Genomic DNA, 72,089 nt, shown 5'->3' on the forward strand with positions numbered 1-72,089 from the left:
CATTGAGGGGTGAGAACGGTAAAGAAATCCCATCTCGATGTAGATCATCTATATAGAGGATCTTTAAATCACAATAAGATTATAACAATGGTTAAATGAGATAGCATATTGATATCGTGGAACATACAATATGCTCTATATAAGTCTGAGAGTGCAATTCTAAGTTCTACGAGTGGATTCAACGAAGAATTAATAAGTAGGAATTTACTTGGTAAATTTGGTTCCCTTATTAGAAGCTCAGCATATAGATCCATGGTCCCCATTCTAGTTGAGAACATTCTGCTTGTAAGACTCATTAATTGATTCGTGATTGATCAATTATAATTCTAAAGTTAGACTATGTCTAATTTTATGAATTTTCACTAAGCAGGGATGAAATTGTAAAGAAAAGAGTTTCTAGGTTTATTTATTTATTAATGGACTTTATATGTCTAATTAATAATTAAATTAAATGACAATATTATTTAATAATGTATTTTAGTTATTAAATAATTAGTTTTGGCATTTAAAAGGTTAGAATTGGAAAATTGGCGTTTTTGAGAAAATAGAGATAAAATTTGATAAAACTGCAAAATCAAGTGAGGCCCATTATAACACCATGGCCGGCCACTTAATGTGGGATTTCAAATTAATATTTTCATTATTTTAATGCCAAATAATTCCTAACCTAAACCTAGTAGTTGCCTATAAATAGAAAGTGATGGCTCAGTCACATAACATGCTTTCATTAGTAATCTGACAGAAATTTCTCTCTTCAGAAAAACTGAGCCTTCCCCACTTTCTATACCTGACCGAAACCCTCTCTCTTCTTTTCTCCTTGATCAATTTCGACCCAAGTGAAAGAGTAAGTGCCCACACACAGCAAGCAGTAACTCAATCATAGATTGGAAGACTGTGAAGGATCAAACTTGAAGAAGAAGGACATTCGGGCTCAGATCTTGATTATACTCTGCTACAGAAAGGATACAAGGGTTAGAGATCTAAGTGGAAGGAGACATTAATTCCGCTGCATCAATGTAAGGTTTTCTTAACTTTATATGTGTTTAATTTATCGTTTTAGAAAGTTCATATTTAGGGTGTTTAAACAACATACTTGTGAGTAGATCTAAGATCCTGGTAAAATAAATATTCCAACAACTGGCCTCAGAGCCATGGTAATTGATTTACTTGCAAGAAATTTGGACTTTAAAACGATTGTCTGTTTGTTTTTGGATGGTATCATGTTGTATTGAGTGTTATTTGATGAATGATTGATGTTTGTGAATTTTTGTGAAAAATAATTGCGATTCTGTTTCTGGAATTATTTTTATTGGATATTATGGAAAAAATTAAGCAAGTTACCTTTTTACAGAACTCAATTTCGATTTAATTTGAATTAGTTATGATTTTTTGAAGATTCGAAAAAATCGGAGCTGTGCTGAAATTTTCCTGCGATCGCGAAAACTGTCCGTACAGCTCACAATTTTTTCGTTTTTTCTTCGTTTTTTCATGCTTTTTCATGGAATTAACTTTTGATTTTTTGTGTAGTTTTGTATTTATATATTTACTATTCCTAATTCAATTCTAATTATCATTATGAATTAATTTAATATTTTTTAAATTTAATTCAAGATATTAGTGTAATTTAAATTTTTAAAATAGTAAATATCTATCTTATTGCTTAATTATCTATCTTATTTTTAAATTTGATTATATCTTATCTTATTTTTATATTTAAGGTCAGATTTTAAATATTTTTAAATTAAATCTTTTTAAGATATTTTGACCTTATTTAAATTTAAAATAAGATAATTATAATCATGTAATTTTAAATAGATGTAAGATATTTTGCTAACTTTTAAATTTTGTTATTTTATTTATTTAAATTAAATTTAAAATCTGAAAAGATATTTCATTTATCTTTTCTAATTTTTATTTAATTTTTATTTTTAAAATAACATTTAATTTTTAAAAGTAGTTAGCAAATTTTTTGAAATGATATTTAGGTTGGTTGAAACCTAATTTTTCAAAATTGTAGATTTAATTTTAAATATTTTTTTAAAAAAAAAAATCTAAATTTAAATTAATATTTTTTTTTAATTTCAAAAATAAATATTTATTTTATTTTTTCGAAAATTATTATTTTTTAAATTATTTTTTTTATTTAATTATTAATTTCGAAATCTATTTATTTAAAATTAAATAAATCCTACTTCCAACTATCTAGCTAACCTTGTTCCAGGAGTATGTGGTTTTAGCTTGTGTGTAAGTTTTTCAAAACCTATTATTACTTGATTGCAAATAGCCATGGTTACTTTTTTGCGAGATCTAATGATCTGATGGCTCCCTTGGTCAAGTTAATAATTTGTAACAGGTAAATTTACAATCTTCTTTCATCTGTGTATGACCTAGCAACATGATAGGATCCATCCAAAGTGTGCATGTGTGAGCCTATATGTTTATTTTATTTTAATATAGATGCATATAGGTTGTTGCTAAATAAAATGTCACACCATGATAGATTTTATTTAGGTCCATTTAGTTCTTGGACCTATTCAATTAATAACAGTTATTTATTTTAAGGTTAAATTCCTCTCTTTTGGGCCTTGTGTGAGAGTTGGGAGCCATAGAAGTGGGTACGACATACTGAACCCAGCACCCCCTCACATGAACTACCCCAATTGTGAAGGCCCATTTGCCTGATTTAAATAACTGTACTAGGTTAATTATATTAGTTTGACCTAATAAAATTGAATTAGCAACATAATTAACTTTTAAAATATATGAAATTTATTTTCATTTTAATATTTTAAAGTTAATTTTAAGAAAAACACTTTTAGTTTAGATATTATTTCTTGACAAACTATTTGTATTTTTCTTGTATTTAATTAAATATAGAATTTTAACTAACTAGATTCTTTCTGGAGCATATTTAATTAAATATTCCTATTTAAGTTATAAATTAGTTGTATCAGCTGATTTTTCTTATCTAACTTAAATTTGAATATTTGATTTAAATTTTAAATCAAGTTGAGGAATCCTAGGCATTAGTTATTAAAGATTCTTAAGATATTTTTTTAAGTTAATATCTTTTCGAATATTAACTTAAAATGGAATATTTTAGATATTTTTTAGGTTAATATCTTTTCGAATATTAACTTAAAAAGATATCTTCAAATTAAGTAGTTATAACTTAATTTTTGATATTTAATTAAATATAAATTTGAAATTATTTAAGTTTTAGATTTTTTCTATATAACTTAAATTAGATATTTTTCAAATTTTTGAAAAGATACTTAGTCAAATAAGATATTTTCTAGATAGTAATTTCTAGACTACTTATTATTTCTAATATTTAAATAGGAAAATAATATACTTTGTGAAATTAATTATTTAAATAATAAATTTTGGTACAATTTAATTAAGTATATTTTTCCTAGTATTAAATAGAAATTAATAATTAAGTCTTCTCTACACTTAATTATTATTTCTTGAATTTAATACATTTAATTAACTTGAAAAATCTAAATATCTAAGTTGATTTTCATCATGATACTTAAATATTTATTGATTTTCCATGACACTTAATTAAATAGAAAATTATTTTTAGGTTGAAATTTAATTTTTCAACTTAAATTTAAATAATTTTCAATATATATATATTTTTTATTTTCTTAATCAATTTCAAAAATTGCATTTTATTTATGCAATATTTTCGAATTTTTTTTTATTTTGAAAAATAGATTGAGTTGTAAATTAATTATTTATTTTAATTAATTCTTGGACCAACTACAATCAATGATTTTTTCATTTAATTGATTAATTTAAAATAAATGAATTTAAAATATATATATATATATTATTAGAAATTGAATTAACTAGTCAAAGAAAATCTAGATAGGTGATATTTTTGCTTGAAGTATTTCTTTTCTATTTTTATTATTTTTCGAAAATTGTATTTTTTATATACTTTAAATTTTCGAACTCAATAAATATATTCTCAAAGGAAATTTTTAAGTTGCTAATTAATTTAATTTAATTCAACTTAAATTAATTTCCTTAATATTTATATTTAAGATTATTACTAAGATGGAAATAATTAATTTTATTTCAATCACCATCTAAGTATAATTTTATAAATATTATATTAAATTCTTCCTTTAGAATTTTAATTCTTAATTTCGAATTTAATGAGAATTTATTTATTAGAATAATAAAGAAAATATATTTTAAAGAATGAGCTTTATTATTATTAAGATATTCGATCTCCATTGTGGGTTTTACACCGCGTTTATTTTAGTGAGTAATCCTCCCTAATGGAGGAACGTTCATTAGCAATTTCGCACCGTTTAATCTCGCATGATAAGTAGTTTGTAAGTGTTTTATATGGTATAGATCACCCTAATGGTGGCGACCATATTTGACTTGCAAATTGCGAAACAATGGTAGAAGCTCATGAGATAGAATAGCCTTGACTCTCGCCTAAACGGGACAACGCTGGATTCCAATCTTGATCGAATAAAAGGTTGCTAGAATGTTTAACATTTTAGATGAGCTGACAACTCTATTCAATGGATGGTAGCTTTGACTCTCGCCTAAACGGGACACTGATATCAGTTTGTTGAAAAACCTTGGAAATTATTTAGGATTGAATTTTTAAGTATTTTCTCATATCATTCCTACTTGCTATGTGCTTATAATTTCTGAATTGATTTTGTGTGTTAAACCATTATTAATTTCTATTTGTTGATTTCTATTATTTTGTAGTATCCTATATTATCAAAATGAATCCCATGTTATCACTGTTGACTGAAAACAAGCTGAATGGATCTAACTTTAATAAGTGGAATGAGAACATTAATATTGCTCTTATAGGAGAAAGTGCCTTGTTTGTTTTAACTGAGCCGTCACCTGAAGTGCCTGGGGACAATGCTTCCAAAGCTGTGAAAGAAAAGTATGAGCGTTGGCAGAAAGCAAATGACAAAGCTCTATACTTTATGCTTTCTAGCATGGTTGACACCCTCAAAACTCGGTTTTCTAAAACCGAGAAGGCTACTGAAGTTATGACGAAGTTAAATGAGCTATTCGGTAAGGCATCACTTCAGTCACGCTTTGACGCGACTAAGAAGTACATTAATGCACGGATGGAACCTCATCAAAACGTGCGTGACCATGTTCTCCTCATGTCAAGTTATTTCCAAGAAGCCCAGGATCATGGTGCTGAAATGGACAGTGCTACTCAAGTAAGTCTTATCTTGAATAGCCTGACTCCAGTATTTCTACCATACACATCAAATTATGTCATGAATAAGAAGGAAATTGACTTTCATGAATTAGTCAATGACCTTCAAACTTATGAAAATTTGATTGGAGGACCCAAGAAGAAAGGGAGTAAACCTCATAATCCTGGGAATGGTAATGGGACGATGAAACCTGAAGCAAATGTTGCCTCTGCTTCAAAGCCCAAATCGAAGAGGAAGTGGAACAACACCAAGAAGCGAACAAAAGCCATGAAGAATAAAAAGGTTGTTCCTTCTGGTGATGCTACACTTAAAGGAAAGTGTTTCTACTGCAATAAAAAAGGTCATTGGAAACCCCAGTGTCCTAAACTTCTTGCAAAGAAACAAGGTATTTCCCTTTATAAACTTTAAGAGTTTTAGTGAATTATTATCCAATTGGATTTATGATTCTGGACTAACTTTGTTTATTTGTTTTCTTCTTCTTATAGGCCAAGCTACTTGAACTCAGATGAGTTGGATCAGCAAGCTGGACCAAGGGTGAAATCGTCCAGATGAAGATGAAGCTCTTCAATTTATTTTTGAATTAATTGTTTTAGTTTAAAGACAATTTAGATTTCAAATTTTAATTAGGGATATTTATCCCTGTTTTTCTCATATTATTGCAATACATTTTTTATTTTATTATTAATAAAGTATTCTTTATTTTCGAAATCACCATTGCAAATTATGAGATTGAGCTTCATTTATTTTATCTTCATCAACAATTACCACATTATATTTATATGTTTGTATGTGTAAGTGTTTTTATTATTGATGCAAATTCTATAATATTTACAACTCTTCATAGAGTTATATTAAATAAACACTAGAAACTATTTCTATGTTTATTAATAATTGTTAATTCTCATACAATTATTAAGAATTTGTTTAATAAAAAGATCTTTTGATCTGATAGGGGTGGAGAAAAGTTAAGAAAACTATGCAGTTCAACGATCTTTTATATCTAATGAACTCTGGATAGTATTCAACTCCACATAAACTCTATCACACTTAGAGAATCATGATCTTTACAACCTTTAGGGTGGATCATAATCTCTATATACTTAGGGGTGGAGGTTATGCATAGTACCCTATATGTATATATACTTAGGGGTGGAGTCTATTCCACAATTCCCTATTTAACACATATATTTTTCTTTAAACATGGAAGTAATATAATGAGTCAGCTATTGTCAATATAAATTCTTGATCTTGATTGTATGTTCCATTTCGATTTTACTGTTGTAAGTAAAAGTTTGATACCTTTGAAAGTTCTTTGTTAAAGTTTCACACTACCTTAATTGAGTGGGAGAATTTTAAAGTTCTATACCCATCTTCATTAGGTTGATACTTGTGATAGATACTTAAGAACACTACTGAAAAGCAAATCTAACCATTCACATGGATAGGAATAGCTTATCAGAATTATGAGAATAAGATAAAGAACTCTAGTTCAGTCCATTCGAATGACTTGAACCTAGAATTCTTAATCCTCATAAAATTTGATGGTATCTTAATTTTGATTACTTTATCTCTGGCATGTATTTTTCACTTCAAATACTAGTCTGCTATGTTGATGACTTAGTCTTAACTTAAAGTTTTAGACTAATACAAAAGTCACAACTAGGTAACTCTCTAAACAATCAGAGGTTAAAAGTATTATTTAACTAGACATCTGCTATTGAGTGGGAGCTATCTGAGATGTAATCAAATAGGGAACATTAGAAGATATTCAAGAAGGATTTATGAAAGTGATCTATATGTTAGATATTAAGGAACTGTGTATCAGTTGTCTTTGTATCTCACCATCTAATTTCGAAATTCTTGAGATGGTGCTTACTTTGGGGGTGGAGGAATTATTGTATAATAATTCAAGCTCTACCAGAGAAGAACTATAACTTTGTTTATTTGAAAATACCAGAAAGTTATATCACTGAAGAAAAGTCTACATTGTATTATCTCAATTACATATTTTAAAATATGAGAGATATGTCTTCTGTTAATTCAGATGTACTTTTAAAACAGTAAAGATTTCAGTATCCCTTGATAAGTAAAGCATATAGTAAAGGATGTTTCATAAGAGTTTTTATGAACTAGTTTCCAGAAGTTTGGGTGGATTCAAATATACTACACTTGATCTGAAGATCAAGACATCAGATTGACCTATTTGCACAGTTTGTTTTATATTAGTGCAAGTGGGAGTTTGTTGGGTTTTATGCCTATAAAACTCTTTACAATCTGATTAGTTATCAATATAAGAAATTTGAAGTGATTGATGTTTGCATGAATTTTACATGCTAATGGTTTTATATGTTTAATATGTTTATTACTATTACACACAAAATTAGTTAAATCCAGACCATATGTTTATTCACAATTACAGTATCGTCAACACAGTGGAATGTGATTGTGATCATATGAATCAAAAGACTTGGTCCCTGTTTCATCAGTGTTATTGGATTTACACTAATGTGATAATCATCAATGATGTGTACTTACACTTGGAGTAAGTGTTATGTTCTTTCCAGGACATTAGTAAAGTATACTAGTTTCGAATGTATGGAGTATACATTGGACTGGACCGATATTGCAACTAAGTTAAGATATTACAAACTTACCGTTATACATATCTTTCCAAGTCAATATCAGTAGTTGATCTTAAGATTAAAAGAATCTAAATCCTGATATGCTTAGGCTCAACTCAGGAGTGTTATTCATGTTCTTTGATTTATTAGTTAAGCCTACTTTTGGGTCAGGGTGATACGTATATTTTGGGAACATGATAGTATGATTGAGTGGGAGTGATGAACATAAATATGGAATCTATAGCTTCTACTGGTGTATATAAGTCAAGTGATGATTCCCTTCGAGCTTAGCAAATAGAAGTAAATGGATGAGCTCTTGTTTAACTGACTAATTATTAGATCACTAAACACCATTTACAGGTAGCTAAGTGTTTTAAGGGGCAAAATACATTGAGGGGTGAGAACGGTAAAGAAATCCCATCTCGATGTAGATCATCTATATAGAGGATCTTTAAATCACAATAAGATTATAACAATGGTTAAATGAGATAGCATATTGATATCGTGGAACATACAATATGCTTTATATAAGTCTGAGAGTGCAATTCTAAGTTCTAAGAGTGGATTCAACGAAGAATTAATAAGTAGGAACTTACTTGGTAAATTTGGTTCACTTATTGGAAGCTCAGCATATAGATCCATGGTCCCATTCTAGTTGAGAACATTCTGCTTGTAAGACTCATTAATTGATTCGTGATTGATCAATTATAATTCTAAAGTTAGACTATGTCTAATTTTATGAATTTTCACTAAGCAGGGGTGAAATTGTAAAGAAAAGAGTTTCTAGGTTTATTTATTTATTAATGAACTTTATATGTCTAATTAATAATTAAATTAAATGACAATATTATTTAATAATGTATTTTAGTTATTAAATAATTAGTTTTGGCATTTAAAAGGTTAGAATTGGAAAATTGGCGTTTTTGAGAAAATAGAGATAAAATTTGATAAAACTGCAAAATCAAGTGAGGTCCATTATAACACCATGGCCGGCCACTTAATGTGGGATTTCAAATTAATATTTTCATTATTTTAATGCCAAATAATTCCTAACCTAAACCTAGTAGTTGCCTATAAATAGAAAGTGATGGCTCAGTCACATAACATGCTTTCATTAGTAATCTGACAGAAATTTCTCTCTTCAGAAAAACTGAGCCTTCCCCACTTTCTATACCTGGCCGAAACCCTCTCTCTTCTTTTCTCCTTGATCAATTTCGACCCAAGTGAAAGAGTAAGTGCCCACACACAACAAGCAGTAACTGTTGGAAATTATTTTACCAGGATCTTAGATCTACTCACAAGTATGTTTATTAACATCCTAAATAAGAACTTTCTAAAACGATAAATAAACACATATAAAGTTTAAGAAACCTTACATTAGGTGCAGCGGAATATAATGACTCCTTCCGTTCAGATATCTAGCCCTTGATTCCTTTCTGTAGCAGAGCATTATCAATATCTGAACTTGGATCTCTTTCTCTGAATCCTTGATGCTGAAACTCCTTCGCTGATGATCTTTCTTCACGATCTTCCTCACTATGATTGAGGTATCACTTGATGTGTGTGGGCACTACTCATACACTAAGGTAGTTCGAAATTCAAAGGAAGAGAAAGAAGAAGTGGCAGCTAAAGATAGGGAGAGAGAAAGGCTCAGGTTTTTCTCTGAAGGAAAAATAGAAAATTTAAGTGTAAATTTCGTGAAGCCTTCACTATCTATTTATAGCATTCCACTAGGGTTAGGTTTGAATTATTTGGCATTAAAATAATGAAAAAATCATTTTAAATTTCCTACAAAAGTGGCTGGCCCTATACAAGTGGATTTGGGCCTCACTTTTTGCAATTTTGCAGTTTTATCTTTTCTGCATCTGATTTTCTCAAAAACGCCAATTTTCTAATTCAACCATTTAAATGCCAATTCTAACTATTTAATAACTATAAATAATTATTAAATAATATTGTCATTTATCATATTTATTAATTGAACCATACAAAGTATCATAATTAACAAATATGCCCCTAAAACTCTTTCTTTACAATTTCGCCCTTACTTAGTGAAAAATTCACAAATAGATATAGTCTAATTTGAGAATTATAATTGATTAATCAAAACCAATTACATGAGTCTTACAAGCAATATTATCTCAACTAGTGGGGGGACCATGGGTCTATGTAACCGAGCTTCCAATAAGTAGATCAAGAATTTAGCACTAAAATTCACTAACTTATTAATTCTTCGTTGAATCCACGCATAGAACTTAGAATTGCACTCTCAGTATATAGAATGCTCTATATGTTCCACCATATAGACACATCATTAGTTATCCATTGTTATAATCCTAATGTGATCAATGATCCTCTATATGAATGATCTACACTGTAAAGGGATTAAATTACCGTTACACTCTACAATGTATTTATTCCTTAAAACACTTGACCCCGTATAAATGATATTTCAGCTTATGTGAAATGAGTACTCCACCATTTATGTTCGTTTGGTCAAGCTCGAAGGAGATCATCCTTTGCTTACTATTCTCCAGATAGAAGCTATAGATTCCATGTTCATGATAGCGCTCCCACTCAATTGCACTACCGTGTTCCCAAAATGTACGTATCACCCTGACCTAAAAGTAGGCTTAACTAACAAATCAAAGAACACGAATAGCCTTTCAAGATTGAGCCTAATCATAACAGGATTAAGATCATTTGATCTAGGATCAACTAGGCGATATTGATTTGAATAGATTTTACGGTAAGTTTAATTAAATCTAAGTCAAAGTTCAATATCGGTCCCTTCCGATGCATACTCCATGCATCCAACCTGAGCTTTACTTTAACCAATGTTCTGGAAAGAACATAGTAGTTCTCCAAATACAAGTAAACTCTGTTGTAGATTATCATATCAGTAAAACCCTATGTCTGATAAATCTAGGAAACTTTATTCACATAGTCATGTTTACTTTCCAATGTGTTGACGGCACAATAAACAGGATCAAGTATGTGAAAAGGGTTTCAGATAAATTTATACATTATGTACATATAATCATGAAATAAATCATGTGAACCATGCAACATTAAATGTTATTTCTGATCTATATTAATAAGTAAATCTGATTATATTGAAATGAGTTTTATTTAGGGCATAAAACCCAACAAACTCCCACTTGCACTAATATAAAACAAAAAGTGTGTTTCAAATAATCTCTACACCTTGATATACAAATCAAGTGTAGTAGTAGTAAACTCCTCGTAATAGGATCTGAAAGGTTGAATTAACCACAACCTTTTCTCCACTATTACTCTTCCTTTAATCACAAAATCATTGATAATGTGAAATTCCTCTCTATATGTCTACTCTCTTGGGATATTGGATTCTATATCTTTGGCAACTACTTTTGGTTAATCAGGAAATTAACACTAGTAGTTTAAGGCAATTTGGAATGATGCCAAAAATGTATAGAACTTTCCTTAGACTGAATAAGTACCTTTCCTGCAACCTTAACATTCAGTCCCTCTCTGGTAGACCTAGAGACTTCAGATAGGTTTTAACACTTCTCCAAAATCACTATTCCACCCCCAGAGTAATCACCATCTTATCAGAAAGATTTACTAGCACAAAGGCAAATTTCGAAATCTGATATGGTGTAGTCTAAGAGTTTTAAACACACCCTTATAGACTAACATATAGTTCCTCTTCTTTATCTTAAGACTTACTTGATTGTCTTCCAATGTTCTTCTCCTGGATTAATCTGATACCTACTCATTACTCCCACTCAACAGCAGGTGTCTGGTCTAAGGCATACAAAAGCATATCTAAGACCTCTCACTGTTGATATAAGAATTTCATGGCTTTATCTTTTCTGGATTAGTTGAGACTTTTCCTTAGATAAAATCTATGCCTAAGAAGTTGTGAAGCTTCTATAGATTGCCATTAGAAAGAAAATGCTTCAGCATCTTACTAGAGTAAGTTGCTTGCATTAGAGTAAGTAATTACCAGGTATACCACAAGCCATAGGTTTAGATAAACTCAAACCTATAATACTAGGAACAGGAAGTTTGTTAAGTCCATTGAATAGACTTATAAACGAAATTTCCCTTTATGTCCTTGTAATAGAAAACTTTAGGTTACTCCATGTGAATGGATTAAACCATAGTTCTATTGGCTTTCTTCTTAGTTTCTTATCTTGACAATCCATTACTTGTTTAAACTCACAATGGATTTTAATCACTAGTGTCTCCCAAGTCATAAGAAGGTGAGTTCCTAGAAACTCTCCCACTACGACAAGGTACCGTGAATTATGTCGAAGAAAACTAAATGGTATTAACCTCTTTGGTTGTGACAAGACAACAGAGGCAGTGGGATCATCATATGTTATATAAGATGATAGAACACTTTTGGAATCAAGAAAAATATCTCCTTTATTTGCTACTTGTTTTTAGACTTAGTCATTATCTTAGAAAAGTAGTATTTGTTTGAACAAACACTTTCTTATCTATTGACTATGGGATGGTCCACCCAACATCACTTAGAATAGCTAACAAACCATGGTTAACAGTTCTAGCCTTTCTTAAGATTTTGATTAGGTCATCCATGAATCTAGTAATGATTTACACGAAGTATACAACCATTACATCATTCTGAAATTGTATTACCATAGAAGGATTAGGCAACGACTAGTAACTAATCATCAACATGCAACTCGAAATTTCTAGGGAGGTAAGTTTGGATATAATTCAAAAATCAAATTAATGATCTTTGAACTGCATATCTACTAACTATTTCTCCACCCCTATCAGTTCGCAAGATCTTTAACCACTTACCTTAATGGTTTTAACCATTGCTAGAAATTAATGAAATTTTTCAAACATTTCAAATTTCTTTGTTAAAAGGTATAATCTAGAGTTATCGTTTTAAGAATACAACGAAAAACTCATATCCACCCCTGAATGTACATCCATCTGCGAATGAGATGAACTACTTTCAGTGGATATAGGCATATTAACTCTTTGCAGAGATTGATCTTGTCAAATCCACTATGAACAAGATACAAATGCCATAGATTAAAAAACATGTGGTAGTGTCTTTTGATGACTTAGGTTTAGTTACATCAAAGAATTCTTAGAATAGTGCAAGTGGATCCTGGTCACAGAATACCTAACTCATATTCCATACAGTTTTAATCCATTAATAGAAGATGGATGTTAAACACTTGAGAAAGTGTAACTGTATTGTATCTGGAATTAGAAATATAAGAAAATTTCTATTTGGATTCTAAAATTAAAGTCAAAGACTTAAATTCAACCAAATATAATGAGTAATTCTTTCTTGGACCACCACTACTAATATAACTCTAAGTCTGATTTGCCCATACAAGTAGGAGATTTCTAAGATTGAGGATTTATATCAATTGGGAATAGAATTTCGGGATTATAATCATATGCGTCATATAAAATGACATGAAATGATTTATAGACCATTCATCCAATGATATAATTTTGAGCTAATTCGAAATGAATAAGCTAAGAGGAATTAGGATAATTTCGTTTATAAATAAGAATCCAACGATGCTTCGATTAGCGAAAGTCAAAGTAATCTTATTTATACAATCTTCTTGTTTCATATCGTAAAAATACTAGTCTAAGGTGTCATCAATTGATGAACAGCTAGATGTCGCATATACAATATTTATCTTTCGAGATCTAACGCTATTATGTATGTCTAATGGTGAAAATCCACTAGGGATTTATCTCATTAGATAAACAAGCCAAGTTAGACCAACAATGAAGATTCGAAATTAAACTACAACTTAATAACAGAAAATAACATGGTTCAATATAAATTCATACACAATTCAGAAATTATAAACATATAGCAAGTAGGAATGACAAGTGAAAATACTAAAACTTACAATCCTAAATAATTTCCAAGGTTTTCAACAAACTGATATCAGTGTCCCGTTTAGGCGAGAGTCAAAGCTACCATTCATTGAATAGAGTTGTCAGCTCGTCTAAAATGTTAAACATTCTAGCAACCTTTTATTCGATCAAGATTGGAATTCAGCGTTGTCCCGTTTAGGCGAGAGTCAAGGCAATTCTATCTTATGAGCTTCCACCATTGTTTCATAATTTGCAAGTCAAGTATGGTCGCCACCATTAGGGTGATCCATACCATACAAAATACTTACAAACTACTTATCATGCGAGGTTAAACGGTGCGAAATTGCTAATGAACGTTCCTCCATTAGGGAGGATTACTCACTAAAACAAACGCGGTGTAAAACCCACAATGGAGATCGAATATCTTAATAATAAAGCTCATTAATTAAAAAAGAGTTGTATTTTCTTTGATTCTCTTTATTTATTCTATTTATTTTAAATATATATTTATTTAATTAAAATTTCCAATTTAGAATGAAAAATTCTAAATAAAAATTGTAATTTAATATTTATAAATTTTACTTAGATGGTTATGAAAATAACATGAATTATTTCCATCTTAGTAATAATTTCCAATAAATATTTAGAAAAATATTCAATTTAAGTTGTTACAAAATTAATTTAAATTAATTTACAACTCAAATTTAATTTTCTATAAATATATATTGCATTTCGAAAAATTAAAGTATATAAGAATACAATTTTCAAAAAATGCATGTTAAAATAAAAAATAAATCCTGGAAAAATTATTCTAATTTAATGTTGGCCCAAAATTAATTAATAAAATTAATTTACAACAAAAATATAATTTTCCTATTTAATTATATATATAAGAAAAATTACAAATATTTAAGTATGATGATGAAAATCAACTTAAATATTAATTTTCTATTTAATTAAATACACTAGAAAAATACTTCAAGGAAAAATATCACCTATCTAGATTTTCCTTTGACTAATTAATTCAATTTCTAATAATACACTTTAATTCAATTTATTTTAAATTAATCAATAAATGAAAAAATCATTGATTTAAGTTGATCCAAGAATTAATTAAAATAAATAATTAATTTACAACTTAATCTATTTTTCAAGATAAAATTCGAAATTCTAGCATTTAAGAAATGCAATTTCGAAAATTGATTAATAAAATAAAGAAAAAATATATTTTGAAAATTATTTAAATTTAGTTGAAAAAATAAATTTCAACTAAAAATAATTTTCTATTTAATTAAATGTCATGAAAAAGAAATATTTAAGTATGATGATAAAAATCAACTTAGATATTTAATTTTCAAATTAATTAATGTATTAAATTCAAGAAATAAATAATTGAGTGTAGAGAAGGCTTAATTATTAATCTCTAATTTAATACTAGGAAAAAATATACTTAAAATAAATTGTACCAAAATTAATTATATAAATAATTAATTTCACAATGTATAATATTTTCCTATTTAATATTAGAAATAATAAGTAGTCTAGAAATAACTATCTAGAAAATATCTTATTTGACTAAGTATCTTTTCCACAAAATTTGAAAAAAAATATCTAATTTAAGTTGTATTAGAAAAAATCTAGAACTTAAATATTTTTCAAATTTAAATTTAATTAAATATCAGAAATTAAGTTGTAACCATTTAATTTGAAAATATTCCATTTTAAGTTAATATTCGAAAAGATATTAACTTAAAAAAATATCTAAAGAATCTTAATAACCAATGCCTAAAATTCCTCAACTTAATTTTGAAATTTGAAATTCAAAAGATATTCAGATTTAAGTTGGTTAGTTGTAGATAACTAAATATCAACTTAAATAAGAATATTTAATGAAAAATTTAAATTAAGTTCCAGAAAGAATCTAGATGGTTATAATTCTATATTTAATTTAATACAAGAAAATACATATAGTTTAGCTTAGAATAAAAAAATCTTTAAACTATAATTTTCTTAAATTAATTTCAAAATAAATGAAATTAATTATGTTGCTAATCAATTTTATTAGGTTAAACTAGTGTAATTAACCTAGTACAGTTGTTCAAATCAGGCAAATGGGCCTTCACAATTGGGGTGGTTCATGTGAGGGGGTGCTGGGTTCAGTATGTCGTACCCACTACTATGGCTCCCAACTCTCACACAAGGCCCAAAAGAGAGGAATTTAACCTTAATAAGAACAACTGTTATTAATTGAATAGGCCCAAATACTAAATGGGCCTAAATAAATTCTATCAAGAACTATGATAATTTATTTTAGCAACAACAACCTATATGTATCTATAATAAAATTAAACACATAGGCTCACACAGGCACACTTTGGATGGGTCCTATCATGTTGCTAGGTCATACACAGATGAAAGAAGATTGTAAATATACCTGTTACAAATTATTATCTTGACCAAGGGAGCCATCAGATCATTAGATCTGGCAAAAAGTAACCATGGCTATTTGCAATCAAGTAATAATATGTTTTGAAAACTTACACATAAGCTAAAACATATACTCCTGCAACAGGGTTAGTTGGATAGTTGGATGTAGGATTTATTTAATTTTAAATTAAATATTTAATTTTGAAAATAATTAATTAAATAATAAAAAAATTCGAAAATTTTTAAAAAAAAAAATTTGAAAAATTCGAAAATTTTTTTTAAAAAAAAATTAAATTTAAAATTAAACCTACAATTTTTGAAAAATTAGGTTTCAACCAACCTAAATATCATTTCAAAAATTTGCTAACTACTTTTAAATTTTAAATGTTATTTTATAAATAAAAATTAAATAAAAAATTAGAAAAGATAAATAAATATCTTTTTCAAATTTTAAATGTAATTTAAATAAATAAAATAACAAAATTTAAAAAATGAGCAAAATATCTTATATCATTTAAAAATTACATGATTATAAATATCTTATTTTTTAATTTAAAATAAGATAAGATATAATCAAATTTTAAAATAAGATAGATTTTTAAGCAAGAAGATAGATACTAATTCTATTCAAATTCAAATTACACTAATATCTTGAATTAAATTTAAAAAATATTAAATTAATTCAAAAAGATAATTAGAATTGAATTAGGAATAGTAATAGTATAAATACAAAACTATACCAAAAATCGGAAGTTAATTCCATGAAAAAGCATGAAAAATCGAAGAAAAACGAAAAAATTGTGAACTGTACGGACATATTTGCGATCGCAGGAAAATTTCAGCACAGCCCTGATTTTTTCGAATCTTCAAAAAATCATAACTAATTCAAATAAAATCCAAATTGAGTTCTGTAAAAGGCTAACTTGCTTAATTTTTTCCATACTATCCAATAAAAATAATTCCAGAAACAGAATCGCAATTATTTTTCACGAAAATTTACGAACATCAATCAATCATCAAATAACACTCAATACAACATGATACCATCCAAAAATCATACAAACAATCGTTTTAAAGTCCAAATTTCTTGCAAGTAAATCAATTACCATGGCTCTGAGGCCAGTTGTTGGAAATTATTTTACCAGGATCTTAGATCTACTCACAAGTATGTTTATTAACATCCTAAATAAGAACTTTCTAAAACGATAAATAAACACATATAAAGTTTAAGAAACCTTACATTAGGTGCAGCGGAATATAATGACTCCTTCCGTTCAGATATCTAGCCCTTGATTCCTTTCTGTAGCAGAGCATTATCAATATCTGAACCTGGATCTCTTTCTCTGAATCCTTGATGCTGAAACTCCTTTGCTGATGATCTTTCTTCAAGATCTTCCTCACTATGATTGAGGTATCACTTGATGTGTGTGGGCACTACTCATACACTAAGGTAGTTCGAAATTCAAAGGAAGAGAAAGAAGAAGTGGCAGCTAAAGATAGGGAGAGAGAAAGGCTCAGGTTTTTCTCTGAAGGAAAAATAGAAAATTTAAGTGTAAATTTCCTGAAGCCTTCACTATCTATTTATAGCATTCCACTAGGGTTAGGTTTGAATTATTTGGCATTAAAATAATGAAAAAATCAGTTTAAATTTCCTACAAAAGTGGCTGGCCCTATACAAGTGGATTTGGGCCTCACTTTTTGCAATTTTGGAGTTTTATCTTTTCTGCATCTGATTTTCTCAAAAACGCCAATTTTCTAATTCAACCATTTAAATGTCAATTCTAACTATTTAATAACTATAAATAATTATTAAATAATATTGTCATTTATCATATTTATTAATTGAACCATACAAAGTATCATAATTAACAAATATGCCCCTAAAACTCTTTCTTTACAATTTCGCCCTTACTTAGTGAAAAATTCACAAATAGATATAGTCTAATTTGAGAATTATAATTGATTAATCAAAACCAATTACATGAGTCTTACAAGCAATATTATCTCAACTAGTGGGGGGACCATGGGTCTATGTAACCGAGCTTCCAATAAGTAGATCAAGAATTTAGCACTAAAATTCACTAACTTATTAATTCTTCGTTGAATCCACGCATAGAACTTAGAATTGCACTCTCAGTATATAGAATGCTCTATATGTTCCACCATATAGACACATCATTAGTTATCCATTGTTATAATCCTAATGTGATCAATGATCCTCTATATGAATGATCTACACTGTAAAGGGATTAAATTACCGTTACACTCTACAATGTATTTATTCCTTAAAATACTTGACCTCGTATAAATGATATTTCAGCTTATGTGAAATGAGTACTCCACCATTTATGTTCGTTTGGTCAAGCTCGAAGGAGATCATCCTTTGCTTACTATTCGCCAGATAGAAGCTATAGATTCCATGTTCATGATAGCGCTCCCACTCAATTGCACTACCGTGTTCCCAAAATGTACGTATCACCCTGACCTAAAAGTAGGCTTAACTAACAAATCAAAGAACACGAATAGCCTTTCAAGATTGAGCCTAATCATAACAGGATTAAGATCATTTGATCTAGGATCAACTAGGCGATATTGACTTGAATAGATTTTACGGTAAGTTTAATTAAATCTAAGTCAAAGTTCAATATCGGTCCCTTCCGATGCATACTCCATGCATCCAACCTGAGCTTTACTTTAACCAATGTTCTGGAAAGAACATAGTAGTTCTCCAAATACAAGTAAACTCTGTTGTAGATTATCATATCAGTAAAACCCTATGTCTGATAAATCTAGGAAACTTTATTCACATAGTCATGTTTACTTTCCAATGTGTTGACGGCACAATAAACATGATCAAGTATGTGAAAAGGGTTTCAGATGAATTTATACATTATGTACATATAATCATGAAATAAATCATGTGAACCATGCAACATTAAATGTTATTTCTGATCTATATTAATAAGTAAATCTGATTATATTGAAATGAGTTTTATTTAGGGCATAAAACCCAACAGTAACTCAATCATAGATTGGAAGACTGTGAAGGATCAAACTTGAAGAAGAAGGACATTCGGGCTCAGATCTTGATTATACTCTGCTACAGAAAGGATACAAGGGTTAGAGATCTGAGTGGAAGGAGACATTAATTCCGCTGCATCAATGTAAGGTTTTCTTAACTTTATATGTGTTTAATTTATCGTTTTAGAAAGTTCATATTTAGGGTGTTTAAACAACATACTTGTGAGTAGATCTAAGATCCTGGTAAAATAAATATTCCAACACATCGGAGCCGTACCGAGAACGACGAGGAAGAGAGAAGGAGACAGACTGAGAGAGAGAGAGAGAGAGAGAGAGAGAGAGAGAGAGAGAGAGAGAGAGAGAGAGAGAGAGAGAGAGAGAGAGAGAGAGAGAGAGAGAGAGGGCGGGAGGGAGGGAGGGAGAGAGAGAGAGAGAGAGAGAGAGAGAGAGAGAGAGAGAGAGAGAGAGAGAGAGAGAGAGAGAGAGAGAGAGAGAGAGAGAGAGAGAGAGAGAGAGAGAGAGAGAGAGAGAGAGAGAGAGAGAGAGAGAGAGAGAATTGGGGTAGGGTTTTTTGGGTCTTGGGGTTCCCTGGGTATTGCGTGCGGCTGACTGAGAAGGAGAAGAAAAGTAGAGAGATAGCAAGAGATTGAGAGATTTAGAGTTTCCAAAAGAAAAAGAAAGAAAGAAGAAGAAAATGAAAAGTAAAAAAAAATAATTTTTTTTTTCTAATTTTTAAAATTTTTAAATATTTAAAATTCTTTTTTCATTAATATTTTGTGAACTAAAAAAAATTATCATGTGTACACTTGTGTACACATGAGCAATCTATTGTGGCATTCAATTGAGATTTTCATACGACAAAGAACAAAACAGAATGGAGATTCAGTAAATTTTATCGTTAAAATTTTAGTTTTCGTGGCTAAGTGTTAAAAATTAAAATTTAAGTAATTTTACAATCAATAGTCCTAAAAAATATATATAAAAAATAAATTAAATTTAGAACAAGATTATTTAATTAAAATGAGTTTGAGAGGATCATTTAGCTCAATATCCTTTTTTTCTTTATTACTATTAGGCTAATTAGTATTTTTATCCACCAAACTTTGACATGTACCAAATCATGGCCCCTGAACTTTTAAGGTCGTTAAAAATTCCCCCTGAACTATTGAGATTGTTGGATTTAAGGGCTTTTGTCTAATTTTAGTAAGAAAAAGTCTAACATGGATGAAAGTTCAGAGAGCATGATTTGGTACATGTCAAAATTCGAGATGCATGATTTGGTAGATATCAAAGTCTAGGGAGCATGGTTTAGTACATAAACAATAACTAAAATAGTAAAATTTAATTGTATTAGACAAAAGTCTTTAAATCTAATCACCTCAATAGTTCAGGAAGAATTTTTAACGGTAAGAATAGTTTAATAGTTTAAGAAGCATAATTTGATACACGTTAAAATTTAGGAGACAAAAATGCTAATTAGCCTCATTATTATTAGAAATTTTTACACCAAAAATACAAAATACACACTTTATTACATATATATCTTCACACGGTTAAACCAACATTTATACTCATTAACTTTATTTTATTACACTTTTACCACTTTCACACACAATACATGCAGCCACACACGTCATTGATTGATGACTTATATCAATCACACCTTACATCATTCTCTTATCTTTTTCTCTTTTTTTTTTTTTATTATTTTCAATTTCTTTTCATTTTTTTTTTTAAAATAAAACCTCCATAGCTGAACTCTTTTCAGTTTTTTTTTTTTTTTTTTTTATAAAACCTCCATAGCTAATAGGAATAAGGGCAAACGTCTTGTTGTTCAAGACGATGACTCCGATTTTGCTCATCAATTGTCGAAACGTGAGCGAGCTCCTCCTAAAAAGAAATCAAAGGTTGCTGCCCATGAAAAAATTTCTCATGCTACTGCTCAAAAAAATGATTAGGATGGTGCTCCTCTTCGATCGCAGGTTTGCTTTCGGTTTCTTTTTGGTTTTCCCTCATTTCTGAAATTTTTTCATATTCAACTTTTGTGGGTTTTGTGTTTATTGATTTCTCATTTTGTAATAGTTTTTTAATAGTGTAAACACCTTCTGTATGTATTTTTTTTAATATATTTTTTAACTAGTTGTTTTCTGTCCATTTTTATATCATCAATGGGTAACAATGAGATTTATCATGGATGTTGATGTTCAAAGAGTTTTTCCTGTATTTTAGTTTGTATACAGTTGTTTTGTAGTTTTATTATAGTTTTACTACTTGCATATGTTATTTCATTATAAAACTAATATGCAACTATTTGAACAAAACTTACTATGTATAACTACTATTTCTTAGTCCCCGTCAAATTAAATTCCTGCATAATATATAAACTATCATAAAACGATAATGCAACTATAACGCAACCAAAACAAAAAATAAATAGACTTATACGTAACTGGTTGTACCTTAATTCGATTTTACTCTTCTTATTGTGTTTTTAAAAAAATATATTTTTATTGGAAACCAGTAATCAATCAAAAATGCAACTGTATATAACGTAGATGTATTATTCATGAGGTTTTTTTAAAAAATTTCACATCATACATTGTTTTGGATTTGGTGGGAGCTCTAAATCTGTTTGTTACAGATCTACATTTCATGAATCTGGATTTCGATATTAGGGGGAGTTGTTTTGATCAAACAAAACAGAAAATAAATGTGTAATTTCAGTTTCTTCACAGTTTTTCTAAATTTTTTTCGTCATTTTCTGTTTAGATCATTGCAGGTCTTTTTTTCCAGTTGATTTCGCCAGAATTAATGGTTGTATTTTCCTCGTTTTGGTTTCATTTTGGTTGTTTTGCAGTTTTGAAACGATCAAGGTATGTTCATCTTCAACGTTCGCTCTATACAGCTGAAGGCTTAGGGCATGTGGTATTTTTGTAAATATTTGTATGTGGACGGTATAAATATTTAATTGGCCCATAGTATTTTTGTAATTTTATTTCTTTTTTTTGTGTTTTTCTGTCTTTTTCCCTTATTATTATTATTATTATTATTATTATTATTATTATTAACCCTAAACACAGTCCCATATCAACTCCAAAATTTGTAGAGCCATTAGCTGATTTTTCCAAAAGGATAAGAATCCTCTTGGTAATTCCAAGTCTTGATTCCGAAATCCCGTTTCCAATTTTTGATGATTAGAAGCATAGCGAAACGAAGAAGGAGAAGATAGAGTTGCGTGAGAAAGATAATCTGGGCTTTCTGAGGAAAGCAAAGACAGCGAGGTAGGTAAAATGCAATTAAGTCTTAAAACGAAAGCCCAATGATCAGTCTTTATAGTATAGACTGAAACTAATATTTGTATGCTATAAACATAGTAAAGGCAATTAATTAAACAAACTTTTGGATTTTTCTTTGAGAAAAATTGTTCAGTGGATTGAGTTTTCTGAATTGATGAGCACGAATAGTATATTTGTAAACTATATGGGAATAACAAACCTTTTGAATGTTAGTTTTTATCACTATTGCTGCTGCAGCTATTCACTAACCGCTTTTGATTGACAGCCTGAGTTTTCACAAACCAGCGGCTGCCCGAGTTTTTTTTTTAAAAAAAAGAAAAAATTCGCTCTCTGATTTTGTTTCTTCAACTATTTCTTTTTTTTTTTCAATTATTTAAGTACTCATATCATAGTGGCAAATAATGTAACTTTGCATGCAATTTGGAACAATTGGACGAAGCTTGGGGAGATGATTTAGTTTTTTTTTTTTCAAATTGTACTCGGCATACGAATTAACATCCTGTTTGTAAAAAAATTCTGTTAAGTCGTAAAAAATTCTGTTAGATAAGCATTTTTTATATATGTAAGATTAAAAAAAAAAATTATATTTCAATCATTGTGATGTAGGAGGGGCTTGAATAAGTTATACAGTTAAATGGGTATTTACTTTCTTTCTTTTTTTTATTTTTCTTATAAGTAATTGAAAATTTTGGGTTATGTTAATATTGATGATAGCTGTTCTGCAGAATGGGAAGTGACAACGTAGACAAGCTCAGGATTTGCATCGATAGAGGGGGCACGTTCACTGATGTTTATGCAGAAATCCCTGGTTACCCTGATGGTAGAGTTCTTAAACTCTTGTCTGTTGATCCAGCAAACTATGAGGATGCTCCAGTTGAAGGCATTAGGAGGATTCTTGAAGAATATACGGGAGAGGAAATCCCGCGGACTTCAAAGATACCCACAGGTAAGATAGAATGGATAAGAATGGGTACTACAGTAGCAACAAATTCACTTTTGGAGAGAAAAGGAGAGCGGATTGCTCTTTGTGTTACTCGCGGCTTTCGGGATTTACTCCAAATTGGTAACCAGGCTCGTCCCAACATATTTGATCTCACTGTATCGAAACCATCAAACCTTTATGAGGAGGTTATTGAAGTTGATGAGAGAATTGAGCTTGTACAAGGTGAGGATAAGAATACGGACTCTTCTGCATCTTTAATCAGAGGGATTTCAGGTGAGCTTGTAAAGGTTGTGAAGCCTCTTAATGTGGAAGCTTTGAAGCTTTCACTTAAAGGTCTGTTAGATAAGGGAATATGCTGTTTGGCTGTTGTATTGATGCACTCGTATACTTACCCACAACATGAATTATCAGTGGAACAGTTAGCTATGAGTTTGGGCTTTAGACATGTTTCCTTATCTTCGTCTTTGACACCCATGGTTCGAGCTGTTCCTCGCGGTCTTACAGCTACTGTGGATGCATACTTAACTCCTGTTATAAAAGAATACCTATCAGGGTTTATATCAAAATTTGATGAAGGGCTGCAAAAGGTTAATGTTTTGTTTATGCAGTCTGATGGAGGACTTGCACCAGAAAGTCGATTTTCAGGACATAAAGCAGTTTTGTCAGGTCCTGCTGGTGGAGTTGTTGGTTACTCACAGACTCTTTTTGGGCTCGAAACAGAGAAATCACTTATTGGGTTTGACATGGGTGGTACATCGACAGATGTGAGTCGTTATGCTGGAGATTATGAACAAGTCCTGGAAACTCAGATTGCAGGAGCCATCATACAGGCACCTCAACTAGACATAAATACTGTTGCTGCAGGTGGTGGATCAAAGTTGAAGTTTCAGTTTGGAGCTTTCAGGGTAGGACCAGAATCTGTTGGTGCACACCCTGGTCCTGTCTGTTACCGGAAAGGGGGAGAATTAGCCGTTACAGATGCAAACTTAATTCTTGGATTTGTCATACCTGATTATTTTCCATCCATATTTGGCCCTAATGAAGATCAACCCTTAGATATTTTGGCAACTAGAGAAGCATTTCAAAAGCTTGCAACAGAAATAAATACCTACAGAAAGAGCCAAGATTCATCTGCAAAGGACATGACTGTGGAGGAGATTGCTTTAGGGTTTGTAAATGTAGCAAATGAAGCAATGTGTCGTCCTATACGGCAATTAACTGAAATGAAGGGCCATGAGACAAGGAACCATGCTCTTGCATGCTTTGGAGGTGCTGGGCCTCAACATGCATGTGCTATTGCTAGGTCTTTGGGCATGACAGAAGTACTCATTCACAGGTTTTGTGGGATATTAAGTGCTTTTGGGATGGGATTGGCAGATGTTGTGGAAGAGGCACAAGTGCCATATTCTGCTGTTTATGGCCATGACACAGTGGTAGAGGCTTCCCGCAGGGAAGCAATTTTACTGAAGCAGGTTAAGCAGAAGCTACAGGAGCAAGGTTTTGAAGATGAAAGCATTAAAACCGAGACATATCTGAACTTGAGGTATGAAGGCACAGACACTTCAATTATGGTAAAGAAACAGACATCTGCTGATGAAATTGGATATGGCTTCGACGTTGAATTTGTGAAATTGTTCCAACAAGAGTATGGATTTAAATTACAGCAGAGGAATATTCTAATATGCGATGTTAGAGTTCGTGGTGTAGGAGTCACCAATATATTGAAACCAAGGGCTTTACCACTTGCATCTTATCCTCCTCAAGTTGAAGGCTCCTACAAGGTTTATTTTGGAAATGAGTGGCAAGAGACGCTGCTGTTCAAGCTTGAGAAACTAAGTTATGGACATGTTGTGCTTGGTCCTGCTATAATTATGAATGGAAACAGTACTGTTATAGTAGAACCCAACTGCAAAGGTGTCATAACCAAGTATGGAAATATTAGAATAGAAATAGAGCCTGTTGCAAGCACCATCAAAGTATCTGAAAAGGTTGCAGATGTTGTGCAACTTTCAATATTCAATCATAGATTTATGGGTATAGCTGAACAGATGGGAAGAACCCTGCAAAGAACTTCTATATCCACAAACATAAAGGAAAGGCTAGATTTCTCTTGTGCGCTATTCGGGCCTGATGGGGGCCTAGTTGCAAATGCCCCGCATGTTCCTGTGCACTTGGGAGCCATGTCTAGTACAGTTCGCTGGCAGCTGAATTACTGGGGTAATAATTTAAAGGAAGGGGATGTTTTGGTAACCAATCATCCTTCTGCTGGGGGTAGTCATCTCCCTGATATAACTGTTATCACTCCTGTTTTTGATAATAAGAAACTTGTGTTCTTTGTGGCAAGTCGAGGGCATCATGCTGAGATTGGTGGTATTACTCCTGGTAGCATGCCACCTTTTTCCAAGTCAATATGGGAGGAAGGTGCTGCCATAAAAGCGTATAAGCTTGTAGAAAATGGGATTTTTCAAGAAGAAGGTATTGCTAAACTTCTTCAGTTCCCCAGCTCTGGTGAATTAACAAAGCAGGTCCCTGGAACTCGCAGGCTACAAGATAATTTATCAGATCTTCAAGCTCAAGTAGCTGCCAATCAGAGAGGTATTTTTCTCATCAAAGAACTGATTCAGCAGTATGGTTTGGAGACAGTTCAGGCTTACATGACATATGTACAGTTGAATGCTGAAGAGGCGGTAAGAGAAATGCTGAAGTCAGTTGCTGCTAAAGTTTCATCCCAATCAACGTGTGCTGGAGATGGCAAGTCTGTGACAATTGAGGAAGAGGATTACATGGATGATGGATCAATTATTCATCTGAAGCTTACAATTGATTCTTATAAAGGTGAAGCAAATTTTGATTTTAGCGGAACTAGTCCAGAAGTGTATGGAAACTGGAATGCACCAGAAGCAGTGACATCTGCAGCGGTTATCTATTGTCTTCGCAGTTTAGTAAATGTTGATATTCCTCTTAATCAAGGTTGTTTGGCTCCTGTAAAAATTTATATTCCACCGGGTTCATTCCTGTCTCCAAGTGATAAGGCTGCTGTCGTGGGAGGCAATGTCCTGACATCTCAGAGAATAACTGACGTTATACTGACTGCATTTCAGGCATGTGCTTGTTCACAAGGTTGTATGAATAATCTCACGTTTGGGGATGATACTTTTGGATACTACGAAACAATTGGCGGTGGTAGCGGGGCGGGCCCAACCTGGGATGGAACAAGTGGAATCCAGTGCCATATGACCAACACAAGAATGACTGATCCTGAGATTTTTGAGCAGAGATATCCAGTTTTATTGCATAAATTTGAGCTCAGAGAAAATAGTGGAGGGGCTGGTGTTCATAAAGGGGGTGATGGGTTAGTTAGGGAGATAGAATTCAAGCGACCAGTTGTGGTTAGCATTCTCTCAGAGAGGCGTGTACATGTGCCTAGAGGGTTGAATGGAGGAAAACACGGTGCTCGTGGAGCTAACTTCTTGATTACAAATGATAAACGAATAGTTAACCTTGGGGGTAAGAACACAGTTGAGGTACAGGCTGGGGAAATTCTTCAGATTTTAACTCCTGGTGGGGGTGGATGGGGTTCCCTTGATGATTTTCCATGTTGACATTATGTTTCATTGTGAGATGTTTTTTCGGGAATCAGCAAGTGATACTGGCTATATGGATTACTTTAACATGTGCTATTTGTAATTTACATGAATAACCGAATAAATTGATTCCTATTTTCCAATTTCATGGTACAGTTCTTCTATTGTACTTCTGCATATTTTGGCTCTCGAGGGCTTTAAATATTTTGTTTTATCATGAACTGTGGATTTGGTTGGTCGTCAAAATGTTATTATTTGGAAAGTTGCGGTGTAGGGGTGGAAAAACAATCGGAAGGGACAACGAATGTTTTTTTTTTTAGGGGAATTACTCCATATATTAATTTTTTAAGTATTTTTTTTTTTTCAAATTTACGGTTTGGGTTTCTAAAGTGGTTGCAGCGCTAGTTGCAGTAGGGGTTTCCATACGATTTGTTAATGCAATTTAGGTTGCAGCTCTAGTTGCAATAGGAGTTTCTATGTAGAATTTCGTAAAAATAAAAAAAATGATTTTAGTGTAAAAATGTAAAAGCTCTTTTTTTTTTATTAAAAAAAATAAATACTTAATAATAAATCTCAAAATTAAATAATAAATTTTTGTAAAAGATATTAATATGATATATATAGTGCAAGCCTATGGTAGGACTTAGTAAAAGTTTCCTACTGGTAGGGAATTTTTTTGACTATTGATTTTAGATCATGTGGTTATTATGATGTAAGGTGTATACTCTTACGATAGGACTGCTTGTATACGATTAAAACTTTATACATATTATAATAATATTTAATGATATTTATTTTTTAAAAAATAATATTAATAATTAAAAATTTTATTAATTTTTATTTTGAATTATTATTATTTTTTTTAAAGTTACTTTGAATTATTTTTATATTGATATTTATTTTCAAAAAAGAATTGTTTTTTCTAAACTCATTTTTTTTGCTTCTTATTTTTTGGCTTTTCATAATTTACTGTTGGTTTTTTTTTTTTATGTTTACACTTAGTCTTTTCTTTGTTTTGCTTTTAGGTTGTGCGTAGTTCTGGTGTTATTGACTGTTTTTTCAGTGATTTTTATCTTGTTGTTTGGCTGCTCTTTTGAGACGCCACTTATCAAAAAATAAATAAATAATTAATTCGGTTAAATATTATTTTTTCTGGCAAAAAAATTGAGCTTAGGAAAAGCAAGTTGGTTCTGTTCTATTTAAAAAGCATCTAAAATTATTCAAGCGATCCTACATTAGAAGAATTTTTGAAAATAAATATCTATATAAAAATAATTTAAATTAATTTTAAAAAATAATAATTAAAAAATAAAAAATTAATAAATTTTTTAATTATTAATATTATTTTATTTTTTCAAATAAATATATTATTAAATATTATTATAATATGTATAAAGTTTTAATTGTATACAAGCAGTCCTATAGTAAAAGTATATACCTTACGTTATAATAACCACAAGATCTAAAATCCACGGTAAAAAACCTACAGGTAGTAAACTTTTGCTCGGTCCTACCATAATAATACCCTATATATATATCTTTATTATATTAAACTAGTTAGTATGGTATATATAATATATGATAAATAACTTTAACATGATAAAAAAAATATAAATTATTATGGACATAAACATGTTCCATACTTCTCCTCACAAAGGCAAGAGGAGTTCCAAGTTCGATTCTTTCTTCCTAAATATAAAAAAATATATATATTTTAATAATAAAAAAATATGTATGTTAAGTAATATTTTAATTTAATTATTTTATTAATTTAATATAAATATTTGTAGTTGCACTGGATTTTTCTTTTTGGAATTGTAGTTTTTTCGGTTAATTTATCATTAACAGATGAAGAAAGTAGGGATGAAATTTTATCTGTCATTAGTTCGTTTATAACTACTTTGCGCGAATAGGGGAGAGTTTGATTTAACGAATGAGATGAGAAAGAATTAATTTTTATGAGAAATAATTTTTATAAGCAAAATAGTAATTTTGTATAAGTTATTATTTTAAATAATTATATCATTTATGAATTGAATAATTAAAATGATATTTAATTATTTAGTTTTATTTGATAAAATTATATTAACTAGTTAAATATAATATTATTTTTAAATAATATTTAAAGAGAGAAAAAAAAATATTATTTTAGTGTAAAATAATATTTATTTTAATTCTAGTGAAATAAGAAATTAATGAGAATTAATTAATTATTATTTGTTGCAAAATAAATAATAAATCTTATTTATGGCGAAATTAAAAAAAAATTAATTTTGGACTTTAAAATATGGCACACACGTGTAGGGTGACATATAAAAGCCAATTAGTTTATTTTGATTATTTTATTAAATAAGATAAATCAAAATAAAATAATAATTATATTTTAATTATTTGAATTAAATATATTGTAGGATAATTGTTGACTTTAGATTTGGCCAACCGACAGCGGAGTCATAAATGCTTGCCACGTGTTACACAATAAGAACAGAAAAGTAAATAAGACATGAGATTTTATAGAGATTCGGCCCATTGGTTAACGGGTAATAACCTACTCCCCTTTTGGTTGTATTGATACCAGAGACAATACTACCCAGATCACTAGTGTTGTGGAATCTGCAGTAGCTCTTTTAAGATTACAATATGAGAATGGAGTTGGCAAATCTCAAGTGATGGAAAGGCAAGCCTATGCGTGAGAGAGAGAGAGAGAGAGAGAGAGAGAGAGAGAGAGAGAGAGAGAGAGAGAGAGAGAGAGAGAGAGAGAGAGAGAGAGAGAGAGAGAGAGAGAGAGAGAGAGAGAGAGAGAAGAGATGAGATGAGTTTGAGACTTAGAGCTTGAGAGTTAAAACTGAGACCTTAAGACTTAGAGAATTAAGGTTTTACTAATGCTCTTCAGATAGTAGAGCTTACATCCCTAATATTCCTTAAAAGTAGCTAAATAAAGCTATATTTACATAATTAATTAATAAAGTTTAAATGACTAAATTATCCCCTAAAAATAGGAAAGTTGTTGATATTTTCTCTATATTTTCGTGGGTTGTCAAGGCCCAATTTGCTGCTTGACTTGCTGTCCACAAATGAAGGTTGCACACCAAAAACTTGCCAGGCAAAAGCTGGTCGGCCATGCACCTACCAGGGTGCATGCTGGCCGGCCACCCAATACTTGGAAGTTGGCTAGCCTATGTTAGTCATAGGGCCAACCAAGGGTGGCTGGTTCATCATTTCATTGTCCCTCCTAAGTACTTGGACTCCTCGTTGGTTGAAGTGTTGAGTAGATGGCTTGACCTTCTTGTTGGTGAGTTGTACTCTCACGTGACATTTATATTGGCCACGTGGACATGCCTTATCAGGTGGGTAAAAATCGAGATAATATTTATCCCCAAGTCCTTGTGCAAACGTCTATATGGATAGGGACTTTCTAACTTAGTTTGGACTGATGTAGCCTTGACTGGGCAGATCTTGCAGTATATTTAGCCTTTAAAATATTTTCTCTTGCTTGTCTGATCACATTCATGTTGGAATTTATTTTACCACGATCTAGATTTACTAACATGTATGTTTCATTAATACCCTAAATATGAATTTTCTAATACGATGAAATTAAACACATAAGAGTTTAGAAAACCTTACATTGATGCAGCAGAATAATAATGACTCCTTCCACTCAGATCTCTAACCCTTGTTCCTTTCTGTGACAGAGTAATAACAAGATCTGAGTCTGGATCTCTTTCTCTCCTTCGGGTTAGTTACCACTGTTTTTCACACTATGATTGAGTGCTTGACTTGCTATGCATGGGCATGGTTGATAGGGGTGTTAATTGGATCACATCCAATGAATTTGGACCAAACCGATCCAATCGAATTGAGTCATGCGATCCGATCCAATGAATGTTTTGGATTGGATCGGTTCCAACCATTGGATGCATTGACTGGTTTTTTATTGGATTGGATTGAATCCATCCAATCTATTGTAACTACCATTTAAGTTAATTTCATTAAAAAGAAAAATACATATAAAAAACATAATTTAAAACTTTATAATTCAACATACATTATAAACATTAGTTTAATCTAACCTAATTCTCATGATCTCATAATAAAATCGCTAAAAAATAAAATATATTCAATATGCATGGACAATTTTATTAGCGTTTAGAAAGATAAAAATTAATATTTTAGATCTAAGGTTTTTTTTCTTTAATCTCATGTGTTAAATGTATATTAAATCAATTAATATATATTTTTAAATAAAATATATAAAATATATAAAATTATAAATGTATTTTAAAAATATATAAATATAATTGGATGACTATTGGATGATAATTGGATCGGTTTGGTCGGTTATCCATTGGATCGGATGTCCCATCCAACAACCAATCCGACTCGATTGGATTGGATTTTCAAAATTTACATCCGATCCGATCCAATAATGATTGGATATCCGATTCTATTGGATCAGTTGGGATTGGATCAATCGGTTGTAATTTGATTTGATGACTTTCTGCACACCCCTAGCAATGAATAAGAGGACACGTCGAAACATTTGCCAAGAGATGGTAAACCCGTGTGTACCTCGTTTGTTGTTCTATTACTCTAATTGCAATCATCTCAGCTCTTAATGTTTTTATTTTATAATTTTCTATTCCAGCTGAACACTTTGGACGTACTGTTTGCCTTTGTGAAGCCAGCACACAATTGGGTAATTTGTAATTATTTCTTCCGGCAGTGACTTCCCACAGCAACAAAATGGGCATGATTGCGGGCTTTTTGTAATGAAGTACATGGAATCACTGAGCGAGGGAAATGAACCCATGAAACAGGTAATTTTATGTTGTTTTGATTAGTATTCTTCTATTTCACTTTGTGTATATAACTAAATTGACCTCTTAAAGATGTCATTTTATGTTATTTCAATTTGTGTATTAACTAAATTGGATCTTTCAATTGTATTGTTAGTTTGATCCTATTGAAGCTAGACTGGAGTTTGTTGGGAAAATTGTGACCCGCAATAGTAACAAGGCTAAACCTTCAGTTATGGAGGGAGTTAAGAAGCAATTTGAAATTACTACAACTCTTCCATCAACATCGACAACAAAACCCGTACTGAGTCCATCTAAGTCTCCTCGAGACTCCCAATTCAGCACAATGAAGGCTAGGTCTGAGAACATGTGGACTGAAAAGAGAAACTCTCCCAAAACTCATCATTCTAAAAGGCTGGTATCAAGTCAAAAGTAGTTACATTCATGGTTCACAAACATTATTCTAGTTATCTTGCATAAAACTCTTCCTAATGTTAGCTTTTAGTTAATTAGTGATTATATTACATAAGTTTTTTGGAATAATTTTCACCATACTACTATATGGTGATTAGCATTTACACTTATATTGTTGTTAGTTTATGCAGTATGTCTTGGTATCCCTTTTGTTACCATACTACTATATGGTGATTATTATTTATACTTGTACTAATTTTAGGTTACCTAGTGCATTTTGTGGAACAAATTACTGTTGGAATATCTTTTACCAGGATCTAGATTTGCTAACAAGTATGTTTTTAACATCCTAATATGAAATTCTAAAACGATGAAAATAAACACATAAAGGTATGAGAAACCTTACATTGGTTGCAGCAGAATTAAATGACTCATTCCGCTCAGATCTCTAACCCTTGTATCCTTTCTGTCGCAGAGTATCACCAAGATCTGAGCCCAAAACTCCTTCAGTTGTTTGGATTCTTCACAGTCTTACATACTATGATTGAGGACTAAGTTGTTATGTGTGGGAATGCACTCAATCACTAATGGCTGAATTTTGTTTTTGTGAAGAACACTATAGAATTCGAAAAACAAGAGAAGAAAAGAAGAAGAAGAAGAAGAAGTCTCAAAAACCTAGAGAGGAAGAAAGCTAGGTTTATTGCCTTTGAAGCATTAGTTGGATAAATGAGACTTTCTTTTCTTTTTATACTACTTCTCTAGGGTTAGGGTTGATTTATTTAGAATAAAAAAATGATAAGAATGGACCAAAAATACCCTTAAGTGGACGGCCACTAGTGGGCCCTTCACTAGTTAGATTTTTGCCATTTTTCTCAACCATTTGTCTATTTTTCACAAATACCACTTTTTGCAATTTCAACCCTATAAATGCCAAAATTATTTATTTAATAATTAAAATAATTATCAAATAAATTTTCATTTATAATATTTATTAATTAGACTCCACAAAGTCTCTTAATTAATAAATTAACCCTAAAATCCTATTTCTTCACAATCAAGCCATAACATAGTGAAAATTCACAAACTAGACATAGTCTAATTTTAGAATTAAAATTGATTAACTAAAATCAATTAAATAAGTCTTACAAGAAGTTTGTCTCAACTAATATGGGGACCATGGGCCTATATAACCGAGCTCCCAATAAGCAGATCTAGAATTTACCAAGTAAATTCTCTAACTTATTAATTCCTCGTTGAACCACTATAGAACTAGGAATTGCACTCTCAGTTACATAGAACGCTCTATATGTTCCACGATATAGATACGCTATTAATTATCTATTGCTATAATCCCAATAATCAATGATCATCTATAGATGATTTACATTGCATAGAGACAAAATTACCGCTACACCCTTTCAATGTATTTTATCCTTAAAACACTTAGCCACCTATAAATGATATTTCAGTGAACTAATATAATCACTAAAATGAGCGTTCTATCATTTATCTCTATTTAGCCAAGCTCGAAGGAAATCATCGTTTCACTTCTATGTCCAGATAGAAGCTATAGATTCTGCATCTATGATTAGCGTTCACACTCAATTGTACTATCATGTTCCCAAAATGTATGTATCACCCAGACCAAAAGGTGGGCTTAACTAACAAATCAAAGAGCACAAATAACACTCTTGAGATCGAACCTAATCATGTCAAGATTAAGATCATTTGATCTAGGATCAACTAGATGATATTGAATTGAATAGACATTACGGTATGATTATCATATCTTGTTCAAGTTCAATCTGTGTATTCTAAATATGTAATATATGTTCTTACCAACTATAGACATTGTAAGCAAAAGGGAAACCTTCAATCAAGCATTGAGCCCTATAAATAGTGATCCATTCTCACTGGTATGGGAGTCAAAAGAATTACTTAAGTGAAATCTAAGAGAACATACTCAGAGATTTTATTGTGAGTGTTGGGTTTTGTGCCCTAAATAAAACTCATTACAATCTAATTAGTTATCAATTTAGAATTTTGAAGTGATTTATGATTACATGTATGTTACATGTTTATGGTTTAATATATATATATATATACTTGATATATGCACAAAATCAGTTAAATCCAAAACATATAGTCATTCACAATTACAGTATTGTCAATACAGTGGAATGTGATTGTGATTATATGATTCAAAAGATTTGATCCCTGTTCATCAGTGTTTTAGATTTACACTGATGTGATAATCAGCGATGAAGTATACTTACACTTGGAGTAAGTGTTATGTTCTTTCCAGAACATCGACAAAGTATACTAGTTTCGAATGTATGGAGTATACATTAAACTGGACCGATATTGAACTTGGTCAAAGATATTGTAAACTTACCGTTGTATCTTTCCAAGTCAATGTCAGAAGTTGATCTTAGATTAAGAGAATCTAAATCCTGATATGTTTAGGCTCAATCTCAGGAGTGCCATTCATGTTCTTTGATTTATTAGTTAAGCCTACTTTTGGGTCAGGGTAATACATATATTTTGGGAACATGATAGCATAACTGAGTGGGAGTGTTGAACATAAATGTGGAAATCTATAGCTTCTACTGGTGTATAGAAGTAAAGTGATGATTCCTTTTGAGCTTAGTTAAATAGAAGTAAATGGATGAGCTCTTGTTTCAGTGACTACATATTAGATCACTAAAATATCATTTACGGGTAACTAAGTGTTCAAAGGGGCAAAATACATTGAGGGGTGTAAACGGTAAATTGGTCCCATCTCGATGTAAATCATCTATATAGAGGATCTCTAAATCACATTAAGATTATAACAATGGTTAAATGAGATAGCATATTGATATCGTGAAACATATGATATGCTCTATATAAGTCTGAGAGTGCAATTCCAAGTTCTAAGAGTGGATTCAACAAGGAATTAATAAGTTAGGGATTTACTTGGTAAATCGGTTCAACTTATTGGAAGCTCAGCATATAGATCCATGGTCCTCATTCTAGTTGAGACTATACTGTTTGTAAGACTCTATAATTGATTTATGATTAATCAATTATAATTCTAAAAGTTAGACTATGTCTAATTTGTGAATTCTCACAGTTTAAGGATGAAATTGTAAATAAAAGGGTTTCTAGGTTTAATTATTAATTAAGAGACTTTGCATGTCTAATTAATAATTATTTTAAATGGCAATATTATTTAATAATTAGTTTTGGCACTTAAAAGATTGGAATTGGAAAAATGGCATTTTTGGAGAAATAGAAATAAAACTGAGGAAACTGCAAAATTCCAGTGAGGCCCATACACACCATGGCCGGCCACCCTTTGCATGTTTTCCAATTATTATTTTCAATTTAAATTGCCATATAATTTCTAATCAAAGCCTAGCCTAAATAGGAAAGTTGTGGATCACACTAAATAAGGCAGTTATTCAATTACACAGTAAAAGAGGAAACTGTTTATTTGGAAAGTTGTGCTCTTCTCTTTTCCTATTTATAGTCGCCCCCTCTCTCTACTCTTGGTATGCTTTTGCATGGTCTTTGATATGCTTTTACAAGCTTTTGCTTTGCATTGCTATACACGAAATCAAGAGAGAATTTCGAAAATCCTAGTGAGAGAGAAGTGCCCACACACATCACTCAGTACCTCATCATAGTTTGGAAGACTGTGAAGGATCACATCCAACTGAAGAATTTTTAGGCTCAGATCTTGATTATACTCTGCTACAGACAGGAATCAAGGGTTAGAGATCTGAGTGGAAGGAGACACTTAATTCCGCTGCCATCACTGTAAGTTATTCTTAACTTTTATGTGTTTAGTTCATCGTTTTAGAAGTTCAATTTTAGGTTGTTAAATCAACATACTTGTGAGTAGATCTAAGTTCCTGGTAAAATATATTTCCAACAGTGAGAGCTTCAAGAGAGGAAACACTGTATTCTTTGTACTTGAGTTAATACAAATCAAGGGGAGTAGACTATTACCGAACTGAAGGGGTCGAACCTCTTTAAAATCATGTGTTCTTTATTATTTGCTAGTTCATACTTCACTTTGATTATTTTTTCTATCGCTTACTATTTGACTCATTGTCGTTGAATAAAAGCGAGGTCAACATGATGTTTTATGTAAGAGCATCAAATAATGCCATTCATGTACAACAATCACTCTAAAGATTAAAAGTAACACCAATCAAAAAAAGTAACAACACCATGACCCAAATCATATAACATTTAAAAGTAGTTATCCTTTCATATTAGAGCACCAATTACACACATTAAGAGAGATGTCTCTCTTTTCATGTTACAACATAACATAAACATACATAAAGCAAGGGTGAGATATCTCTCATCCGTAGTATTAAAAACTCATATATTTATTTTTAATGCTTATTACATGTTACACAATCAAGTACTTTAAAATGATATGAAAGTCATTTACATTTGAAAGAATTCCAATATTTAAAAATGAAACAAAACAAAAACCATTCTTAGAATTTAGAAATGAAACACAACATAGACAACAAACAAACACATATGATAAGTAACTTTATTAAGGCTTTTTATAGATTTATAAATATTTCACTAAGGAGAATGTCTATCGAATGCTTTAATATCAAGCAATATTAGTCAAATTTACCATGGTAGTTACTCTATCAGAGCTGAAAAAATAGATTTTTCTACCAAAAAAAATGAAGAAAAAGCTCCACATATGACAAGAGTATGCTAATCTATTATCACTTAACATTAACAATTTCTTACATAATTTTGGTTATGAGTGACTAATGTACCTAATTTTCACTGACAAGGAACTAGGACACTCCTAAGGACGAATATACACTTAAACAAGTAAACTTTTTCTTTTTTCTAACACTAACAAAGAAGATAAAATAGTGTTTAATGGATGTTGTGTATATAACTAATTAACATTTTCTATTTCCTAACAAAATAAAACAATTTTCTATGTTAATTCTTTAATGGAATCACTAGTTACAATAGTCTAAAATTTTAGTATATCTATATTCTTAATTTACATATATCCAGTGAAAAAAAAAGAACATTTTTCTATTTTTATACTTGTTCAAATAAATCTCAACTTTTATACTAATTCGTAGTACTAAATGACTCAACGCCAAAATCAGAGATAAATCAACCTCATTTAGACCTAAAATAGAAACTTCTAATCATTCATTTCCACAAATGTATGACCAAATATAGATGAAAATCAAGTTTTTAATATAGTGATTGAAAATCCAAACTTTTGTTTCTCCTAAACTCAAGAAAATATTGATCAACGCAACTCCATTTATCCAATCTCCAAAAAATAAAAATCCAACCAACTCAACAAATAGAGATTTCTTCAATCAAATTAAACAATGTAGGTCTTCATTGCAACAAAAATACATAAATCAAAATACAAAATGAATTGTAGCCATATAAAAAATGACAGATTTGAAGAAAACTAAAACGATTTACCAAAAAAAAATTACAGTACAATACCCACTTCAGAACACAAGCACGGAGAGAGAGAGAGAGAGAGAGAGAGAGAGAGAGAGAGAGAGAGAGTGTGTAATACCCGGAATTAAGAAAAAGGATTAGAAAAACCCTAACTAGATAATTATGTATAATTGAGAAATTATATTATTATATAATTTAATATATGTGAAATTATATGAATTTTAATATGGTAAGACCCCGTTGGTGAGCCAGGGTATTTTGGTAATTATGACCCAAGAAGGGTAAAATGATGAAATTAATTTACTTACGTGCTTAATAGAACTATATTATTATATAGTATGCCTGTGTTGTCCTTTCAGGTGTGTTCTGACAGGTTGGCGCGGTATAGTCACAACCGGGAATTTCGGGCCGAACCGGGTTCGGGCCCGAAATGTAAATCGGATTGATTATTTGGCATTTTTATTTGATATGTGATAATCTGAAATTATTTGTGAATTTTAATGCATGAAATGACAAAATTACCCTTGTGTGGGTGAGTATGTGTGGATTTAAGCTATGGGGGCAAAATGGTCATTTGACCATATTTGATTTACTTGAATTAAAAGTGATTTTTGGAAAAGAAAAGATTGATTTTCTGCTTGTGTTTATTTCTCACCCTCTCCCTCTCCCTCTCAAACCCTCTTGACTTTTCAAGCTTGATTTGTGAAGAATTTGGTGTGATTGGAAGCTTTATTTTTGGGAGAAAATCTTTGTTCTTGCTTGTTGTAATCTTGACGTAATTTTCTATGATCTTAGTCATATTTTTAGTTGTTGAATTTTATGATTAAAAGTGTGAATTTGATGATAGTGATGATAGGTTGCATGTTCTTAGATTTTGTGGAAATTTTGATGAATTAAATGAGGAATTTCATGGATTGACTTGGATTCATGTTTGTGAGATTGGATTGTAATTATAGGGTATTATTCTGGGTTGAAATTTATGTTATATTGTTGTGTGATTGCTGGAAATTAATTGAGGAATTTGGCTTTGAAGCTCTTGAGTATGAGCTTGATGTTTGCTTAGTTAAGTATGATTTTGTTGTGTATTCTCAATTTGAAATTTGGTATTTTTTTTTTATGAGGATTTAGATGCATTTGAGTTGTGATTGTTGAGCCTTAATATGCGTTTTTTACCCTCTGTTTGGTTGGGGTTCGAAATCTAGGAAAAGTTGGCATGTTCAGGCCTTAAAAATTGAGTTTTTGGGTGTTCTGAACCCAGTCGTCGCGACGAGATTTTTGGCCGTCGCGACTGGGTTTGGCAGTGAGAAAATATGTTTTTCCCGATTTTGTTTTGGCCATAACTTTTGACTCGGGACTCCGTTTGGGACATTCTTTATATCGTTGGAAAGCTCGTTCTGAGCTCTGTATGATTATCTGAATTTTAAATGCCATGATTGAATTTTATGAGTATGGAACCAGGGGTTAACCCTATGTATGAAATATCCCGGATTTGTGTGACTAGGATTACCGGCACCTGATCAGGAGCACCCGGGGATTTGGAATCTCTTTCTATTGCTGGACAACAAGTAAGACATTGATTAGCACGTAGGGTATGCGCAGTGGCGCTTATATTGAGAATGATATGCATGAATGTTTAATAACCGGGATTAGGGTTATTACCCTAATAGGAACGGTCTAATAGCCTAGGGTTATTACCCTGGTGATATATGTGTATAAATGCCATGCCATGTTAATTGAAATGAGATTTAGGGATTATGCGCTCAAGGCATAATCAGGTTGGACTCGGTACTCATAACCGAGATGAACCACTTCTAAGGCCTTAATGTATTTAGACGTGTGAGAGCAACACGTGGGTCTACGTCATGTAGATTTAAATAGATGTGTGAGCGCAACACATAGGTCTACGCCACGTAGACATAAATGGGCATGTTGGTATAATAATCAGGTCTGTGTCATACAGACGTATGTGAATGGCATATCTATTAAATAATATGATGAGCATATTATATTTGTTGTGATTTATACTGTCTTGCTGGGCTTGGCTCACGGGTGCTCTACTGTGCAGGAAAGGGTAAGTCAGTGGCTGATCAACCATGAGTTTGAGAAGCAAGACGAAGAATGTACATGTTCAAGCCATATCAGACCAAGCGGGTTAAGGGTCTATTAGTGATGAACTTTTGAATTCTATTTTACTGTTTAGGTCGGCTAGAAAGAAATGACTTGTAATAGCGTTTGTAAATATTTTTGGGATCCCAACTATTTTAAAAGTTTAAATATATTACAAGTATAATTTCATTCTGTTTAATATAAAAGTTTAAATTCTGCGCTATTTTGATTAGTAATCCCGATTAGGGGGTTAGGGTTTAGTAAGTATTTTGGGTAGCGTGCCTAATTATTTAGGGCGTTACAGAGAGAGAGAGAGAGAGAGAGAGAGAGAGAGAGAGAGAGAGAGAGAGAGAAAGAGACCTCAATAGAGAAACGGTAACTACCGGAGATAAAATCGTCGATAACTGAGAGAAAAACCAACTTAATCAAACTGCACCACTTGTATCAATGGAGTACACGAAAATGGACTACACTACATTTCTTTCAAAAAAGATATGATTTTTTATTACCCACAGTGAAGAACGAAAAGCATGAAAAGAAGAATTGGACAAACTTACTCGTAGAAATAGCTGTCGAGATCCACGACTGTGAGAACCAGATCAATGTCAGATTATGAACAATGTACACCACAATGAACTACTAACACTTCCTCCCTCAGAGTATGTACACGAAACGAAAATACAAAGTGAGAGTTTTACCTAATCTAAAACGAAAATAGAAACTAAAGAGTTTTGCCCTAATCTAAAAGAAAACTGAAAAATGAAGAGGGTGATGAGTCAAGAAGGAAGAAGGAAGAAGAAGAAGAGAGGAGGACGGTTAAGGGTGATATGACTAATGGTGGTCATGTCAATTTTACTTTTTTAAGTTTAATAATTTTTTATTACAAAAAGTGAATTGGATACCCATTTATTTCTTCCCAAATACCCCTATATTAACCCTTGCCCTCATATTATCTATCTAACGGTCAGGGTACATTACGGAATATATACCCCTAAATACATTAACAAAACAAAATCGTGTCCATATATATCATGTGTCCATTATATAATTCAAATAGAAATTGAATTATAAAATGAATATCCTAAAAACTATCTTAAATTTTAATTGACCAACTTAAATTTAAATTTGAGATAGTATCCGATAAAAGATAAATTATTATTCCCCAAATTTTGGAATTAATATTAGAAAAAATTGTCAAATAATCTCTTTATTTTTAAATAATAATAAAGAGATTTCAAGACTCAATTTGTCACTAGAAGTGGTAAAATTCTTAAGCCATACAAAATGGTACAAAATTTCAAATGAGCTCATCAAAATTAATTTTAGAATATTAAAGAGGTCATTCACCTCACAAAATTTCAAAGAGGTCACTAACCTCACAAAAATTTAAAAAAAATGGTAATTTTACCTAAAAAAATTCAAAAGTGCACTAAAATTTAAAGCCATAATAAATTAAATGACATTCCAAAAAGAGATCATTCACCTCTCAATTAACAAAGCATCACAAAAATATCAAATTGAATTACGTTTGATTTGGTTTCTAAAAAAAGAAACGTAGGCAACTAAGTCGCTAAGATTAAGTGCAGTCATCAATACCACAAAATGGTATAAAACGCAAATCTTAAAATTCCATAAAAGGTCATCTACCTAGGAATTTTTTCTAAATTGTCAAATAGAAAAGAATGTCATCTACCGGAATTCTTATGTTCAAATTTAAAAATATAGCATTCCGAACTACAAGTAGCTTATCCTTCACAAAGAAAATATGTAGGCAACTCAGTTAGTATTTCCTTTAAACAAAATAATTGTAATTAAGAGATTATTTTTATATTCTTGAATAAGTTAAAATCTAAATTAATAAATCCAAAAAGAAGTCATTCACCTCTTAATTGACAAAGCATCACAAAAATATCAAATTGAACTACGTTTGATTTGATTCCTAAAAAAAGATACGTAGGCAACTAAATCGCTAAGACTAAGTGCAGTCATCAATACCACAAAATGGTATAAAACTCAAATCTTAAAATTCCATAAAAGGTCATCTTCCTAGAATTTTTTCTAAATTGTCAAATAGAAAAGAATGTCATCTACCGAAATTCTTATGTTCAAATTTAAAAATATAGCATTCTGAACTACAAGTAGCTTGATCCTTCACAAAGAAAATATGTATGCAACTCCGTTAGTGTTTCTTTTAAACAAAATAATTGTAATTAAGAGATTATTTTTACATTCTTAAATAAGTTAAAATCTAAATTAATAAACTCTTATGTATTTGGCATAACTAAAATTATGTTTTGCATTTATTTTTAAAACTTTAGATGTAATTTTTTTTTAGCTTAACAATCTGAATGAGCAGTGAGCACATTTACTAACCATTATTATACATTTATCTGTTTATCACCGTTAGATGGATCATCGCAACAAAAACTTCCCCATCCATAAGTTCCTCCCATAGACGTCCTTAAATTTATTATTGTAGATAAAAAAAAAAAAAAAATCAATGTCAAAGCATTTGGTAGGCTAAGGGGAGAATATTTTGCAGTTGAAGCCCCGTATCATGTGAAAAGGAGAAATCAAATTGTACTAATTAGCTGTCCCGAACGTGTTATGTGACTGGATTAACCAAGTTTGAATGAAGAAAAAAAAAACATAATCACAAATTAATTGGTCCTGCCTCTCTCAAATGTGGATGAAGAGATAATAAATATTTTGCACAAGAAAGAACATGTCAATCACGACCCAACACAAATATAACAAAATTGACCATTAGATACAAAAGGCATCTGGGACTCTTTTATTTTCTCAAAATACACCCCTCCTTTTTTAAGAATAAACACATGACATGATCATAATCAAATTTTCTAACATATCAATACCACCCATCAAATTCTCCTCTATTGTAGTGTTGAAATTCAAACATCTTTGCTTCTTCCACCGTTTGCTGGAAAAAAATGCACTCACATAAAATCATAATCATCCATATCATCATATCTAGTGGCAACCAAGTCATCATCTGGTTTATCAACGAGGAGCTGCTTTTTCTTCGCACCTGAAAGGCAGTAACGAAAGCAATTGACAAAAATACCCATGTCAGTAAAATATTAGCATCCTAATGTAGCTTGTATCAAACATCAACCAACTCTTAGATGTTGGGCTAAACTTAAATAGCCAGCATGTAATCTTTCAGATGGAGTACGAAACTCAAGTTGCCAGAATTGCCCCATGTATCAATCAGGTTCAGCCAGCAGGCAATAACTATCAATACTAAGAAAAACATGCATTTAGAGTAAAATTTGTGTTTATTCGATTAATAGAACAATGAACAATAATCTTAACAAACACTACTGATGCAATGTTTATAATTGCGGATTTAAGCCTCGTGGCCTTTTTTTTTTCTGTGAGCTGAACCTCAAGGCACATTGAGTAAATTGAGACATAAGCCTCAATTATTGAATTAAAATAATACTTTTAGAGTAACTAAAAAAAATAAGAAAGCAACAGCAGCAGTTTCTCTTTTTTTTTTTTCTTTTCTTCTCTGACTGTGCGATTGAGAAGATGGAGGGGGTGTCACACAGTTACTAACCCTGAGAAATATAGTTTTGTTCTGTTGATATAAATTGTGTAGGTTTAGTTTTTAGTTAAGCTTTTTTTTAGTTATTTGTTTTATTGGGTTTTTATTGTGCTTTATTGGGCCCTTTTCTTAAGTTAAATGTTATTGGGCTATCTTTCAAGTTGTTGAATGAAAATGGGCTAAAAAAAACCTTAAATCTTGTTTTTTTAAGGCGTGCGCCTCACTCTTTTATACACCTTAGACCATTTTCCACCACCTCACACGTTTGAGGCGTACGCCTCTCTTACAAATACTGAGGTGCACACAATAGTGCGTCTTTTTGCCTCAAAACGAGGCGCGCAATAGAAATGCAATTTCAAACATTGTACTGATGGATATTATAAAGTACCTAATATTCTAATGCATCTGCCTCTAATCTAAATTATTTTATCTTCGCTTCCAAATCAACCTAAGAACAATATAACTAAACCAAATTAAAACATACAAAAGACAGAAGAAAAACACAAACGATAAGAAACACCTACCTGTCTTCTTTTTACCAGCATTGGCCTCCTTTTCCAATTTTAGCTTCTCATTTGCAATTGCTGTGATAGAAGATGCAACATCTTTAGCATCTGCCGCTTTCAATGAAGTCGTCGCCAGTCTCATAACTGCCTTAAGCAGATTAATGTAATGAAAACTTTTCTGTAATAAAAAACTAAAATTAGAAAATCACTAAAATCAGCCTAACTTTTAGTCACATGTGATGTTAGTCAATTCAGAAATAACCTCAAACGGTAATAGTTTATGAGAGATCAGTTCTGCGTATTCCTGAAAGTCACTTTCAGATTTGGGGATAAAATTATCAAGAGTTTTGTCTTCGCCTTTCTTAGCAAACAGTTCCTTTGTGGACTTGTAATCTGCTTCTTCCACAAGCCTGAAAAGACAAATAAAAGCTTCAGCTCAAGTACCTAGTATCAAAAACTAAACTATACTATGCAGTTAACTCACAACACATGCACAAAATTATAATCGATTTAGTGCAACAAACCCACAATATTTCAAAGTGGAAAATTGGAAATCTAATTCCAAAAACCCTAAATATGACAAATTAAATGAAACTAAACAATATTTAAACAAATAAATTTAGTTTTCAGATCAATGAAAAATCAAACTTCTCATTTATCTCTAAGCCTATGTGACCACTGCTTTTACATAAAGTACTGTGATTCATTGTGTCCCATCGAAGAAATTTGACTAAATTTAGTTAAATAAAAACTATGGTTTGCTCACACAGGTTATGAGGCTCAAGTTTCTCTTTGACACCAAAATAGAAATTGCTATAATTCAAAGCTCCCTATATATAGTATTAGGATCAAGCAAGAGGCACCAGTCTAAAAAAAACTCAAAAATTAAAAAGTTAAAGCAACAGAAAAGAACAGATCAAAATGAGCAAGCATTTTTACAAGAAAACAAATATGCTGATCTTAGACTCGTTTACATACATGAATAACGTTCACCGAATATGTTTTTTTTTCTCATTTATTTATCAAATAGGCTGGTCTGGTCAGTAGATAAAGGCGAATAAAAGAAAGAAACTAAAAAAAAAACATATTAGGCAAATCAGATTAAGCATTGAACATTACCTCTGTTGGCGAAGTTTCTCAGCTACAGGATCTAGTGGCTCTTCCTTTGACTCAACGGCTTTAACTTTCTTATCAGCAGCCTTTACTGAAGATTTCTTAGGTGCTTTATCAGCAGGAGGATTTCTTGCAGGTTCCTGGTCCCATGCCAAGATGAGAAGGTTACAAAATGAACAAAGCAACAAACTAGAACAATGTGAAATAAAATATATAACACATGTCCCAAGAACCCACACGTAAAGAAACAAACAAAGATTGATTCAAAAATTATAAAGTTTCTTGAGTGATATTTTGTTACATGGCGTTATTTAAGTCATAAAAGGAAAATAAGAATAGATGGGGTTGTTCACCAATCCAAGACTAGGAGTAAAAATAAATTTATCTATGGTCGCATATGGGAATAGACCACTACCCGCCCTTTATACAACTGAGTATACTGTGAGATTAATATTGATATGAGAGACAAAACGAATCATAAACATGTTGTGTGTGTGTTCATACATATAAAAGTTGTTATTTATGTAAACATATGCATGTTTAGAATAGAATTATAATAAATGACAATACTAATAAAAAAGAATTACAGTAGCAGGTTGAGATTCATCATCATCCTCCCATGAATCCTTGACATCATTCTCATCCACATCTTCATCAGCCCATTTACTACTAAGTGGCTCTGTAGTAATAACAGGCGGAATATGCTCATCCTCTGAGATTAAAGCAAAAATTCAAAGATTAAACCAACAGATAAAAATTGAAAAATAAATAAATAAAAATGAGGAAGACGAAAAGATTACCCCAGTCCTCCATTTGAATTGGAATTGTTACTCCGGTTTTTTGACTAGAAGAAAACAAATAGTTAGCCTGTAAATGAGATATTTGAGATGTGAACTCAATATTTATATATTTTGTATCACAAAGGAGAATACTTCGTCGGAAGAAAAAAGTCGAAATGAGAAAGAAATTGGAGGTTTACCTTGTGAAGGAGTGAAGAATCGAAAGATAGATGAGACCAGAAGTGGAAGAAGAAGAAGAAGAAGGCGAAGCGGAAGAAATAGTGTGCGGCGGCTGTCTGACCCGAACTCCAGAATGATCTAGGGTATTTTAGGGCTATACCTTCTCAAACTTTTCATTTAAACATTAAAAAAAAAAAAAAAACAGGAAAATACATTTCATATGACTTCACCGACTTTTTACTAAAAATATATATATTTTTCTTTCTTTAGCCACTGAAGAAAATTTCATTGAAAACTATTACTTAATTAATCAAATAATTTTACGGGTAAATACTATTTTAGACCCTGTCTTTTGTAAAAGTTATAGATTAGATCCTATATTTTGTTAAATGACAAAATGGACCCTGTATTTACTAAAATAGTAAAAATAGGACCCTGAGCTTAATTTTTGACAACTTTTATTTTTAATACAACCAACTTGAAGACACTGCTTAATACGAACAGATACAAAAAATGTAAACAGTTTTGTCATAGCACTTTTAGATCAGATTATAATTAAACTTTATTTTGACAAAAAATCAATTCGGGTCTTATTTGTACTATTTTAGAAAATACAAGGTCTATTTTGTCATTTAACAAAACACAAGGTCCAATTGGTAACTTTTGTAAAATAGAGGGTCCAAAATGGTATTTACCCTAATTTTACTCAAAAAAAAATTAATCAAATAATTAAGGGTTATTATTTTTATTAAGGAAGGTAATGGCAAAAGAACCTTAACTTGTGTCATCTCAACTGACAACTCACTCTTCCAAAACTCTTAAGTGGTGACTCAACATATACATAGCGAAATATAATTGGTTTACCTCATAAATTGGTTAAAAAATTAGATTTTTTTTTTTTTTGAAATGCTTTTTCTTTTATAATGAAATAGCAACTTCATTGTAATATTAGTATATAGAGTACATAAGAGATTCAAGATCAGGCCATACATTATACTCAAAAATACTACGATCAGAGAGAAATCGAAAGTGTCTTGAAACAATATGGGCAACTCGATTTGCTAATCGTCTATTAAAATGTAAACTCACAGAAGACAAGAAGAGAGTAAGATCTGGCAGTCATGTAAAATTAACCTGAAGAGAGAGCTTATTGATTGGTTTCCACGAATGCCTTGAACAGAGATCATGTTGTCGGACTCAATCTCGACATTTTGCCAGTTCATACTTTTAATCCAACTGAGAGCCTCTTTGATGCTTAATGCTTCAACAGTCGAAGCATCAAGATTACCTTCATAATAACCGGTTTTAGCTTCTATGAGGTGACCAGAGCTGTCACGGGCAACAATACCAAAGCCATAAGAATTTTCTTGCAGAAAAAGAGCAGCATCGACATTAATCTTGATGTGATTATTTTCGGGTTTTAGTCCAAAGCTCAGTGCCGTCTCCATTGTTTGCAAAGAAAATAGAAGACAAACAAGTGTTATCTTGAATTTTTCTCCAATGATCAAGAGTGGTCTTGGCCGATGCGAGAACTGCATTTACCGTAGACATTTTATCCTTCCAAACTGTATTGTTACGAGCATTCCATAATGCCCAACACAGCATGGCAACATAACTCACTTGATCCTCTTCTAACAAACAAAACATTTTGTCAAGCCAACTGCCGAAGGAAGATAGCACATCCGAGACATAATTTGGACCAAGTTTTGTCCAACAAGAGTGAGCAAAAGGGCAAGAGATGAGAGCATGAACTACTGTTTCAGCTTGCAACTTACATACACGACAGCTTGAAGAAATGGTCACATGCTTGATGACCAAATTCAGGCATGTTAGAAGGCAATCATTAGAAGCACGCCAGAGGAAATTTTTAACCTTTGGCGGGACCTTTAATTGCCCCACAGTTTACGCCAAAACCCGAAGTTGTTGGGACTAGAATGCGGGTGTTTATCTTCTTGAAGTAAGTTGTAGGCACTTTTAACTGAAAAACACCTTTTGCTATCATTCGACCATGACCAAAAATCATCAGAGGCATGATGACTCAAAGGCAGTCCCAATATCATGTTAGCTTCCCGAGGGGGAAATAAATCACGTACAATATCAACATCCCAAGTACGAGAATCCATAGAAAATAGAGAGCTTACATTGTTTGAGATTAGGCACGGATGAGTTGAGGAAACAAATCTATTGTCACTACTTGGTAGCCATGGATGAGAAAGAATACTAGTAGATGCCCCATTACCAATAGTGTGAATGGCTCCCCTCTTCACCAGATTTTGAGCTCCCCATATGCTACGCCAAACAAAGCTTGGATTATTACCAAGCTCCGCTGATAAGAAATCAGAATGTGGGAAGTATTTGGCTTTGAAAATCTGACCCACCAAAGTATCTGGATTACATAGCATGCGCCATCCTTATTTTGCGAGCATGGCAAGATTGAAATCGTGGAGATGGAAAATCCCATACCACCATCATCTTTAGAAGTCACCATACGATTCCATGACATCCAAATGATGCTATTTCCTTTACTTGAAGAGGTCTTCCACCAAAAGCTAGCCATTAGCTTCTCGATATCCTCGCAAATATCAATAGAAATGAGGAAGACACTCATAGTATATGTAGGCAACGACTGTACAACAGTTTTGAGAAGAATTTCTTTCCCGGATCTTGAAAGGAATTTGCCTTCTCAACTATTAATACGAGCCATTACCTTGTTCTTGAGGAAACCAAAAATAGCTGATTTGTTCCTTCCAATGATATTAGGCAATCCTAAGTAAAGACTACCTTCATCCGCTTCAGGCATTTGTAGAGTTGAGCAAATGAGAGGCTGACTTTGATTATCAATGTTGGGGCTGAAAAACACAGGATTTTACAACATTTACTTGTTGTCCAGAAGCATGTTCGAAGGAATGGAGGAGAGACATGACACCTTCAGCAGCTTCATTAGTAGCTTGGAAAAAGAGGTAACTATCGTTGGCGAATAACATGTGAGTGATTAGGGGAGCCCCATGAGCAATGTGACAGCCATGGATGATCCAATTTGTTTCATATTGTTGAATAAGCGATGAAAGCCCCTCCGCACATATGATAAATAAATAAGTTGAAAGGGGGTTTCCTTGTCGAATGCCTCTTGTGGGATTGATAGGCCCAATAGAATGACCATCATGAATAACATTGTACCTAGCCGTGGACACACAGTGCATCACCAAATCAATCCAATGAGTGTGAAAGCCCATATGGATCATAACTTCCCAAAGATAATCCCATTCCACGCGGTCATAGGCTTTGCTCGTATCGAGTTTAATGGCCATATAGCCTTTTCTTCCTTTTGTTTTCCTCTTAAGATAGTGCATGACTTCAAACGGCACCATTACATTGTCATATATAAGTCTGCCAGGGATGAATGCACTCCGAGTAGTGGAAATTATCTGATCAATAATGTTGCGCATTCGATTGGTAAGGACTTTTGAGACCACTTTGTAAATGACGTTGCAGAGAGCAAAGGATTGGAGGTCGCTCATAACCATAAAATTCTTCTTCTTGGGTATCAATACGAGGTTGGTGAGATTTAAATCAGGGGGAAGGGTCCCTGTCACAAAGAACTCAATCACCAAGGATGTAATGTCGACCCCTACAATGTCCCAATGTTTTTGGAAGAAATCTGAATTCATTCCGTCAGGTCCAGGGACTTTGTCGGAGTGCATTTGAAACAAGGTAGTACGTACTTCGTCGGTTGTAATAGGCTTTAAAAGTTCCTCATTTTGATCACCATTTATTGAGAAGGAGATATCATTAGTAATGGAGTTTTAAGCATGCCCTTGAGCACCATACAAATCTGTGAAATAAGCAGCTATCACCCTTTCAAACCCGAATCCCAATTCTTTTGTAAGAGAATTAAACTTAATTTTAATCATTTTAAAAGAATTAAAAGTAAATATAAATGATTAAATTAAAAAAACATCTACGTTTCAAAAAAAAAAATCTCCATTAATTGTTAGGTATTATGCATTATTTATTGTTCAGATATATATAGATATATATTTAATTAAAAATATTCCCAAATGTAGTATCGTTCATTATGCATCATATTTAATTAAAAAGGGAAATTTGACATTTTATTCTAAAAAAACACACATGGTGTTATTTTATACCACCCTCACAAAAGTTTGTTAACTATGCTAATCTTTTAATCTTAACCCCAAAATGCCCCTCTCTCCTCCAATCCAAAAATTCAGCCTCCTCTCTCTCTCATTCCATCTCGTGTTGCTCTCTCTCTACTCTCTCTCTCTCTCTCTCTCTCTCTCTCTCTCTCTCTCTCTCTCTCTCTCTCTCTCTCTCTCTCTCTCTCTCTCTCTCTCTCTATTACTACCGATCGCCGACTGCTCACTGCTACCATTTTCACCCTCAACGACGTCCACGGCCGACTGCCACACCTCCACCATTTTCACCCTCAACATCCACCACACTCAACAAATATATGGGTAAGTGTTTTTCTTAGTAAATAATGTTGTTTTTTGTTGTATTGTATGAATCTGGACGTAATTAGTTGTAATTTGTGGCTTTTGTGTCCTTGAAATTGAGGTAGAGTTTGTTCCGAGCAGTATGTATGTTTCTGGGTTTTTCCATTTTTTGTAATTTTATGCGACATTATGCGATATTGTGTGCGATGTCCTGAGAAATCCAAGGTTAGGGATGAAATGATTAATTTTGGCGACGTTGTACGATTTTCGTGCGATTATGTGTGCGATTGTGATATTTGGCGATTTATATGCGACCTTTGTGCATCGTTATGCAATTTTGTTATGTATGGTATATTGTGCGACCTTATGCGATATGTTTCCTTCTTTGTGTGATTTGTGTGCGACATGATACTTGTTTATATTATTGATTTATTAGGCGACATTGTGCGACATTAGTAGTAGCTTGTGCGATTTAGTGTGCGATATAGTATGCTTATTTTTTCTATTTATTTGTTTGTATTTCTTTGGGACAGATTCAACTGTATTTGTGCCTGTACTTTATGATGGCGTTTGGACTGTCGAGGGTTTCAACTGGGTATTTGATTCCTTAAAAAGTAAGACATTGATGTTGGACATTGACTCTACACTGAAAAAGGTGCGTGAAGTTTTGCATGAGGAGTTGGAGGTGGACCCCTTGGTGTATGAATTGAAGTTAGAAGTTCTTTACATGTACATGAAAGGCACTAAGTTTCCACCTGAGGTTTTAGTGAAAGATAGTCAACTACGAGTGTTCTTGAGCATGAAGGCGAAAATGAGTGTGGACAACTTGTTGCCACTATTTGTGACTAAGGTGAAGAAGAATTTGAATTTGGAGCATACTCCCCGAAATGTAACCCCTAGAAGTGTTGTTGGGACCTTTGTCCCAGAAACTGATTTGGTGGTTGGTTTGAATGAGCAAGTTGGCACTAATATAGATGATGAGAGAGTGGGTATCGCATTTGATCATTCAGATGAGTTCGATGCTCCCTTTTACAACAATGATCCTGTGGTTAATTTGGGTGTGGATGATGATGTGGCTACAGATGTACCTCCCCTGAGGATGGAACTAACTTCAAGCAACCAAGTAGAGCGACAAAGAAGACCCCCCCGTAGTGAGAATCGCCAAACACCAGGAACTAGTAGCAGTCGGCCAGGTCCTTCTAATAGTGCTCCTGTATCTGAATTTGAAGTTTCTACTAAATTCAAACCTCTTGTGTGGACAAGGGAAGACATAGAGGAAAATAATGTGTATACAACATCTCTTAGTGGTACGCCTTCAGGGGAGATATATCTTGGCAAGTTGTACAAAAACAAAGAAGAATTGAAGAATGTAGTGGGAAGGTATGCACTGAAAAATAATTTTGAGTGGATGGTAAGTAAGTCTGGCACTGATGTGTTTTATGTTACTTGTAAGGATGAAAATTGTAAATGGAGATTAAGGGGGAAGAAGAAGGCACTTTGTGACATGTTTGAGGTTACTGTGTTTCACAACGAACACACATGTAACTTGGATTCTAGACATTCTGATCACCGGCAAGCAGCACCGTGGGTTATTGGTCACATTATTAAGAACAAGTACACATCAGATGGATCTAACTACAAGGCAACAGACATACAGAGGGATATGTTTGATGAATATGGCATCAAGATGAGTTATGAGAAAGCTTAGAGATGCAGAGAGAAGGCAGTTATGTACAAGAGGGGTAGTCCAACAGAATCTCATACGAAGTTATATGGTTACTTCTACATGCTGGAACAGAAGAATCCAGGTACTATTACTGACATTGTCAGCGAGGATAACCGGTTCAAGCACTGTTTTTGGTCACTTGATGCTTGTAGGAAGTGATTTAAGTTTTGTCGTCCTGTGATTAGTATCGACAGAACATTCTTGAAGACGAAGTATGGAGGAACACTGTTAGTTGCTATTGCGTACGATGCAAACAACCAATTGTTTCCGGTAGCCTTTGCAATTGTTGACAGTGAGAATCATGACTCTTGGAAGTATTTCTTGGGGAAGTTAAAGGAAGCCATTGGTGAGGTTGAAAATCTTATGTTCATATCGGATAGGCATCAAAGCATTGAACATGCTGTTGAGGTTGTTTTCCCAGAAGCATGCCACTGTGCATGCTTCAAGCATATTACTATGAATGTCGTTCACAAGTTTAAGACTGATGTATGCAACCAGCAAATATGGCTTGCAGCTTACGCATGGAACAAGACGGAATGTGATAGACATTTTGAGGTGCTGAAACAGATGGACCCTGCCATTGCTACATACGTCGAGCAAATAGGATTTGAAAAGTGGCCTCGTCCTTATTGTCCAGGAGATCGGTACAACATAATGACAAGCAACGCTGCCGAAAGCTTCAACAAGGTGACAGAAGAATTCAGAAAATATCCAGTAACTATTTTGGTTGACTTCATCAGGTTCACACTTCAAAATTGGTTTGCTTCTCGTCTCGAAAAGGCTAGTAAGTGCGCTACTCCTTTGGCTACTACTTTTGAAAATAATTTAAAGGATCAACACAAAGATGGTATGTTTAGGAGTGTCCTTCGTAATGGTGCCCAATTGTTCAACGTTGGTACGAGTCCTCAAGGTGAGAGAGGTGGTGATGTGAACTTAGTGGAGAGAACATGCACTTCCGGACTTTTCCAAACGCTCAAAATCCCTTGTCCCCATGCATGTGCCTGTTAGGTTTTATGCCCTAAATAAAACTCTATTTCAATGTAATCTATTTTATTCAACATCAATAAAGAAACAGAAGTATTTTTCATTCATTTGTGTATGTTTTGGTTCACTTTATCAATTGCTTGCCTATTTGATTCATAAATTCATCTTAAACCCTTTTCACATACTTGATCCCGTTTATTGTGTTGTCATGACATTGGAAAGTAAACATGACTATGTGAATAAAGTTTCCTAGATTTATCAGACACAGGGTTTTACTGATATGATAATCTACAACAAGAGTTTACTTGCATTTGGAGAAATGTTATGTTCTTTCCAGAACATTGGTTAAAGTAAAGCTCAGGTTGGATACATGGAGTATGCATCGGAAGGGACCGATATTGAACTTTCACTTAGATTTAATTAAACTTACCGTAAAATCTATTCAAGTCAATATCACCAAGTTGATCCTAGATCAAATGTTCTTAATCCTGTTATGATTAGGCTCAATCTTGAAAGGCTATTTGTGTTCTTTGATTTGTTAGTTAAGCCTACTTTTAGGTCAGGGTGATACGTACATTTTGGGAATACGGTAGTGCAATTGAGTGGGAGCGCTAACATAAACATGGAATCTATAGCTTCTATCTGGCGAATAGTAAGCAAAGGATGATCTCCTTCGAGCTTGACCAAACAAACATAAATGGTGGAGTACTCATTTCACATAAGTTGAAATATCATTTATACGGGGTCAAGTGTTTTAAATATAAAATACATAGTAGGGTGTTACGGTAATCTAATCCCTTTACAGTGTAGATCATTCATATAGAGGATCATTGATCACATTAGGATTATAACAATGGATAACTAATGATGCGTCTATATGGTGGAACATATAGAGCATTCTATATACTGAGAGTGCAATTCTAAGCTCTATGCGTGGATTCAACGAAGAATTAATAAGTTAGTGAATTTTAGTGCTAAATTCTTGATCTACTTATTGGAAGCTCGGTTATATAGACCCATGGTCCCCGCACTAGTTGAGATAATATTGTTTGTAAGACTCATGTAATTGGTTTTGATTAATCAATTATAATTCACAAATTAGACTATGTCTATTTGTGAAATTTTCACTAAGTAAGGGCGAAATTGTAAAGAAAGAGTTAATAAGGGCATATTTGTTAATTATGATACTTTGTATGGTTCAATTAATAAATATGATAAATGACAATATTATTTAATAATTATTTATAGTTATTAAATAGTTAGAATTGGCATTTAAATGGTTGAATTAGGAAATTGGTATTTTTGAGAAAATTAGATACAAAAGTGTTAAAATTGCAAAATTACAAAAAGCAAGGCCCAAATCCATCAAGCCATGGCCGACCACTTTTGTAGGCATTTTAAACTGATATTTTCATTATTTTAATGCCAAATAATTCAAACCTAACCCTAGTGGAATGCTATAAATAGGTAGTGAAGGCTTCAGGAAAATTACACTTCTGAATCAGAAAACCTGAGCCTTTCTCTCTCTACCTTGGCCGCCACCCTCTCTCTCTCTTCTTCCTTAGAATTTCGAAATTACCTTAGTGATTAGAGTAGTGCCCACACACAGCAAGCAATACCTCAATCATAGTGAGGAAGATCGTGAAGAAAGATCATCAGCAAAGGAGTTTCAGCATCAAGGATTCAGAGAAAGAGATCCAGGTTCAGATCTTGATAATACTCTGCTACAGAAAGGATACAAGGGTTAGAGATCTGAACGGAAGGAGTCATTTAATTCCGCTGCACCCAATGTAAGGTTTCTTAAACTTTATACATGTTTATTTCATCGTTTTAGAAAGTTCATATTTCGGGTGTTAATAAACATACTTGTGAGGAGATCTAAGATCCTGGTAAAATAAATTCCAACAACTGGCCTCAGAGCCATGGTAATTTATTTACTTGCAAGAAATTTGGACTTTAAAACGATTGTTTGTTTGTTTTTGGATGGTATTATGTTGTATTGAGTGTTATTTGATGATTGATTGGTGTTTGTGAATTTTCGTGAAAAATAATTGAATATCTATTTCTGGAATTATTTTTATTGGATAGTATGGAAAAAATTAAGCAAGTTACTTTTTTACAGAACTCAATTTCGATTTAATTTGAATTAGTTATGAGTTTTTGAAGATTCGAAAAAATCGGAGTTGTGCTGAAACTGTCATGCGCGCGCGAAAATCATGCACGACATGATTCCGCCGAGAAATCTCGCCCATGACATCCTCTTGCACGCGCGGACGGGTATGCACAGCATCCCGTCCGTACAGCTCGCAAATTTTTCGTTTTTCTTCGTTTTTTCATGCTTTTTCATAGAATTAACTTCCGATTTTTTGTGTAGTTCTGTATTTATACTATTACTATTCCTAATTCAATTCTAATTATCATTATGAATTAATTTAATATTTTTTACATTTAATTCAAGATATTAGTCTAATTTGAATTTAAAAATAGTTAGTATCTATCTTATTTGCTTAATAATCTATCTTATTTTTAAATTTGATTATATCTTATCTTATTTTTAAATTTAATGTCAGATTTTAAATATTTTAAATTAAATCTTTTTTTTAAATAATTTGACCTTATTTAAATTTAAAATAAGATAACTATAATCATGTAATTTTAAAAAGATGTAAGATATTTTGCTAACTTTTAAATTTTGTTATTTTATTTATTCAAATTACATTTAAAATCTGAAAAAGATATTCATTTATCTTTTTTAATTTTTTATTTAATTTTTATTTATAAAATAACATTTAAATTTTAAAAGTAGTTAGCAAATTTTGAAATGATATTTAGGTTGGTTGAAACCTAATTTTTCAAAATTGTAGGTTTAATTTTAAATTTAATTTTTTTTTTAAATTTCGAATTTTTCAATTTTTTTTTTTTTAAAATTTCGAAAATTATTTTTTTTATTTAATTAATTATTTCGAAATTAATTATTTAATTTAAAATTAAATAAATCCTACATCCAACTATCCAACTAACCTTGTTGCAGGAGTATGTGTTTTAGCTTGTGTGTAAGTTTTCAAAACCTATTATTGCTTGATTGCAAATAGCCATGGTTAACTTGTTGACAAATTCAATGATCTGATTTTAACTCATGGCTCCCTTGGTCAAGTTAATAATTTGTAACAGGTATATTTACAATCTTCTTTCATCTGTGTATGACCTAGCAACATGATAGGACCCATCCAAAGTGTGCCTGTATGAGCCTATGTGTTTAATTTCATTATAGATGCATATAAGTTGTTGTTGCTAAATAAAATGTAATAGTTCTTGATAGATTTTATTTAGGCCCATTTAGTTTTTAGGCTTAGTCAATTAATAACAGTTGTTCATTTTAAGGTTAAATTCCTCTCTTTTGGGCCTTGTGTGAGAGTTGGGAGCCATAGTAGTGGGTGCGACATACTGAACCCAGCACCCCCTCACATGAACCACCCCAATTGTGAAAGCCCATTTGCCTGATTTGAACAACTGTACTAGGTTAATTACACTAGTTTAACCTAATAAAATTGATTAGCAACATAATTAATTTCATTTATTTTGAAATTAATTTAAGAAAACCATAGTTTAAAGAATTTTATATTCTAAGCTAAACTATATGTATTTTCTTGTATTTAATTAAATATAGAATTATAACCATCTAGATTCTTTCTGAAGCTTAATTTAAATTTTTCATTAAATATTCATATTTAAGTTGATATTTAGTTATCTCCAACTAACCAACTTAAATCTGAATATCTTTTGGATTTAAAATTTCAAAAATTAAGTTAAGGAATTTTAGGCATTGGTTATTAAGATTCTTTAGATATTTTTTAAGTTAATATCTTTTCGAATATTAACTTAAAATGGAATATTTTAGATATTTTTTGAGTTAATATCTTTTCGAATATTAACTTAAAATGGAATATCTTCAAATTAAGTGGTTACAACTTAATTTTAATTTAATTAAATCTGATTTGAAAGATATTTAAGTTGATTTTTTTAGATTCTTCTAAAACAACCTAAACATGATATTTTCAAATTTGTTCCATTTATTATTCGAATTTATTTTTCGAATTTAATTAATAAATGAAAATTAATTAAAGTTGATTTTTTATTTAAACCAACTTTGATTTGTAATTTTTCATTATTATATTATGGAATTTATTCGATATTTATTTGAATTTATTTTTTAAATTAAATAATAATTGAAAATTAATTAAAGTTGATTTTTTTATTTAAACCAACTTTAGTTTGTAATTTTTCATTATTATAATATCGAATTAAAATGATTATACAAAATACATATAATATTTTTAAATAATGAGCTTTTAATCAAGAGACATTCGATCTCCATTGTGGGTTTTACACCGCGTTTGTTTTAGTGAGTAATCCTCCCTAATGGAGGAACGTTCATTAGCAATTTCGCACCGTTTAATCTCGAATGATAAGTAGTTTGTAAGTGTTTTGTATGGTATGGATCACCCTAATGGTGGCGACCATACTTGACTTGCAAATTATGAAACAATGGTGGAAGCTCATAAGATAGAATTGCCTTGACTCTCGCCTAAACGGGACAACGCTGAATTCCAATCTTGATCAAATAAAAGGTTGCTAGAATGGTTATCATTTTAGATGAGCTGAAAACTCTATTCAATGGATGATGCTTTGACTCTCGCCTAAACGGGACACTGTATTAGTTTGTTGAAATACCTTGGAAAATAAACTGTGTATCAATTTATGAGCCAAAACCTTACTTCTGTTTTATTGATGTGTTGTAGTGTCATTATGAATATCCCTCACCCCGATCCTCTCCTAGTTAATATTTTAGCAAAAGAACTCTATAGTGTGAAAATGCATCCTGGTAGTTGCATAAACTCGCACCTGTTGATGATGAATCTGAAGTTCCAAAAGGCAAATCTACTAGGAATTGATTTATCAAGAGAACAATGGGTCCAACTCATCCTTAATAGTCTTCCTCCGGAGTATAATGAATTTGTTATCTCTTACATGATCAACAATTCTAACTCCTCCGACATGGACAAGCTCGAAGCAGAATTACGAGCCCATGAACGAAATTTGATTGCAATGGGTCCTCCTGGGTTTGCAATCCATAATCGAAGGAAAAGGACTAGGTATGAAGGATCTAGCAAAGCTACTTCTTCAAGTACAATTATCAGACATGATCTTCTATGTTCGAATTGTAATGAAAAGGGACATCATGAAGAACGATGTCCTAGGCTTCTAAACAATTCAAACGAAGGTAATGCTTTTGTCTTTGAATCATGTGTTTTAGAGAACGACAAATCCGTCTGGATTGTTGATTCTGGGTCTACTAACCATGTATGTTCTTCACTGCAGTTGCTTGAAACTTGGAAAAATCTGCTTCCAGGAGAGTTAAAGCTTAAAGTTGGCAATGGCGAATTAGTGTCGGTCAAAGCTAGAGGAAAAGCCCGCATCAAGTTTCAACAAAGATTTTTAATTTTAGAAAATGTTTTATTTATTCCAAACTTTAGTAGAAACTTGATTAGTGTCTCATGTTTGCAAACACAATCTTATATATTGAATTTTTCAAGTACAAAATGTAAAATTTCTCGTAATGGATTTCAAATATGTGTTGCTATAATGGAACAAGGGCTTTATGTTTTAAGACCGAATACTCAAATCTCACTCAATAGTGAACTTTTCAGTGTAGCTAGACCTAGAAACCTCAAAAGAAAAGAGATTGATAATGATGATCAAACATATCAATGGCATTTACGTTTAGGTCATATAGGCTTTGATAGACTCAATAGGCTCACCAAAGACGGTCCATTGAAAAATGTCGTCTTAGATGAACTGCTAGTATGCGAGTCCTGCCTAGAAGGAAAAATGACTAAACGTTCTTTCTCTGCAAAGGGACAGCGTGCCAAAATCCCTCTAGGGTTAGTGCATTCCAATGTCTGCGGACCTTTGAATGTCAAAGCCCGAGGTGGTTATGAGTATTTTGTCACTTTCATTGACGATTTCTCTAGATATAGTTTTCTTTACCTAATGCAAAGGAAATTTGAAACGTTTGAAAAGTTTCAAGAGTTTCATGCTTTGGCCTAAAACCAATTAGGTAAATCATTAAAGATCTTGCGAACTGATAGGGGTGGAGAATATATGGATATGCAGTTCAAAGATCATTTAATTGAACTTGGAATTGAATCCCAATACACTGCCCCAAGCACTCCACAATAAAATGGAGTTGCAGAAAGAAGAAATCGCACTCTTTTGGAAATGGTTAGGTCTATGCTGAGTTATTCAACTCTGTCTACGTCCTTCTGGGGATATGCTATAAAGATGGCAAATGACATTTTAAATGTTGTTCCATCTAAAGCAGTCCCTAAGACACCCGTCGAACTTTGGAATGGTCGTACACCTAGTTTACGTCATTACAGAATTTGGGGGTGCCCTGCTCATGTCTTAAGAAAGAAAGAAGGCAAACTTGAATCACGTACCGAAGTATGCATGTTTGTCGAAAATTCTAAAGAGACTAGGGGTGGACTATTTTATAGTCACAAGGATAACAAAGTGTTTGTTTCTACAAATGCTACTTTCCTTGAAGAGAACTATATTAAAGACTACAAACCGAAAAGTAAAGTTGTTCTAGAGGAATTGCTATCAGATATAAGTCCTTCCAATGTTCCGTCCTCTTCCACTCGTGAAGAAGACAATCCCACTCCCTCAGTTGAACAAACTGAGAAATCTACTACTAAAGTTTCTGTTCAGAAGATCACCGCACCTCGTCGTAGTGGGAGGGTTTCAACAAAACCTGCTCGTTATGGCTTGGATGGTGAAATCAATATGGTCGTAGGTGACGGTATTGAAGACGATCCATTAACCTATAAACAGGCAATGACTTGTCCGCAACGGAAACGATGGTCGGCCGGCATGGATTCAGAAATGGATTCCATGAAAAAGAACAAAGTCTGGGAATATGTAGACGCACCTGACGACTATCATCCGATAGGATGCAAGTGGGTTTACAAGAAGAAAAGAGGAGCTGGAGGCGAAGTCGAAACTTTTAAAGCTAGACTTGTAGCCAAGGGTTAATACCCAAAGAGAAGGTGTGGACTATGAGGAAACTTTTAGTCCTGTTGCCATGCTCAAATCCATCCGAATTCTTCTTTCCATAGCTGCTGCTTTCGATTATGAAATCTGGCAAATGGATGTCAAGACTGCCTTCCTTAATGGGGTACTTGAAGAAACCATCTATATGGAGCAACCAGAAGGTTATGTTCTTCGTGGGCAGGAAAAGAAAGTTTGCAAATTAAACAGATCTATCTATGGACTTAAGCAAGCTTCTCGCTCATGGAATAAAAGGTTTGATGAAATCATCAAGACCTACGGCTTTCTTCAGAATGAAGATGAACCTTGTGTTTACCAACTCAAGGAAGATCAAGTAGTAGTATTCCTGGTCCTTTATGTTGATGACATTTTGATTATTGGAAACAATGTCAAGAAAATGACTCACATCAAGGAATGGCTCAACACTCAATTCGATATGAAAGATTTGGGTGAAGCAGCCTATGTTCTTGGTATTCAGATTATTAGAAACCGGAAGAACAGATCACTTGCTCTCTCTCAAACAACCTACATAGACAAAGTCTTAGAGAGATTCTCCATGAACAACACCAATGGGGCAAACATGCCTTCTAGATATGGTATTCGTCTATCTAAGGAATAGTCTCCGACTGATCCTCAAGAGATAGAGGACATGGCAAAAATTCCCTATGCTTCTGCAGTTGGAAGTCTAATGTATGCAATGCTATGCACTAGACCTGACATCTGCTATACAGTTGGAATCGTGAGCAGGTATCAGTCTAATCCAGGACATGAACATTGGAATGCAGTTAAGTATATTCTGAAATACTTGAAGAGTACAAGGAATCTTGTATTAATCTACAAGGGTGGTGCTTTAAATCCCATAGGCTACACTGATTCAGATTTCCAAGCAAGTCTTGAAGACAGGAAATCTACATCTGGGATGGTGTTTACTCTTGGGGATGGAGCAGTGGTTTGGAGAAGTGCTAAACAAACCGCGATATCGGACTCAACTATGGAAGCTGAATACATAGCGACGTAGAAAGTTTGCTAAAGAACTTGCCCGGCTAAGAAAGTTCTTCACCAGTATAGGTGTTGTTCCTGGAATGGAGAAGCCTCTGGTCTTACTTTGTGATAACAATGGAGCAATAGCAAACAGTAAAGAACCTCGAAGCCACAAGAGAAGCAAACACATTGAAAGGAAGTATCACATTATCAGAGAATACGTGGCAAGAGGGGATGTACTAGTTGAGAAAGTTGACACAGAGGATAACCTAGCTGATCCATTCACCAAAGTCCTGGCCGTGACAGCCTTTGAAAAGCACCGTCAGAATTTAAGATTAATTGATATGTACTAATTAGTTTTATATTAGTGCAAGTGGGAGTTTGTTAGGTTTTGTGCCCTAAATAAAACTCTATTTCAATTTAATCTATTTTATTCAACATCAATAAAGAAACAGAAGTATTTTTCATTCATTTGTGTATGTTTTGGTTCACTTTATCAATTGCTTGTCTATTTGATTCATAAATTCATCTTAAACCCTTTTCACATACTTGATCCTGTTTATTGTGTTGTCATCACATTTGAAAGTAAACATGACTATGTGAATAAAGTTTCCTAGATTTTATCAAACACAGGGTTTTACTGATGTGATAATCTACAACAAGAGTTTACTTGCATTTGGAGAAATGTTATGTTCTTTCCAGAACATTGGTTAAAGTAAAGCTCAGGTTGGATGCATGGAGTATGCATCGGAAGGGACCGATATTGAACTTTCACTTAGATTTAATTAAACTTACCGTAAAATCTATTCAAATCAATATCGCCAAGTTGATCCTAGATCAAATGTTCTTAATCCTGTTATGATTAGGCTCAATCTTGAAAGGCTATTTGTGTTCTTTGATTTGTTAGTTAAGCCTACTTTTAGGTCAGGGTGATACGTACATTTTGGGAACACGGTAGTGCAATTGAGTGGGAGCGCTAACATAAACATGGAATCTATAGCTTCTATCTGGCGAATAGTAAGCAAAGGATGATCTCCTTCGAGCTTGACAAAACGAACATAAATGGTGGAGTACTCATTTCACATAAGCTGAAATATCATTTATACGGGGTCAAGTGTTTTAAGGATAAAATACATAGTAGGGTGTTACGGTAATCTAATCCCTTTACAGTGTAGATCATTCATATAGATGATCATTGATCACATTAGGATTATAACAATGGATAACTAATGATGCGTCTATATGGTGGAACATATAGAACATTCTATATACTGAGAGTGCAATTCTAAGTTCTATGCGTGGATTCAACGAAGAATTAATAAGTTAGTGAATTTTAGTGCTAAATTCTTGATCTACTTATTGGAAGCTTGGTTATATAGACCCATGGTCCCCGCACTAGTTGAGATAATATTGTTTGTAAGACTCATGTAATTGGTTTTGATTAATCAATTATAATTCACAAATTAGACTATGTCTATTTGTGAAATTTTCACTAAGTAAGGGTGAAATTGTAAAGAAAGAGTTAATAGTGGCATATTTGTTAATTATGATACTTTTTATGGTTCAATTAATAAATATGATAAATGACAATATTATTTAATAATTATTTATAGTTATTAAATAGTTAGAATTGACATTTAAATGGTTGAATTAGGAAATTGACATTTTTGAGAAAACTAGATACAAAAGTGTTAAAATTGCAAAATTGCAAAAAGCAAGGCCCAAATCCATCAAGCCATGGCTGGCCACTTTTGTAGGCATTTTAAACTGATATTTTCATTATTTTAATGCCAAATAATTCAAACCTAACCCTGGTGGAATGCGATAAATAGGTAGTGAAGGCTTCAGGAAAATTACACTTCTGAATCAGAAAACCTGAGCCTTTCTCTCTCTACCTTGGCCGCCACCCTCTCTCTCTCTTCTTCCTTAGAATTTCGAAATTACCTTAGTGATTAGAGTAGTGCCCACACACAGCAAGCAATACCTCAATCATAGTGAGGAAGATCGTGAAGAAAGATCATCAGCAAAGGAGTTTCATTATCAAGGATTCAGGGAAAGAGATCCAGGTTCAGATCTTGATAATACTCTGCTACAGAAAGGATACAAGGGTTAGAGATCTGAACGGAAGGAGTCATTTAATTCCGCTGCACCCAATGTAAGGTTTCTTAAACTTTATACGTGTTTATTTCATCGTTTTAGAAAGTTCATATTTAGGGTGTTAATAAACATACTTGTGAGTAGATCTAAGATCCTGGTAAAATAAATTACAACAGTGCCGCAGCAGTTAGTCAGAATGTGAGCGTGTACACATTTTGCTCTCCATATTACACAAAAGAAACGTGGAAGAAGATCTACGATGCCACAATTAATATTGTTGGCGAGGAGGATGAGTGGGTACTACCGGAACACATCAAGAACATAAGAATCGGGGTACCAGTGGAGAAAAAACTAGTAGGTCGGCCTAGGAAGAGCAATACAGGTAGAAGACCGATGAAGCGTCGACCATCCAATGGTCAGGTGGTAGTGGAACCTCGTCACTGCTCGCTATGTCACGGTGCAGGGCACAACAGAGCTACATGCAAAGCTCGAGTTTGAACCATTTATCTAATATTTAAATGAATATGTGTTGTATTGCTGGTTGTTGTTTAACAGGACTATAGCTTGAATATTTAACAAATTGCATGGATATTTTAAAGTGTGTGCGACATTATGCGACATTGTTGCGATTCTTGTGTGATTTTCTCTCATATTTGTAATTGCTGTTTGTGCGCAATTTGTATGCGATGTGTGTGCGACATTGTGCGATTTTATTTTAATTTGTTATTTGAGATTCAAATGCGATTTCTGGCCACATTTAACGATGTCTATGCGATGTGTGTGCGATATTTTTGTTTTAGCGAACTAAGCAAGTTATTATTTCAACTTTGATAATATTTGCGATTTCTATGCGATATATGTGTGACAGTTGAGCGATTTCATATTTCACAGTATAATATAATACAATTACAAAAGTTTATGTGTATAAGAATAACATTACAAAAACCTACAAAAAACTACCATGTCAAGTTCTGATAAAATAAGTCCACACACCACCTATGTCTAAAGGTGAGTATGTTATCATCATTAACTAGCTCTAACGATCGGTCCAGCATGCAGTGCTCAATGTACTCCATGGCAAACACTCCACAATCGCCACTACAAATTAAAAAATTAGTAAATATTAGCAACAATTAAGTTAAGTAATTCCATTCATAAACTACAAAAGAGATTTGCAAAAAGAGATTTACCTGGTCTCCGTTTGTGGTGCAACCTCAGGGGTAGCTCTTCTATAATGTAGGGGTAGGAGCTGACTGAGATCACCGCAATCAACCGGATGTACATAATTGTTATATTGAAAATAACCGCTAGCTCGAATTAGATTTGTAAACAACTCGTTGTAAGGCTTCAAATATGACTCCATGTTTTCCTCCGGGGTGGCACCGATATCACAATCGTATACAATGATCTCCCAGTTGTCAATATCCACCTCAACTGCCACCCAGTGGTGCTCTTTGGGAAGGTTCAATACAAAGTAGATGTAATCCTGGTTCTCCCAACATGGCAAGTGTTTGTGCTCTATCCCCTCCACATAATTCATAACGGCCTCATCCCATTTCATCTGGCTCTTGTCCCCTTCATAGTAGTTCCGATACATGGAGAATATCTGTGGAGCAGATGTGTCCAAAACTACACCTTTTCGAGTGTAGACTTCTGGATGGGTGTTCCGTCTTCTTCTCATTAAGTGCGCCATGGCATCAATTTGCTGTAATCCAAAAGAAAAAAGTTAGACAGATATCGCATAAATGTCGCACAATAATCGCAGGCAATCGCACAACAGAAATTAAAAAACATCAAATTTAATCGCATAAAATCGCATAGAAATCGCACACAAATCTCACAGACAATTCGTGAATAAAATATGTTCAAAAATCGCATACAAATCGCACAGTAATCGCACAGAAACTTCGTAAATAAAATTAGAATGAAAATCGCATGAAATCGCATTAACTCGCACAAAAATTAAAAACCTACAATAAATTTATTCAGTTAAGAAATCACTTACAGCATCGTCGAGCCACTCTCCCTGCACCATCAACTTGACGAACCAGGATCGATTGGCTGGGCCAGTGTGAACCTCCCTAGGATGGCCGTTGTCCCTCACGTACGTGATCCACTTCTGGAAAAATTTTAAAAGCCGCGGGTCTGCCGGTTTCACAGTGTCCACTTCAACTGGCCCAGGTCGTTGTTCCTTCTTCCTCTCTGTGTAGTCCTTCAAGAAAACCGGCTTCCTTTTTCTCCTAACCCTGGTGAACTCCACACCAGGAGGTGGCCCGTTTAGCTCTTGCACATCCTGAGATTCTGTATCACCAACAGCAATCACAATGGCGTTTGTAGGAGTACAAGGAGCCACATCTACATTGGGTTCCCAATCTTTCGGATACACATCATCCTCATCAAAATCATTTCTGGGCGGTGATGGATGTAGCGTCTGTAATGGCTCTGTTGGGTCTGATGGATGTGTCGGCGATGATTGTGTCGGCTCTGAAGGCTGCTTCTGTAACAAACTTATCACGGTCGCAATTTGATCCATGATAAGATTCTTCATCTCCTTCTGACTTCTCTTGAACTCAGCCTTCATCTCGATCTGTGCAGCCAGAATCGCAAGTTGTTGCGCTTCGACCTTCTCCAATCTCTTTTCCAACAATAGGTAGTCGGAGTCATTGGTTGGAGTAGAGCTTGGGGGCACAGTGGCAGGCGTTGGGGGCACAGTGGCAGATGTGGAGGCGTCTGGTGTTTCTTTGGGTGGGGATGGTGGAATAATTTTGGACCTTTTAACATAATCTGCCACCCGTTTGGCTTGGGTCTAGAATGCGGTCGAATCTTGCGCCCCGACTTGTGTTTCTTCGACCTTATCCAACCCCATTTCCACTGTGGGGACCTCACCCTCACAATTGGTCTTCCAATAGTCCACCTCCCAATTCCGAGGATACAAAATTTGAAGAACAACCTTCTGGAAAAAAAAACCAAAAAAACAATATTAATAATCGCACAAACATCGCATAGACGTCGCATAAAATCGCAAAAAATAACAGATTGGTATACAGAATAGTAAAATCGCACAAAAATCGCACGAACATCGCATATAATCGCACAAAAATAACAGAAAAGCAAAAAACAAAAGACAAATCGCACGAAAATCGCATAAACTCGCAGAATAAAACAGAGGCAAATGAAAAAAATGTTAAAATCGCACAAAATCGCAAAATAAAACAGAGGCAGATGAAAAACATGTTAAAATCGCACAAACATCGCATTGAAATCGCATAAAATCGTTGAAACTAACAGTTTAGCAAAATAAATACCAAAACAACAAAGAAAGTAAGATTGACATACCCTTTTCTCAAATAGTGTAGCCACATCAGGTTGCTTCACATCATGTTTCGTAACCGTGTTGGGGGTGCTCCAATTCAACATTCGAGGGAATCTAGTCCCTCTGCACAGCCCGTACTTCTTCCCCAAATCTTGCATCACCTCGAAGGCCCAGTATTGTAGCGCCAGTGCATATCCATAGACATTATACTTTGCCTCTGGTTGAGTAATTTTTTTCTCCTTCTTCCCTTTCTTCTTCGTCTTATCCTTAGTAGAGATTTTATCAATGTAGTTCTTCCTCAGGTCAGTCATACTTTTTTTGGCTGTGGATGACAACAACTTCTGATAAGAAAGAAGGCCCCATGGATACTCAAAGAACTTTTCTGCGTTTTCTACTAACTTCAGCATATCCGTCCATATATAAACACCCTCAGCCCTTGACAGTAGCACACCTTCAACAAATGCACACAACCTTTAGCTTGTACACATCGTCGGCCACATTGCACGCCTCAAAAGCTAGCCAAAGGGTTTTGAAAGTGACCCGTTTGGCATTATTGAGGTAGTCCCACAGTATCCGATCAAACTCACATAGTGTAGTCAATTCTTCAGTCGAGGGGCCACCGCTCATCTTCAGGCCAGTGATCAAGCCAAACTCAGACCTTCCAAATCTGGCTTCGGTTTTACCCACATAAAACCACACTTCATCATTTTTTACTTCACTCAATTTCATTTTCCTCAACAGCAGTTGATGCACAATCACCCCGGAAAATTTTAGATCATTCGCATTCTAAAAAACTCCAAAAGGAGTTTCTTTCACCCTCTCGGTCAGGTTAAAGGCTTCAAAATTTGCTTTAATTGAAGCAAAGTACCCATTTCCTCTGTAAGTGATACGCCCAGGAAAATGCTCAGCCAAGGGGAGAATGAGTTTTGGAGCCATCTGGAAATACAAACAAAAAGATTATAAATCGCATATACGTCGCATAGAAATCGCACATAAATTGCATAACAACTAGTGCATAACATACTATATCGCACAAACTCGCACATAAATCGCACTAACAGAAAATAATATAATTCTGTTTGCTGGCAAAATATTTGAATACAAATCGCACAAAATTGCACAAGACATCGACCAAAATCGCACAAATTAAACAATTGCAGACACAATAGACATAAATTGCACAAACTCGCACATTATCGCACATTAATCGCACACACAATCCCACAACGAAACATACCTTAAATTGCATCACTAATCGCACAAAAATCGCATATACAGCGCATAATGTCGCACAAAATCAAAAAACCCACAAAATCTATCTCCCTAAACTCAGTTTCTTCCCCAAACTCTAAAATTCATAAATCCAAACAACTACATTTCAGGGTTTTCGCAGATTGTGAATTTAAAGTTTAAAAAAAAAAGAACAAACCTGGGTATTGGATGGAGGTGTGGAACTTTTTCAGTCGTGGGGCTCGCGGGTCTCCTCGGTCGCCGTGGGTTCGACTGGTCGTCTGGGTCGTCTGGGTTCGAGTGCTTTGACCTTCGTTTGGGTGGTCGTGGGTTCGACGGATCGTCTGGGTTTGTGGGTGGGTTTGATTCGTTGGGGCGTTCGTTTGGGTGGCCGTGGGTTCGAAGGGTGGTCTGGGTTCGTGGGTTTTGGTGGAGCTTCGCTTCCTGCGTCCGTCTGTGGGTGTGGGTTCGTGAGGGTTCGTGGGTTTGGGAGAGGGAAAGAAGAGAGAGAATGTAGTTAGAGGGAATATGGGAAGTTTGAAATGACAAGGGTATTTTTGGAAGAAAAATGAAAGATTGGTATGTTTTTTCTATGTGTTATAATTAGGTATAATTAAACACCATGTCTAATTTTTTAGCATGGATTATCAAATTTCCCATTAAAAAAAAAACTCAAACACTATCATTCGTTATTCAGAAAAAAAAAAGTTTCATAATCAATTCAAACAAAGTACAAATCAATGTTCATTCCACAGCCCCACTCACACCAAAAACTCAAGCCAAAAATTAAATCAGCAAAAATGCTTCATTACCAAAAAAATCAATAACCAATATGAACTCTGATTAGCAAAAAAAAAAAAAAAAGAAGATACTAATTGAGAGGGATCACCAAGTGGGCGCACAGGTCTCTAGCTTTAATTTTTGTCTCTGAACTACACTTTTGTCTTCGTATTATCAAACCAAATCTCAGAACCAAAACCCAAAATTTCTAGCTTTGAAGCTCCGATCCTCCCACAAACCAGATTTGGACCCTCCATAGCTGGCTGCCGCCCAAGCTTTGATCCTTAGTCCATGTCTGTGACGCCTTAATCTATAGGGACGCCACGTGTGTGATTTTATAAACTAGTTTAATACTAATAAATTAATTAATTATTAAAAACTGTGATAATATTTAAAACTTGACTAAAATAAATCACTAAAAACAAACATTATAACAACATAAAAAGCGTGTTCCAGAAATTCTTGTTATAAAAAGTTCTACTAAAGAAATACATATACGACAACTACTTAAACATAAAATCAAAATACACAGCAGATACAGCCAACCCAAAACAACTTCTGGCAACTCGGCACGCAAGCCGGTGAGGTCAATATGTACATTGCTGGAGAAGACTGTCACCCCATGGTTGATCTAGCTTTTCTTTGCCTTTACCTACACCACATAGCACCCGTGAGTCACAAGGACTCATTAAGAAAACTAATAATAACAATCATATAGTTTATTATTTGAATATTGTCATTTATACACAATAGAAATCAAACCATCACACATTGTTCATAAGATAAAATCCAAATCACTACTGGCATCTGTTACGCATAAACATCAGTATACAGATATTTGGTAATACAAAACCATTATACCAATAATAGAATTCAAATTCATTTAATCATATAAATTATATATATATGTTACCTCATAAAGTGATCATCTTCATAACATCACGTTGCCTAATCAGGCAAGTTGATGCTTTAATCTGATAATTCTGTATTGCATTGCCTAATCAGGCAAGCCCGTGCCATAGCCTAGCATCCATATATCGCATAACTGCATCACCTAATCAGCTGAGCCTGTGCCATAAACCTGAACACATATATCATATAATTGCATCACCTAATCAGGTGAGCCTAATCAGACGAGCTCGTACCTACGCCCGGTACTTATCATATGTCACTGACGCCCGTACTTACACCCAGTACGTTGCCTAGAAAATTGCAGCACCTAATTAGGTGAGCCCGTACCTACGCTCGGTTGTCATCATATATCACTGACGCCCGTACTTACGCCCAGTACATGGCAAGGAAAATCGCATCACCTAATCAGGTGAGCTCGTACCTACGCTCGGTACTCATCATATATCATTGACGCCCTTACTTACGTCCCATACGTTGCCAGGAAAATCACATCACCTAATCAGGTGAACTTGTACCTACGCTCGGTACTCATCATATTATCACTGACGCCCGTACTTACGTCCAATACGTCGCCAGGAAAATCGCATCACCTAATCAGGTGAGCTCGTACCTACGCTCGGTACTCATGACATATCACATGCATAATATCATCACATTATCAATACTCAATCAATCAATCTTTTTATTATATAACAATATTAACTGTAAAGCCCGCTTAGTTAATTTGGAAATTATCAGTTGGTTATGTTTAATTAAGAAATTATTTATAGCTATTTAAATAATTTATTACTGTTATTTATGGAATTCAGAAATGCATGATTATATCATCAGTAGCTTGCATATTTTGCATTTCCGGTGTCCAGTCTTTTGGAACTCGGCGTTTGGCTCAGTAGAAATCACAACTTAGTATGTTAGTAGTTTGGGGACGGGTTTTAGACATTGGGAATGTCGGGAATGGCCGGGAATTTAGAATGTCCAAAAAATACCCCTTTAGTGATTTTTATGTGATTTTATGGTGGAGGGGCAAAATGGTCTTTTTGCCCCATTAGTATTTTGTCTTCTAGTGAAATTATTAATGAAAAAGAAATGTTTAATTGTTTAATTGTTGGCTGAATAAAATGGAATTATATGGCTTTTATTTCATTTTTCACACACTTAGCAAAAATAGAATTTTCAAAAAAGAAACTCTCTCTTTCTTTCCCTTCCATTTTCGGCCAAGCTTTGAGCAGCAAGGAGTGGGTTTTCTCCTTTGATTTTGGCTTGTTGATTCATCATCTCTTAAGGTCCATTGCAAGCTAGGTTGGTTCTTGTCTCTCCTTCTTTAATTTCTTGAAAAAAATGATGAAAAATGATGATGCATGCATGATTAATTGAGGTTGTTGCTGCTGTGTTTTGTTGATGTTTTCTGTGGTTCAAAGCATGTTTAATTGATGTTAATTGAGTTGTTTGAAGCATGTTAGTTAGGTTGTTCAAAGCTTTTAGTTTCTATGTTAAAATATGTGATTTTTGAATGAAATGGTTCTATTTGTTGTCATGGAAGTTCTTTGGATGTTCTCTATAGTTTTCAGAGGTGATTATATGCTAGTTTATGTAGATTTAAGCTAGTGGAATGCATGTTTAGGTGGATTTGCTCAAGCTTGAGTTTGGAACTCAAAGCTTGAGCTCCAATGGTGATTTTTGTATATGTGTTTTCTGGGTGGTTTTGAGGCCTTAGATTTGTTCTTTGGGGTGTTTAGAGCAGGTCTGGAAAGTTTGGTACCAATTGGGGTTGAATTGGTTGAGTTATGAAAATTTTAGTTGGTTGCTCGCGAGGAACCGGGTCCGGTTGTACATCCGGAATTCGGATGAGGGTTCTGAATTTTCTAGAACCGAGAATTCGGTTGAACAGCCGGTCTACGGTTGGGGAAAATTCGGGGACCCTAGTTTTCCTCGTTTTTATGTTTTTAGGGGTATTGCCATGCTTTGTATCGATAGGGAAACTTTTAGTTCCTAGTTTTAGTCCCCGGTAAAGTGATTTAGCGTGTCACTTATAGCGTTGTGATTTTTATGGTTTAGGAGCGCAATCCGCCGCTCAGCTTCGATTCCATTCGGGTTGACGGCACACCCTGAAATCGGAATCCGAGTAAGATTAGTATAACAAGTATGCATATGTAGATTACATGTTTAGCGTGCATGTAGGAAGCACCGCTAGATTACATTAGTTATGTATTTAGGCTTCGAACCATCCAACCCCGTCACGTCGGTACAGGTGGAGTATGACCAAGCAATGGAGTATGACCGGTTCGACCGATCAGCTCGACATTTGGTTGGTGGTTCAAAGGCTATAGACCTATCCGTCGGTACAGTGGAGTATGACCGGCGTGAGTATGACCGGTTCGACCGATCAGGAGGATATTTGTCAATAGTACCGTCCCTGTGAACGTTCAAAACTCAGTACCATGTTGGACATGGCAGTAGTGGCTCAGTACCATGTTGGACATGGCAGTAGCGGGACTCAGTATCGTGTTGGACACGGCAGTTAGTATTATGTATGATATTATTATGCTTTTCTTACTGAGTCTGTCGACTCACAGTTTA

General features: G+C 33.1%; 4 protein-coding genes across 8 annotated transcripts; 2 read left to right on the top strand and 2 right to left on the bottom strand.

The window, feature by feature from the left end:
- The first annotated feature begins 22,215 nt into the window (after positions 1 to 22,215).
- LOC115715102 (5-oxoprolinase 1) lies at positions 22,216 to 27,131 on the top strand. Of its 2 annotated transcripts, none has more exons than XM_030643906.2 (2): positions 22,216 to 22,446; positions 23,187 to 27,131. In XM_030643906.2, the coding sequence occupies exon 2, from the start codon at positions 23,188 to 23,190 to the stop codon at positions 27,004 to 27,006; it is 3,819 nt and encodes a 1,272-aa protein (XP_030499766.2). In that variant the 5' UTR covers positions 22,216 to 22,446; position 23,187; the 3' UTR covers positions 27,007 to 27,131. The 2 variants fall into 2 exon arrangements, with proteins under 2 accessions (XP_030499766.2, XP_030499767.2); XM_030643907.2 differs by having other exon boundaries at positions 22,234 to 22,446; positions 23,176 to 27,131.
- Positions 27,132 to 42,406: 15,275 nt separating this feature from the next.
- On the bottom strand, positions 42,407 to 46,192 carry LOC115713052 (uncharacterized). Of its 4 annotated transcripts, none has more exons than XM_030641529.2 (7): positions 45,943 to 46,192; positions 45,764 to 45,807; positions 45,551 to 45,675; positions 44,970 to 45,103; positions 44,113 to 44,260; positions 43,869 to 44,028; positions 42,407 to 42,822 (listed from the first exon to the last, which is right to left on the bottom strand). In XM_030641529.2, exons 2-7 carry the CDS (start codon positions 45,774 to 45,776, stop codon positions 42,731 to 42,733), a joined length of 672 nt encoding a protein of 223 aa, XP_030497389.1. In that variant the 5' UTR covers positions 45,777 to 45,807; positions 45,943 to 46,192; the 3' UTR covers positions 42,407 to 42,730. The 4 variants fall into 4 exon arrangements, with proteins under 4 accessions (XP_030497389.1, XP_030497388.1, XP_060970246.1 ...); XM_030641528.2 differs by having other exon boundaries at positions 45,764 to 45,830; positions 45,943 to 46,159; XM_061114263.1 differs by lacking the exon at positions 42,407 to 42,822 and having other exon boundaries at positions 43,418 to 44,028; positions 45,943 to 46,145.
- A 1,616-nt stretch (positions 46,193 to 47,808) lies between these two features.
- Positions 47,809 to 50,361, bottom strand: LOC133037031 (uncharacterized). Its single transcript, XM_061113832.1, has 5 exons — positions 50,289 to 50,361; positions 48,842 to 49,550; positions 48,630 to 48,771; positions 48,386 to 48,548; positions 47,809 to 48,248 (listed from the first exon to the last, which is right to left on the bottom strand). Exons 1-5 carry the CDS (start codon positions 50,359 to 50,361, stop codon positions 47,809 to 47,811), a joined length of 1,527 nt encoding a protein of 508 aa, XP_060969815.1.
- A 1,747-nt stretch (positions 50,362 to 52,108) lies between these two features.
- On the top strand, positions 52,109 to 53,113 carry LOC133037032 (uncharacterized). The gene is made up of 2 exons (XM_061113833.1): positions 52,109 to 52,239; positions 52,291 to 53,113. Exons 1-2 carry the CDS (start codon positions 52,109 to 52,111, stop codon positions 53,111 to 53,113), a joined length of 954 nt encoding a protein of 317 aa, XP_060969816.1.
- Positions 53,114 to 72,089: the final 18,976 nt, after the last annotated feature.

The sequence above is a fragment of the Cannabis sativa genome, chromosome 4 (genome assembly GCF_029168945.1).
Source record: "Cannabis sativa cultivar Pink pepper isolate KNU-18-1 chromosome 4, ASM2916894v1, whole genome shotgun sequence".
Lineage (NCBI taxonomy): Eukaryota > Viridiplantae > Streptophyta > Magnoliopsida > Rosales > Cannabaceae > Cannabis > Cannabis sativa.

Coding starts and splice junctions, on each gene's coding strand:
- LOC115715102 (XM_030643906.2), top strand. CDS start 23,188: ATGGGAAGTGACAACGTAGACAAGCTCAGGATTTGCATCGATAGAGGG.
- LOC115713052 (XM_061114263.1), bottom strand. Junction 45,104..45,550: donor ATGAATCTCAACCTGCTACT/GTAATTCTTTTT, acceptor GCATGGGACCAG/GAACCTGCAAGAAATCCTCC. Junction 44,261..44,969: donor GAGAAACTTCGCCAACAGAG/GTAATGTTCAAT, acceptor TTGTCTTTTCAG/GCTTGTGGAAGAAGCAGATT.
- LOC133037031 (XM_061113832.1), bottom strand. CDS start 50,361: ATGGTGGAGGTGTGGCAGTCGGCCGTGGACGTCGTTGAGGGTGAAAAT. Junction 48,549..48,629: donor TTGGTTTCCTCAAGAACAAG/GTAATGGCTCGT, acceptor ACTGTTGTACAG/TCGTTGCCTACATATACTAT. Junction 48,249..48,385: donor GACTTCTAAAGATGATGGTG/GTATGGGATTTT, acceptor ATTTCTTATCAG/CGGAGCTTGGTAATAATCCA.
- LOC133037032 (XM_061113833.1), top strand. CDS start 52,109: ATGTACAAGAGGGGTAGTCCAACAGAATCTCATACGAAGTTATATGGT. Junction 52,240..52,290: donor CGGTTCAAGCACTGTTTTTG/GTCACTTGATGC, acceptor TCCTGTGATTAG/TATCGACAGAACATTCTTGA.